General features: G+C 42.8%; 1 protein-coding gene across 3 annotated transcripts; it reads right to left on the bottom strand.

Moving 5' to 3' along the window:
- Positions 1 to 36110: 36110 nt before the first annotated feature.
- Positions 36111 to 71832, bottom strand: LOC133371294 (glucoside xylosyltransferase 1-like). 3 transcript variants are annotated; one of them, XM_061598537.1, is made up of 8 exons: positions 71381 to 71832; positions 61786 to 61878; positions 57201 to 57375; positions 54807 to 54932; positions 52203 to 52454; positions 44466 to 44589; positions 43015 to 43187; positions 36111 to 39263 (listed from the first exon to the last, which is right to left on the bottom strand). In XM_061598537.1, the coding sequence occupies exons 1-8, from the start codon at positions 71611 to 71613 to the stop codon at positions 39102 to 39104; spliced, it is 1338 nt and encodes a 445-aa protein (XP_061454521.1). In that variant the 5' UTR covers positions 71614 to 71832; the 3' UTR covers positions 36111 to 39101. The 3 variants fall into 3 exon arrangements, with proteins under 3 accessions (XP_061454521.1, XP_061454523.1, XP_061454522.1); XM_061598539.1 differs by having other exon boundaries at positions 71609 to 71828; XM_061598538.1 differs by lacking the exon at positions 61786 to 61878 and having other exon boundaries at positions 71381 to 71827.
- Between the last annotated feature and the right edge of the window lie 257 nt (positions 71833 to 72089).

Below are 72089 nucleotides of genomic sequence, written 5' to 3'. Positions count from 1 at the left end.
CTGGCGTTTGCCTAACGATATTGGTGATACAGCTGCCTTAATTGCCTCTTAAAATTCTTTATCGTACCATCTAGGAGTTCCAGTGCTTACAGAATTTTTTGGGGCCGCGGTTTTTGGATGTAGGATTGGATTTAAAAGTTCAATCAAATTGTCATACTCTGTAAGGGCCGTATGAGGATTGTCTGTTTTCATTATTTGTTCTTGTATGTCCAGAGCTGTAACTGAGGCAAGCAGGATGTTGAGTTTTGAAGCTAGCTGGGGTGACCAGATAGTTCTCCTGTGTGTAAAATATGCTGCGTTTGCTTTTGGGTTGTACTCCTTTACTACTCGGCATTTATCTTTCAGGTGCATTGAAAGAAGCAACGGAAGATGATCACTATCTTGTCTTTCTTCTACACTGAATTTCACTATTTGTTGTAACAAGTGATGTGAAGTTATCGCATAATCTATTACACTGCTTCCTCTTACAGAAATATATGTGTATTCAGCATGTTGATCCAGTATGTTAAGCCCGTTCAGGATGACAAGTTCATGAGATCCAACTATACGGGAGAGACAGATACCCGAGTGGTTGATTCTGGAGTCCTTGGAGGATCGGTCAAATCTTGACTGGAGATGTTGATTGTCCTCTCCCCTCCATAAGTTCGATGACTGGAGAGCATCATTATTGGGCCCGATCCTAGCATTGAGATCACCCATAATGATTAGTGAAGCTTTGGGATACCGCGACTCCAGTTCTGTGATGTAAGAATCTAGTACGTCCCATAGATGTTCAGTGGCCTCCCTACCGGTGCAAGGGGGCATATAGACGTTGATCAATAGAAGTGATGTTTTGTGGAATTTCAATAGGGCAGCCATAGCTAGGTCATTACAGGAGTGAAGTTGAATGTAGTGTGCTGACAGAGAGGTGGAGGTTAGGATAGCCATCCCACCTTTTGCTCTTCCTTTCTTGTTATCCAAGGGTATAGCTGGGAGAGTAAAGGAGTTATAACCATCCAGAATCAGCTCTTGGGTGTGCCATGTCTCTTGAAGGAGGATTATGTCGTGACGCTTCAGATAGTTGGATAGTTCTGTGTTATTTTGTTTGGTTTTCCAACCTGCTATATTCCACGAAAGTATACGTAATAGGTGGGTTGACTGTGTTGTATTATTGCTTGGGGAGGAAAGTGGAGAAGGTAAATCCTGTGCCGGCCTGGATAAGGAGGTTGGTTTACAAGCGGGGTGTCAGTGGCACTCACTGATTTTATTAAGGGCACCTGATATGTCCAGGAAGACTGCGCCAGATTACTTTCTGCTAGCCACATTACAGTTGATCGGATGTTCTAAGTTAGCTGAAGAGGGCTTATGTTTTTCCGTGGTATGCTTACGCGGTTTTATGTTCGCTAAGGTCTGCGTTAATTGTTGGAGTTTGTTGATGATCAATGAGCGCTCAGGCGTTGAAAATTGAGAGTATAGTTCCATTAAGTGGATTTCCTCCGGTTCCAGCTCATGTGTGAGAGTGGAGAAGGCTTGATTACAGCTGTTTGAGTTCGTTGGTAAGAATTCCGTTGAAGAGCTAGATGAAGGAGGATTCCCCTGAGTATCATCAGTTGCAGTCGACAATGTCTCGGAGAAACTCATCCAGTTGGGTTGAGGGATATAAGTCCAAAGGGGAGAAGGGGGAGCAGTATTGATGTAATGGCGATGAATAGTTAATCCGTTTTCTTCAAAATTCTTCCTTTTGTAGTATATCTGACTGGCAATGATCGGCGAATGAAAGGTGACAATTAGACAGCAGTGTTCTGCCTTGGTGGATATGTTCACCAAGGATTTTACATAGTTGGTCCGATGTTGCGGATGAAGGGATTGTGCAAAGCGTTTGTCCAAAAATGGTATGCTAGGGAAAGGGGACCAGTATCCTGATTCCCACTTATGGTAAGACACTACTAATTTCCCAGGTTGGAGAACAAGTTTCCAGGGGGGGAGTGGCATTTTATGTGCTATCAGCATAGTGACTGCATTGGAGGTCTGGGATAAAAAACTTTTTTCCTTTTCCCTGTTGTCCAGTTCTTTTCTAAGGAGTTTGTCCCCTGTTTTGGGGGTAGAATCATGCTGCACTGAATTGCTATGCATGGATTTTTTGTTGCTTTGGTTCTTGGGGATGTGTTCCAGAAGTTTGAACAGAGGATTAAAGTTCATTTTTCTGATGGGGGGAGATTTGTGATTTTTAATATTCTTTGTTTTCTTGGATTTCAGTAATTGCTGCTGTCTCCCATGACTAGAGTGTTTTCCTCTAGGAGGTGTTTTCATATCCTTGCTTTTATCGGCGCCTTCTATATTCAAAGTCTGAGAGGCGATGTTGTGAGTTAGAGTTGCAGCCATTTTATTTCCTGAACTGAGTTGTGCAGTTAAAGGAGCTATAAATTCTACCAGAGTGGTGAGTAGCTTATTCGTTTCAGCAATGAATACTTTAACTAAGGACATCTCTTTGAATAAAAGTTCTTGCCAGCTGGAGCAAGGTGGGTTTGCACTACCAGCGTATACAGATGGAGAATAGTGTGACTCATGGTATGTTTCTTGGAGCAGTGAAGAGCTGCTCTGCGACTCGCAGTATGCATCCACTGTGATGATCTCAGAGGGGGTTTCGTCATTCTTTGTGCTAGTTGTGCAATTGAAGCCCGCATCTAATAGCTCCTCTGCCAGACACTTGGTAGCCATATTAGCCACGTATGTTTTTAGAGAAAAAGGTTGCTGTAATGTCCATTCGTGCGGATGAGGGAGGGCACTAGCTGTTTTCAGTGCTTCTGAAGAATGTAAAAGAGGGGGGGGTTGAAGCATGAGTAGGTAGGAAATAGCTCGTGATTTTAGATTGCTGTGTGTCCTTTCCTTTCCCAGCTTCTCCCTCTTGATTGGAGCTCCTGCATAGGTCCATTTGCATATGTTGTTAGGGTATTCTATTTAGCTAGATTCCTTCTCAGCTTACAGGGTAAATGCCTGCAGTTAATTAGTGAGGGACGAGCTTTGGGGTTAGTTTTATTCCATTCAATCCATTCAATCACTCTTTTGAAGTGAGTTTGTCGGCTGGCGAGTTTTACAAGCGGCTGTGACGACGCTTTGATTTATGCTTGGCTTTGAAAGATTAAATTGTACTCCGTAAAGCTTCAGCTTGAACAGCGATGCTTAGAAGTAAAAATGCTTAGAAGTAGCTGTTCTAACTAAGAGATATTTGGTGGTTTTTAAGATAGCATAGAGAGAGCACAAAGATAAGCGTGTCTTACCGGAAGAAGTGGAACTGGAAATCAATGAGGGAGGTCTTTGATTCAAGGAGGCTTGGGGGACATCCCGTTTGAAGGAGGGGGTGATATTCACTTTGCTTTCCTTTGGACCTTTCCTTTAGGGTCATCATCATCAGGGACACCCACAGCAATCATCTTTCCATTAAAGGAAAGCTTCCTCAGGGAGAGTCCTCCAAAAGTGTTCAGGTACCTCGAGGCGTGGAGGAAAGATACCACCGCCATCTTCCTCACTGATTTTGAAGTGAAAGCCAAGCTCTCTGTGTCAGCGTGATACCATAGTTCAATTAGGGGGTGCCAATGTGAGCCCGGAGGCATCCTCTGGTGCATTGTATTGTAGCCAACAAGAAAGATTGCAGATTGTGCTTGTTTGTAGTGCCTGCCATAGTTTCCCTTCCCTGAAGTATCACTTTTCTTTATTTCTCTTCCATACAGATGATCTGATGATTGAAGACCTACAGAGGGCACAAAACAACAAAATAACTGCATGGAAGAACACGAGAAGATCCTGCTGGATCAGGCCAGTGGCCCAACTAGTCCAGCTTCTTGTTCTCACAACAGCCAGTCCATCCCCTTCCTCTGAGGGGAGGGGAGGTTCCTCAAGGAAAGGCACATCCACTTTCAACCTTTTAATGTTATGTAAGAACTGCTACCATCCCTAAGGGAACCCAGGCCCCTGGCATTCCAACTCAGACTTTTCAACACTATCAGCTGGGCTTGGAGTCGGGGAACCAAGGGAGCAGCGGAACCAGGGATAAAGGAACCACCCCCAAATGGACTAGACACTTTAGATGTGACCCATCCAAGGATCCATACCAGCATTGTATCCTAAGGTCAGCTGAAACTATTCAGAGGTCCTCCATGCTGGTGATAAGCCTGGATATTTAGAAGACCTAAACAGCTGCCTGAAAGATCAAGAGGCAGGTGAGCATGTTTTCTAAAAACCTCATGGAGGCTACACCTGGGGGAGGTATACAAGACGAGGGAAGACTGGGACATGAGAAAGAGTTGAAGCTCCCTTGATTGGACATGTCAGTGTTCCTTATAGCCTATAATTCCCTGGCCAGCCATTTAATGCAACAGTTATCTTGCTTTGTAACACTCCAGGTAGTGCTGAACTCCAGCTCCTCTCAGCCCCAGCTAGCATGGCCAATGGTCAAGGCACTGAGGAATGTTCTTGCTCCCCAGCACTGAGACATATCTCTTCCCATCCCAAGTCTCCAGACCTTTGCTTTTTCAGATTCTCTCTGATGCTAGTTGTGTCGTCTTTGGCTCAGCAGAGTCTCCTGCATAGGCCTTGGTCGAGGGAGGGAGGAGTATATAGTATGGGAGCAGAAGATTTCTGGAGCATCTGCAGTGAACAGTTGGAGGAGGAGAGGATTTATATTGTATGATTATGACTGGACACTGCAGTGGGATCCACTGAATGGAGGGTGGTTGAGATTTAAAAAAAAATCAAATTAAACCAGCCGAATCCATTGAAAGCTATAAAAAGTAATAGTAAGAGGAACAATGCCCATTATTGAGCAAGGCTGGAAATGTAATGGTGACATATCCTCCATTGTGACAGGTCCCTCAGCTGGATGACCTACCAGGGAACTCTGGCAAGTTCAACTCTTTGTGGAGAGTCAGGCGAGAGGGTGGGAGGCGGAATGAGAAGGAAGCGGGTCATTGAAAATGTAAGTAGGATCTGCTGCCAAGATGTCCTCAGGGGGCCCCACTCTTTGCTGCAGTCTCCACAAGAGGCTCATGACAGCAAATGAATGTCAACTCCAGAGGGACCAGGTGCCTCAGATTCAGTGGATGGAGTCAGGACAGCCCCAATCTCTCACTATCTCTGTATTCTGTCCTAGGTTCAACAGGATCAGGAACGCTCTCCTGCAATGCTGCAGGAAGTGTAAGATCCATCCCCTGGTCTCCAAACAAGAACAAATAAAAGTCATCTTTGAAAGGCCCGAGGACCAGGGGATGGACGTGAGTGGATCGGGCAGTTCAGGTGAGGAAATGTCCTGGGCTGAGAGGTAGTTGTTGGGAGGCCAGTGAAAACTGGGTGAAAAGGAGGGAGGTCTCTGATTCAAGGAGGCTTGGGGGACATCCCGTTTGAAGGAGGGGGTGATATTCACTTTGCTTTCCTTTGGACCTTTCCTTTAGGGTCATCATCATCAGGGACACCCACAAGAATAATCTACCCCTTAACGGAAAGTTTCCACAGGGTGAGCCCTCCAAGAGTATTCAGACACCTGGAAGCATGGAGAAAAGGTACCACCACCATCTTCCTCACTGATTTTGAACTGAAAGCTGAGCTCTCTGTGTCAGCTTGATGCAGTAGTTCTTTCAATTAATTTTTATTCAAATTTTCAAAATCAAGACAATACAAAAAGAAAAACACAAATTAAAACTAATACAATAAAAAAAACCTATTGACTTCCGATTTGTCGTAGTTCAGCTATAGGTCTATAATATATAACAAACCTGTCTCTTGATAAATTATAAAATCACCTTCCTCCAGCAGTTATCTTAGTTGGTATCAAATCTCATTAACATCATATCATTTTATTCTTCTACAAAAAGTCAAAGAGAAGTTTCCAATCCTTGAGATATATGTCCATCAATTTTTTTTCTAGATAGACATGTCAATTAATCCAACTCTTCAAGTCTATTAAATCCAGTAATTTCAAATCGCTCTTCTTCCTTTATCCGTGTTGATTCCATCTTCCATCTTTACGCACCCAATAATCTTGCTGTCATAGTCATATAATAAGAGTCTGATAGGGATTTCCTTCATCACAAATATTTTCTTGCCATCATTTCCAAACGTATCACTGAAGTATTGTTGCAGAACCGCATCTCTGTTCCTCTTTTTTACAGAATGCACTAGCACATCTCTTGAAGGGTTTTTCATTGTCACAAAACAGGAATTAATTTTGTAAACTTTCTCCATTTCAAGTTCCATCAAATCCTTCCAGTCCATGAATTTTTTCGAACCGATGATATCTTTATCTCCAATCTCTTCACCAATTCCTTCAGTGACAGCGCTGAATTCCAAACAGTAATATTTATCTCCAGGATCCATCACAGCCAGAAAATCCAAATCTTTTTCCAAGACCATATTTAATCCAATCTCCAGGGCTTGAACCTTCCCTTTAATTTTTCTTTCATCCTTTTTTAATTTTCCAAATTTATCTTTGTTCTCCTTTCTCATAGAATCCTGAATTTCTTTCAGCTCCTGTCTCATTTCGCCAAATTCACTTATCATCACTTGTCTGTTATGTCTGAGTTCTTGTTTTGTTAGCTTAATCTCATTCATTATTTTCTGAAACATATCTAAAAAGAAAGTCCCTTCTTGTACATCCATGATCTCAACCACCTTCTTGATTGTCATTCTTAAAACCAAAAAAAACACGATCCCTTCAATTTCCAATGTCCCAAGCAAAGAACAGTTTATTTCTTTATCCAGTTACAAAGGAGTTAATCTTTCAAGCCAGCTGACGTCACCCTCTAGACAAGATGAACTGCCTTATCTCTTGTATGTCCAAAAGTGCCAAAACAACTTTAATTCACAGCATCCAAATAATTAGTAGCAGGAAGAATGAGCAGATTCGTCAAAAAAAAAAAAAAAGTAAACCGGAAAAAATAGTCCCAGACATATATTACTCAAAAGTCTTATAAATAAATAAATAAAAATTCTCTTTAAATTAGAAACCCCTCAGCCGTTTGTAATCTTTATAATGCTGAATTCCATGCCAGCTTTTTGCAATAAAAATAAAGATAAACTATTTCTATTTTCTTCCCCTTAGCTCCGTGAATAAAAGAGAAAGCTATGACTCACCCAGGGTTTCTTAATTGCTGGTTCTTTGACAAATCTCTTTAGCTGTATTGATAACAAAATAATGAGAAAAGACAGGAGAATACTTGCCTGTTAATCAGTTTTTCTTTGAAGAAAAAAACCCGGCTCACTTAATCAGTTGAGCTGGTTGGAAATCCTAGCTCCGTCCGAGCTGCTGGAAGACCTTCTTTCACAGAATTCCAGCCTCCAACAAACACAACAAAGCTCTGTGGAAAATCTCTACGTTTCTTCCTTATCCGGAAGAAATTTTCCCCAGTCAAAAGGCTGTTCTGACTGGTTTTAAAACTGAAAAAGTTTCCACCAAGACGGGAGCCCGTCCCAGAGGCAGCACAGGCGGAGCGATCCTCCTGGGAAGTCCAGCTTGATGCAGTAGTTCGATTAGGGGGTGCCAGTGTGACCCCAGAGGCATCCTCTGGTGTCCAAGGATCCCCTCCCTGCTGAAATTAGGCTTGAAACAAGCATTGTATAGTAGCTAACAAGATAAGAGTGCACTGTGTGCTTGGTTCATGTGATGTAGTGCCTGCAATCGTTTCCCTTCCCTGATGATCACTTTTCTTCTTTTCTGTCCAGATGATCTGATAATTGAGGATCTATAGAGCTCACTCACTCACTCACTCACTCACTCACTCACTCACTCACTCACTCACTCACTCATTCACTCACTCACTCACTCACACACGCACGCACATGGAAGAATATAAGAAGATCCTGCTGGTTCTGGCCAGTGGCCCATCTAATCCAACATCCTGTTCTCACAGTGGCCAGCCAGCTGCCGATGGGAAGTTAACATCCGAGTGGCACAAGGGATGTGCTCTGCCTTAGACTGTTATGTCACATGGCATAATTTTCTACAGGATACCAGCCAGCAGCAGTTGAACCTGGACTTATCCTTGCCTTCGAAGGCTTTGGGACTGGGACTGATAAGGGAGCGCCAGAGTGAACAATGGACGATGTCACAATTGTGACTGTGACTACGGATGCTGGACAGAGCCTGTGATGCCTTTTTTGGGAGATGCTCACATGTGGCATTAAGTGCTGGGCAGGGGTGGGCAGCTGGGTATTTGTGAGGTTATTACATTGTGAGTTTTTCTATATTTTTAAAACTAAATAAAAATTATACAATAAATAAACAAAAATTGTCCAGAAATTGTACGCCTTTTGTCCTGTTGTTTTCATGGGGTAGGGGGTGGGATGAGCAAGGGAAATCAGTTGGACAAGATCAAGATCAAAAGCAGCATGGGACCGCAGCTTTAAGGTGCCTTTGCCCACTGGAGTATCTGCATTGGGTCTACAGATGTTCATCAGGATGTACACGTCCATCTGCACCTTTATGGTGAGAATAAGGTTACTGGGCATCCTGGTCTGCTACCACATCCAGAACCCAGAGAGGGGTTCTGTTGTGGAACAGTTCAGCGACCCCCTTGACTTCTTAGGAGACCCACGAGCATAGACTTCCCCTACCTACAGTCTATCCTTCTCTTCTGAGGGGAGGTGTGTTTCCTCAAGAAAAGTCCCATCGGCTTTCAAGCCCCTGCCTGGAATGCCCTGCCCCTATCTTTTAACATGACGCTCCAAACTTCTTCACAGATTTGATGCGTCACTTCAGAAAGAGGTCTGAAAAATGGGTAAGAGTAAGAAGATTCTCTACCCTTTCTGTCTACCCTGTGGGCTGCTAATAAACTCAGTTTGACAGCCAACCCAATTCCTGTGAGTAATAATGGACAGAGAGAAAACACACATGGTTTGGTCTACCTTCACAGGCTGCAGCTTGGGAACAACATTTGCAGCCACACTTCCAAATATGTGGATTTTCTTTTACCACTATTGGGCCAGAAACAAACCATCATGCAACCAACAAGGTGCATCATCAATGGGTTTAAGGGGGTTGAGCTGAGCGCATGGAACCATTGCTGTTGCTTCTGTGGATGTAAGGGAGTGAGGTTAAAGATAAGTGAAATGCAAACAGAAAATAAAAACAAAAGACAGCGATGCTTTCCTAAATGCAATACCATACTAACCACAACAAGATTCCTATGAGTAAGGCAGAAAACTCAGCATCCCACAACCAGTCAGGATTCCTAACCAAAAACCAAAACTCAAAAAATCCTGGCAGCCAATCAGCCAAGGTCACAGAAATCCCCATGCAGCACAATCTGACCTGGGGAGTACAATCAAGGCAGAATGCTGCAGCACGATTGCTGACATGAGTGAGATCCTATCAGCACATAATACCTCTGCTCTGAAATCTGCATTGGTTGCTGATTTGCTACCAGGCCAAGTTCAAGGTGCGCTTTCCATATTACGGGAGCCACATAGTACTTGTTCTGCTCTTGCAAGAAATCAGTCCTGTAATGTGGCAGCACCTACGCTTTGGAACTCCTTGCCTATTGACATTAGGCAGAAGCCTCTTTTCAGCACCTGCTAAGATCATTTTTGTTTAGGCAAGCCTATCCAGGCATGTGGAAGCTATTGTATGTTTAATAAATCTGTTTTAACTCATTGTTGGTTTCATTATTATGAATGTTTTTAGATACCTGTCTTTAACTGTTTTTGCCAATAATTTTATTTTTAATTCTTTCCGTAAACCACTTTGACATTTTTTACAATAAAACAGTATATAGATGTTGTAAATAAAATATCTAAATAAATTTTGGAGTCACTGTGGCCCTTGGGTCTCTTTCCATTTTTAGGAACAAGGGAATCTGCATTACACCTACTCAGGCCATTTGGTGCCATCTAGCTCATTGCTGATGACATGGACTAGCATGGGCTCTCCAGGATTCCAGGCAATAGTCTTCTCCAGAAATTGAATTCTGGAGCTTTGCATGCAAAGCGTATGCCCTACCAATGAGCTACAACCCTGTTTAAAAAAGTATCTTTTAAAATTATTATTTTCAATTCACTCTTGAATGAACATCATACCTAGGGCAGATCCACATCATTCCTTTAAAGCACATTCAATACCCATTTGAAGCACATGAATCCCACCACAGAATCATGGGAACTGTAGTTTGTTAAGGGTGGTGAGAACTATAACTGTGAGGGGGAAACTACACTTCCCAGGATTTTGGGGGGAAATTATGTGCTTTAAATGTGAGTTGGATATGCTTTAAATGTATTCTGTGGATCTAGTTAATAAACTTTGCCTGCATGTAAATCGTTTTCATTAATCTTTCAAAATGGAAATGAGCTATAAACTGTAGTGGGTGACCATGGGCTACTCACCATCTCTCAGCTTATCTGCCCCTCAGGGTGAAAACAACGGAGAACCATGCCACCCCAAGGAAGAAGGGCACACTTACAATGCAGAGGAAATAATCTACAACCATGGTGTGAAATCAAATACTTATTGGGCACAGTACGAAGAAATATCAAATATGTTTATTATTTACACAACCTGTAAAGATATTTACAGTGCAATCCTGTGTTTGTTTACTCAGAAGCAAGGCCCAATGTATTCAACGGGTCTTACTAGAACAGGGAAGTGTGCAGAGAGCTGCAACCTCAAGTGATAAGGAACTTGTTCTTTCAACAAGCCTTTTAGGTTGAGACCTTATCCCACCCTGTGTCTGTGCTGGAATTGCTTTTTAATATGTTTTTAAACCTTTTCTTGTTTAAAAAAGATGTTTTTTAAACCTTTTTAAAAGTGTTGTTAAACATGTTTTGTTTCAATATATTTTGAAGTCTGTTTTTATGATGTCTTAAAGTGTTTTTAGTGCTTTTGTTTGCCGCCCTGGGCTGCCACTGGGAGGAAGGGCGAGATATAAACCAATTAATAAATAAATAATAAATAAATAAAACTTCATTCACCCAACCCAAAATTCAGGATCATGCCACTTTAACCTGTTTTGCAACTGTTTATACTTGTTTTATGGTTATTGGATTTTAAAGCGATTTATTTCTTATTGTGCACTGCCTTGGTTTCCAATAACCTACTCTACCTTACAGAGTTGTTGGAAAGACCACAAACACACACATAGCAGATGTAAAAATACACCTCATATAACAGTTTATTGTCAAACCAGTTGGTCATTGCAGAACATTTTTTTTTAATCAGTATTAGTTTCCTACATAATAAAAACTGTGATCCCTAAGTAAGCCCTGCCTAATTGCTTTGAAAATAGCATTGGAGGGGGAAAGAAAGATTTACAACACAAACAAATTCTTTGCTATGTTCACTCAAAAGCCCCATTAATTTACAGCACAATCCTAACCATGTCTACTCAAAAGTAAATCCTACTGAATTCAATGGGGTTTACTTCAGGTGCGTGGGATTAGCATTTCTTTATTCTCAGAAAAGCAAGTATTGGATTAAAGCTTTCATATTGGGAAGGTTTCCAAAGCACTACCCTCTTCAACAGCCCTGAAAAAACACCTGAAAGCTATATACTTACCCGAGTTATGGGATTTTCAGATAAACAGGGGAAACCACCACTTTCTGGCATTGCAATGAGGTCTAGGCACTGCCTGGAGGTCAACAATCACAGCCCTGGCAACTTAAATTACTATCGTAAAAGAGACTTGTTTACGAATCGGCAACTCAGAAACTTGGGTGAGTCACACTTTTTTCATATTATACAAAGCTAAGGAAGAAGGGAGCAATTCAAAGAACCTGCTTTATTTTTTATGACAAAAAGCTGGCTTAAAGCTGGAATTATAAAGATTAAACAGATAAGAGGCAACTTATTAGATAAGATGATTTGATTATTTGAAGGAAATATATCTGAGAATATTTTTTTTTTATTTTGGATTACATTTTTTTTTTGAACGAATCTGCTGTTCGTGTATCTTACTAACTGCTGGATGCTGAGAACTGGATTTGTTTTACATTCCTGAATGTGCTGGAGATAAGAACTGTGTTGGTTAAACAGGCCTGGAATATTAACTTTTTTGTTGCTGGGAGAAAAGAAACTGTTTGCCTCTACATTGGCTAATAATAGAAAAGGTTTTTTTTTCCAAGAATGACAACTAGGAAAACAGCCAAAGTTTTGGAGCGAAGAGTTTCAATTGATACACAGGAAGTGATGGACATGTTCCAGAAAATTATGGAGGGATTTAGTGATTTTAAACAAGAGTTGAAACAAGAGATGAAACAGGACAGACAACAACTTAAAGATGAATTTTGCAATATGAAAAAGGATTTTAGAGATTTACAAGATCATATTAAAACAGAAGTGGGTGAGATTAAAAATAACATTGGGCAATTAACACAGGATGTAAAAATGTTAAAGATAAGGTGCAAACCTTAGAGAATAGAATAGATATTACAAATATGGAATTGGAAAAAAAATTGGACTATATTGCTGTTATGGAACTTAGAGATAAAGAACATTGCTTGAGATTCCGTGCAATTCCTGAGGAAACAGGTGAAGATATCAGAGAGAAAATTGTTAATGTTTTGGCAAAATCCTTCGACAGGAACGAAGATCGGATGGAATTTGAAATAGACAAAGTTTATAGAATTAATTCCAGATATGCAACAATAAAAAAAATCCCAAGAGATGTGCTTGTTTATTTTTTAAAAAAGAGGACCAGAGATATGGTTTTGCGACATCATTTTAACAATGTCTTCAAAATTGACGGTAAAGAAATACAGGTGATGAAGGAAATTCCTGTTAGGCTTCTACGTAAGAGAAAAGATTACGCTTTCTTCACAGAAAAACTTAAACAATGTAAAATTCAATTTAGATGGGATGTTCCAGAGGGAGTGATTTTTACATTTAGACAACAGAAGTATCGATTAAATACTGTTCAAAAAGCAAGGGGTTTCTTGAGAAAAGCTTCAAAAGACATGGAAGAAGATAAACTCAAAGATATGGATATAATTCCTGGGAAACAAAGTCAACAGAAACAGGTAGAGGAAGAAAAGGATGATGATGGATCAAAGGGAGCAACAGGCACAGACTTTTCTAAAATACATGCTTAAAAATGGATTACAAATATCTAACTTGGAATATAAATGGAGCTAATTCGTCGCAGAAGAGAAAGAAAGTATTTCATTATTTGAAAAAATTAAAATTGGATATAATTTGTTTACAAGAAACTCATATTAAGAAGAAAGATTCTAAATATTTAATTTGTAAAAATTTGGGTGAAGAATTTATTTCGGCAGGATTAAAAAAAAATGGTGTGGTTCTTTATATTAATTCACAATTGTCTCCTAAATTGATATTATTGGATGATAGTGGCAGATTTGTGGGAGTTGAAATCACCATTCAGGGTACAAAAATTTTGATAGTGGGCATTTATGCTCCTAATGAAGATAAAACAAGGTTTTATACTGGACTTATGGAAAAACTATCTGAGTTTGCATATGATCATTGGTGTGTCATGGGTGATTGGAATGGGGTAATTTCACCAAAAATGGATAGACTTTCTGAGAAAAATATTAAAGAGACACAGGGCAAATTACCGAAGATCTGTTTTGAATTGATGGAAAATTTAGAATTGGTGGATGCTTGGAGATATCTAAATGACAATGCAAAGGAATTTACTTACTTTTCAGAAAGACATAAAACATTTTTGAGGATTGATATGATTTGGATGTCTAAAAATTTAGTGAAAGATATTTCCAAGATGGATGTGTTACCAAAAACCTTTTCGGATCATAATCCAGTGATATTGACTTTAAAAAAAAAAATCTTGGATTTAGATGGAGACTAAATGAATCTTTATTACAGAATGATAAAATAGTGCAGGAATGTAAGAAGAAATTAAAAGAGTTTTTTGAACACAATTTACATAAAGGAACAGATGAAAATATTGTTTGGGATACAAGTAAAGCATTTATGAAGGGATATTTTATTAAATGTAATTCTGAATTAAAAAAGAAGAAACAACAGAAAATGCAATTGATCTTGGAAGAAATAAAACAAAAAGAGGAAGTATTGAAAAAGAATCCAGCTAAAGCTTCTACTGTAAATCAAATTAAAATGTTACAGAAACAAGTGTCAATGTTGACAGTTAGAGAAATTGAAAGGAAATTAAATTTTGCTAAACAAAGGACTTTTGAATTTGCAAATAAACCGGGGAAATTGCTAGCATATAAATTAAGAAAAGAACGACAAAAAAATCTTATTTTAAAGATACAAGAAGGAGATGAGATGTTGACAGACAATTTAAAAATCCAAAGGGTTTTCCATCAATATTATTCAACTTTGTACAAGTGTCAGGAAATTCCTTCAGAAAAAATAGAAGAGTATATATCCAAACAGAATTTGCCCAAAATTACAGATCTTCAGAGACAAGCTATTAATGGTCCTATTACGTCAAGAGAAATATCTGAGGCTATAAGTAAAATTAAATTAGGAAAGGCGCCAGGACCGGATGGACTATCAGCAATGTATTACAAATGCTTGGAGGAGGAACTTTTACTACCTTTACAGTATACAATGAATTCTATTTTACAAGAGGGGAAGATACCGGATAGTTGGAAAAATGCCAATATAACATTAATACCTAAAGAGGAGCAGGATTTAACTAAAACAAAAAATTATCGGCCAATATCTTTACTGAATAATGACTATAAAATTTTTACAATGATTTTGGCTGAAAGAATGAAAATAATATTGCAACAATTTATTCAGGAAGATCAAGCGGGGTTTTTACCTAAAAGACAATTACGTGATAACGTCAGGAATGTTTTGAATGTGTTGGAATATCTAGAACAACGAAATGACATACAAGCTGCTTTGATTTTCTTGGATGCTGAGAAAGCATTTGATAATTTGAATTGGAAATTTATGTTTAAGTTTCTAGAGCAAATGGACTTTGGAGATAATTTTATAAAATGGATCAGATCGATTTATACATCACAGTAGGCACAGATAATTGTCAATGGGGATTTAACGGACTCATGTGAAATACAAAAGGGTACAAGACAGGGATGTCCATTGTCCCCCCTTCTATTTATTCTGGTTTTAGAAATGCTGCTTAGAGACATAAGGCAAGACAAAAGGATTTTGGGAATAAAGATAAAAAGAGAGGAATATAAATTGAGAGCATTTGCTGATGACTTGATAATTGTATTAGAAAATCCCTTGGAAGGAATCAAAGTATTGATGGATAAATTAGAAGAATTTGGACCATTAGCAGGATTTAAGATCAATAATCAAAAAACGAAGATGCTGGTGAAAAATTTATCTTTAAGAGATCAAAAAGAGTTAATGGAGAAGATAGATTTTAAAATAGAAGAAAAGGTGAAATATTTAGGTATAATTATGAAAAACTATGGACAGAGATTAAGAAAGATTTGTTAAAATGGGATAAATTACAGTTGTCATTAATGGGTAGAATATCTGTAATAAAAATGAATGTATTGCCGAGAATGATGTTTCTATTTCAAACAATACCTGTCATATCCTCTGATCTACCTTTCAAACAATGGCAAAAAGATATTTCTAAATTTGTTTGGCAGGGGAAAAAACCAAGAGTTAAATTTAAATTATTACAAGACGCCAAAGAAAGAGGAGGGCTGGGATTACCAAATTTGAGACTTTATTTTGCTGCTTGTTGCTTAGTCTGGATAAAGGAATGGATTCTATTGAGGAATAAAAGATTATTGGATTTGGAGGGTCACAACCTGAAGTGGGGATGGCATGGATATCTATGGTATGATAAAGTAAAAGTTAATGTGGATTTTAATAATCATTTTATAAGACGTCCTTTGTTGAATATATGGAATAAATACAAAACAAGGTTTTTTTCGAAAATACCACTATGTGTTTCAAGTCAAGAAGCATTTTATAGAAGAGAAATGGCTGGAAAAGAGAAATGGTTAACTTACCAAGAACTATTAGAAAATGTGCATGGTGAATATATAATGAAAGAGAGAGAACAACTAATAAAGGAAGGATATAGTTCACAATGGTTTGCCTATTTACAATTGTTAGAAAGATTTAAAATGGACAAGAAAATGTATGGGTTTGAAATAAATAAATCTGATTTTGAAATAGGTTTGTGTACAAATGATGAATGCATAATTGCAAAAATGTATAAATTTTTATTAAAAATGGACATGGAAGAAGAACAAGTAAAAGAGTGTATGGTTAAGTGGGCAAAAAAATTTGGTTATAATATACAAATGGATCAATGGGAAAATATGTGGAAAAAAGGTTTGAAATTTACATTATGCTATAATCTTAAAGAAAATTTTTATTAAATGATGTATCGTTGGTATATGACTCCAGAAAAGTTGTCAAAAATGTATAGTAATGTTTCTAATGTATGTTGGAAATGTAAACAACAAGAAGGATCTTTTTATCATATGTGGTGGTTGTGTAAACAGGCAAAATTATTTTGGGCACAGATAGGTAGGATGATGCAAAAAATCTTAAAGATAAATATTCAGTCAAAACCAGAAATTTTTTTATTGGGTTTTATGGATAAACAAAAGGAAAAGAAATATGGAAGAATAATATTATATATGATCACGGCAGCAAGATTACTATATGCACAAAAGTGGAAAATGGAATCGATACCAACAATGGAAGAATGGCTATTGAAATTAATGGACTTAGTTGAGATGGACAAATTGACATGCCTTCTTAGAGAAAAAACGACAGATACATTTCTTAAGGAATGGAAGCCTCTTTTGGACTTTTTGTTGAAAGAAAAAAATGAAATGATGATAATGGGATTTGACGATTAATTAAGATAGACTTTGGAAAAAAGTGAATTTCGTATGTTCTAGGAGACAGGTTTGATATATATTATATACTTATAGCTGATCTGTAACAAATCGGAAGTCAAGTTTTTCTTTTTCTTTTATTTTTTTTCTGTTGTATTGTTTTTGTTGTATTTGTATTTGTTTTTATAAAAATTTGAATAATAAAAAAATTATTATTTAAAAAAAAAAAAACAATCACAGCCCTGGCTTCACCTATTGGCTGCAATCCTGAAAGGGCGGGGTTAGAGTTACGAGCTGCTACAACAGATCACAGATTTAACTGTCGTGGGGGGGTGGCAGCTGACCCTAGATGGAGTATCCTTTAACTGTTTGGCCTAGATATCTGATTCATGGCTGATATATGCGCTTTGCTTGGAATGTAGGGGGACTGGTGACGAGAGAGGATGTTTGATTGGGAGCTCTGCACCTCAGCTCCTAATTTCTTCCCTTTCTACCGCCTGGTATTTATCATCTTACCTTATCATCGATGTCTTTGCTTATGCTTATGCTTATGCCGGCGTTGGTACGATCTTGGACTGTGGCTGGACTTTACATCTTTGCCTGGACCCAGTTTTGCTGTTTGGGCCTTTGGTTCGGGGCGGAGCTGCGGCTCTTGGGTTGCTCTGACCCGTTGCGGAGTTCCATCTTTGGCGTGCTGCGGCTGGAGTGTGTCGGGGGCCGCTGTTGCCGCGGCGTTGCTGCCCTGGCTGCTGCGGTTCTCGAGGAGTCGCTGCCCTCCGGGTGCTTCTCGAGTGCTTTTGGGCCGTTTGTTTCTGGGCCCGTTGTTTGGTCTCCGGCGTGGCTCTGGCCGTTTCGGATTTACAACTGCTGCTGCCTTGGCTTTTGTTGTTGCTGCCGCTGCTCTCCGGATCTTCTGGACTGCCTGTTGGTCGGTGTTCGGCTTTGTCGTCGGTCGCCGGCTGCGACACGCCTGTGAGTCCTGGATCGATGCTGCTAGGTTCCGCTGCTTCTGCCTGCTGCTCTGTCGCTGGATCGATGCTGCTGGGTTCCGCTGCTTCTGCCTGCTGCTCTGTTGTGGCTTTCTGCCTGCTTGCCGCCACTCCATTCAAGTTCGCTGCTTGGGGCGTGTCTTGTCCTCTGGCTTGCTTACTTGCTGTTTACTGGGTCGCGGGCAGATATTTTACAACTTATTTGATGACATTACTTATGGATGAAGCTTGATGCGGAGGAGAATTTTAACGTCGGCTGCTATTGTTGCTGTTTGGGTGCATTTTAATTGTCTGTTTGTTTTGTCTGTTGTGTGTATGAATGAGATTGTGTGGACGTGTTTGTGTATATTTATGTGTATTTTTATGCGTTGTTGTGTGAATGTGTTTGTTTGTATTTAAATATTTTTAAAATGTGCCTGGGAGAGCATGCTTTGTATTTAACGGGGGGGCTTCCGGGGGCCCCAATTAGCGTAGTGACGGGTAATGGGAGGTATGGCGTTAGGAGGAGAACATGCCAGGTAAGGGGAACTCGCCCCAGACAAGTTGTGTCTGTGCCTTGTTCCAGTTCTCCTCAAGACCACAGAACTGCTGGTTGTTCTATCAGCCAGCCCTTAGATCTCCAGGTGCTGCTTTTGAATGCCAGGTCGGTATATAATAAAACCTCCCTTGTCCATGATTTAATTGTGGATGAGGGTGCCGACCTGGCGTGTATAACCGAGACCTGGGTGGGTGAGCAGGGAGGAGTTGCCCTCTCTCAGCTTTGCCCACCTGGGTATACGGTGCAGCACTATGGCAGATCTGAGGGCCGGGGAGGCGGGGTCGCTGTGGTCTATAGGAGTATTTTCTCTCTCACCAGGCATCCTGTCCAGATGACGACTGGTCTAGAGTGCCTCCACCTTGTACTGGGCCAAGGAGACAGACTGGGAATCTTGTTGGTGTACCGCCCACCTTGCTGCCCAACAGCTTCCCTAGCTGAGCTGACAGAGATAGTCTCGGAGGTGTTGTTGAGGTCCCCCAAACTTGTGGTGTTGAGGGATATCAACGTTCATGCCGAGACTGTCTTATCTGGAGCGGCTCAGGACTTCATGGCCTCCATGACAACCATGGGGCTGTCTCAATTTGTTACTGGCCCAACGCATGTGTCGGGTCACACTCTTGATTTGATCTTCGCCACTGGTCATGGAGATGGTGATCTGGAGGTGGGGTATTTTTCATCTACTCCATTGTCATGGACAGATCACCGCCTGCTGAGTTTTAGACTTACGACGACTCTTTCCCTCTGCAAGGGTGGGGGACCTATTAAGTTGGTCCGCTCCCGGAGGCTTATGGATCCTATGGGTTTTCAGAGGGTTCTGGGAGTTTTTCCAGCTGATAGTACTGGCGCTCCTGTCGAGGCCTTGGTCAAACTGTGGAATACAGAGATGGCCCAGGCTATCGACACAATCGCTCCCGCGCGCCCTCTTCGATGCAGAGCTCATACAGCTCCATGGTATACCCCAGAGCTGAGAGTGATGAAGCAAGAGAGAAGGAGGCTGGAGTGCAGATGGAGACGAACTCCAGATGGATGCAATTATGCTTTGGTAAGTGCCTCTACTAAGTCGTACATAAAAGCGGTAAGGGCGGCAAAGAAGTCCTACTTCGCTGCCTCTATCAAGACATCTCTCTGCCGCCCAGCAGAGCTTTTTACGGTTGTACGAGGACTCTTACATTCTGGTCCTCAAGATACCATTGAAACATCTGAAGCTCGCTGTAACGACATTGCAGGGCACTTCCAAAATAAAATCGCATGCATCCGTAGGGACCTAGACTCTGATGTTACGACAGATGAATCCATTGAAGTGTCCAGAACACGGTCTTGTCTTTCATTATTGGATGAGTTTCAGTTGGTGCAGCTTGAGGAAGTGGACAAGGTGCTTGGAATAGTGCGGGCGACCACGTCTGCTCTAGATCCTTGTCCATCTTGGCTGGTCAAGGCTAGCAGGACTGGTACCACCGGCTGGGCCAAGGAAGTGATAAATGCCTCCTTGAGTGAGGGAGTAGTCCCTGGTAGCCTCAAGGAGGCAGTAGTGAGACCTCTTTTGAAGAAATCTTCCTTAGACCCAGATAACTTGAACAATTATAGACCGGTGGCAAATATCCCCTTTTTGGGCAAGGTTCTGGAGCGGGTGGTTGCCAATCAGCTCCAGGTGCTCTTGGATGAGACCGATTATTTGGATCCGTTTCAATCCGGTTTTAGGCCTGGTTTTGGCACTGAAACAGCCTTGGTCGCCCTGTACGATGACCTCTGTCGGGAGAGGGACAGAGGGAGTGTGACTCTGTTGATTCTCCTTGATCTCTCAACGGCGTTTGATACCATCGACCATGGTATCCTTCTGGGGAGACTCGCGGAGTTGGGAGTTGGAGGCACTGCTTGGCAGTGGTTCCGCTCTTACTTGGCGGATCGTCGCCAGAAGGTAGTACTTGGGGAACATTGGTCGACACCTTGGACTCTCCATTGTGGAGTCCCTCAGGGGTCGATTTTGTCCCCCATGCTTTTTAACATCTACATGCAGCCTCTGGGTGCCGTCATCAGGAGTTTTGGAGTGCGTTGCCACCAGTACGCTGATGACACGCAGCTCTATTTCTCCTTTTCATCTTCTACAGGTGAGTCTGTGGATGTGCTGAATCATTGCCTGACCGTGATAATGGACTGGATGAGAGCTAATAAACTGAGACTCAATCCAGACAAGACTGAGACACTGTTGGTGAGTGCCTCCCCTGCCCAGATGGTGGATGTTCACCCTGTTCTAGATGGGGTCACACTCCCCTTGAAGGAACAGGTTCGTAGTCTGGGAGTTCTTTTCGATCCTTCCTTGTCTCTTGAGGCGCAAGTGGCCTCGGTGGCAAGGAATGCGTTCTACCACCTTCGGTTGGTAGCCCAGCTACGCCCCTATCTGGACAGGGATGACCTCGGCTCAGTTGTTCATGCTCTGGTAACTTCTAGGCTGGATTACTGTAATGCGCTCTACGTAGGGCTGCCCTTGAAGACAGTTCGGAAGCTTCAGCTAGTGCAAAACGCAGCAGCCAGACTGCTGATGAGGACCAGCCGGTCAGCACATATAACACCTGTTCTGGCCCGTTTGCACTGGCTACCTATTTGTTTCCGAGCCAGGTTCAAGGTGCTGGTTTTGACCTATAAAGCCTTACATGGCGTGGGACCGCAATATCTTGTGGAACGCCTCTCCCGCTATGAACCTACCCGGTCACTTTGCTCAGCATCTAAGGCCCTCCTCCGGGTACCAACCCATCAAGAAGCCCGGAGGACAGTTACTCGATCTAGGGCCTTTCTGTAGTGGCCCCCGAACTGTGGAACAGCCTCCCCGAAGAAGTACGCCTGGCGCCTATGCTTCTATCTTTTCGGCGCCAGGTTAAGACCTGGCTATGCTCCCAGGCATTTTAAGCGTTTATGTTATAATTCAAATTTTTTATTTTTTATTTTTTTCTTCGTTGCTGCTTGTGTTTATTGTTTGTTGTCTGATTTTATTGTTGATATTTTGTATTTTAACCTTTTTGTACACCGCCCAGAGAGCCACTCGCTATGGGCGGTCTATAAATGAAACAAACAAATAAATAAATAAATAAATTACTAAAAGGCAAAAGGTTTGGAATTACATTAAACAGAACAATTATTGATCCAAGAGACACACCAGAAAAAACCCACAATTTATCTCAAAACCATTTATGTATAATGGAAAGGGTGCTTGCACACCGCTCCTGGGACAACACACTCTTGAGTGTTCAGTCATCAAAGGATGGTTTAAAGCCTGAAGTAATGGGGGAGGGGAGTATTCTTCAGGTAGATATTTATTTATGAAAGGAAAAAATTGGGAAACAATTATTATACACTATTGGGAACATACGTTGTCCCAATAAAAACTGAAATTCCTTCCTTGAATAAATGTTAAAAACACTGGAAGAAATGAGGGAAGTCAAGGTATTACTATTGTAGATGGGGATTTGAACTTTATAGCAGATCCTACCCTACGCAGAACAGGAACGCCCCCAAAACATATGAAGAACAGAGGAACAGACTTATGTGAAATATTCATGGGGAATGTCAAACCCCGCTTTAAAAAGATTGTGGGAAAAGAACTGGTTTTATTTTAATTTCTAAAAACTGGACTCACCATATTAAAGATTAACATATTGGACAAATCACAGTCTCAGATCATGCTCTGTTAGAAACTACCACAGAACTCCCAGATCGAGAACAAAAAATATCCTATTTTTAATCCTTTACTGTTGCAGAATAAGTTAGTGACAGAAAAAACATCAGAATTCATTCATTCATTCATTCATTTTCAAATGAAAGAACTCGGGGAGAGAGATATCAAAATAAGGCTTAATTAACATATTTTTATTTTTTATTTTGGAAAATTATATGAAAATTGGGAATGCAACAATCGAATTAGGACCAAGGATGGCATTTAAATCGACCATTCACCATTGATGAAATTAATAAGGCCGTAAATGATCTGAAAGTTGTGAAATCACCTGGGAAGGATGGATTTCGGGGGGGGATTATATCCATGTGCAGTGTTTCTGTGTACACTTTTTAATGATATAAGGAGTGGTGGCTGCATTGTTAATTCCTGGAAAGACAGTAACATTCTTGCAATACCTAAACCAAATAAGGACAAGGAGCTTACAGAATCATATAAACCAACTCCATAGATAAGCATTGACACTAAACTGTCTACAGGAATATTGGCCACACTGGCCTAGCTTGTATATGGGAAGACCAGGTGGGATTTTTGGAAAGACAGTTTATTGCAGTTCTGTTATTGACAGACCTACATAAATTGAATATGGGCAGAACAATTACAGATATGATCCAAGGTTTACATGTGGGAGGTACAGCTACTACCTGAATCGAAGGTACAAATTTGGACCCCTTTGGTCTCTACAGGGCTACCAAACAGGGTTGTTGCCAGTTGCCACTTCTTTTTACCCTGGCCATGGAACCTTTGGCCAGGGTGATAAGAACTGGCACTGATATCAAAGAGATAACTGCAAACGGAAACACTCATACTCTTAATTGTTTGCAGATGACTTGGCCATCATGACCACCAACCCGGAGCATTTGATACCTAAATTAATGGAATGTGTAAACGCTTGTGGTGCTTTTCTGGCCATAGCCTGGGTATTGCGCCCAACAGATCCTCTGCTCTGTGATGAGATCCTCTGGATGGAAGAGAAAAGAAGAAAAGAGATACTTCAGGGGAAGGAAACTACTGGAGGCACTACATCACACTGCAGCCAAGAACAAACTGCACCCTGTCCTGTTGGCTGCTATAGAATGCTTGTTTGAAGCATAAGTTCAATGGGCGGAGGGAAGGGGGGGAGACCCTGTGGACACCAGAGGATGCCTCTGAGGGCACGTGTGTGTCCATGGGTGGCACTCTGGCACTTCCTAAGCTAAGTACTGCGTCACACTGATGCTCAGAGCTCTCACTTCCAAAGCATTGAGGGAAATGGTGGTGGTGCCTTCTCTGCAGCCTTCCGTACGGTGGAAGACTGCAGGTGATGCTGCCTTTGTAAGGTTTTCTTTGTAGCCCACATCCATTGATGATGAATCTGTGGGAAAAGTCAGAAGGAAAGCAAAATGAATATCTCCCCCTTCCTCAAACGGGAGCCTCCCAAGTCTCCTGCTGCCTCCTTCCCCACGTCTCTCTGGCCTCCCAAGAATTCCCCTTCGCATAAGCCATTATTCCTCACCTGAACTGCTAGAGCTGCCCATTTCCATCCTCTGGTCGTCGGGCTTCTCATAGATGACATTGATTTTGGGCTCCTTTTTGAAGACCAGGGGATGGACTCTGCAGTGCCTGCAGCATCTGCGCATCACGTACAGTATCCTTTTCAACCTAGGACAGAACAGGGAGAAAGTGAGAAATTGGGCTTGTTCTTCTGCTTGAATCCTCCTTGCCCAATTCTCTCTGGCCTCCAAATAATTCCCCCTCAGCACAGCACATTTCCTCCCCTGAACTCCCTGAGGCACTCGCTTCCATATCCCTTGGTCCTCGGGCCTCTCAATGATGATGCTGATTTCTTGCTCCTTTATGGAGACCACGGGATGGATTTTGCAGCGCCTGAAGCACCCTTGGAAGATATTTGGCATCCTTTCCACCTAGGACAGAATAGGAAGAAAGTGAGCAACTGAGGCTGTAACGTCTTCATGCACTCTGCAATCTGAGGCACCTGACAGTTAGCCCCTGTGAGGACCTCTTGGCAAAAGGCCCTCCAAATCTGAGAGGTGGCCTTCTTGATATGAATACACTTCAAGAATTAAACTAGCTGTTTTGAGAATAATGCAGCCATGACTGGGGAGGGGTGGTTCCAAATGGTACTAAATCTTCACGGATGGTGATAGAACCAGAGTTTTAAAAAACTACTAAGAAATCCTACCTAAAGGTCTTTGGCATTGCTAGGGATCCCTAACTAATCAAACGAGTCCCTTCCTAATCAGACGACTCCTGTCTATTTCTCCTGCTCTCCCTCTGTTGTCTCAAACCTTCTCCCTCTCACCATCTCTGCCTCTCAGTATCTCTCTCTGTCTCCTCTCTCCACCTCTCTCTCTGGTGCTTTACTCCCCACAAAGAGCTGGACAATGCCAATTGTTCCTCTCAATACAGTGTTGGTTTTTATAGCTGTCAATGGATTAACCCGCTTTAAAAAAATTTTTTTAAAAAATGCTGAGCCCCATTCAGTGGATTCCTTTGCACTGTCCAATCATAAGAACCCAACACAGATCCTCTCCTCCTCCAACCGTTCACTGCAGACGCTCCACAAATCTTCCACCGACAGACTGCGGCCTCTTCCCTCCCTCAACCAAGGTCTGCAAAGTCGACTCTGCTGAGCCAAAGGAGACACAAATAGGCTCAGGGAGATGCTCAAGAGGGATGGGTCCGGACACCTGGGATGGGAGGAGACGTGGACCATGAATGTTTCTCAGTGCCTTTGAAATTAAATGGGAACTAAAGCATTGCTTTGTTTTCTTATTTTTTCTCTGCAGTTCTTGCAGTCGGATAAAGAATCTACTTTGTTATAAAGAACAAAACAGGCTTCACACCCGGGGTGTGTGTGCAAAGAGTGCAAAGGCCTTTGCTTCGGAAATGAGTAACAAAGGGGGCTGCCTTTTGCGTCTAATGCTGGGCACCAGGAAATTGCCCTGTACTGAGTCAGACCGTTGGTCCGTCTAGCTGACTGTTGCCTTCACCAAGGGGGGGCTACCCCTTTTTGCCCCAAGGGCTGTGTTGACCTTTGGCTAACCCTCCAGGGACAGCATGCCAGCGGGGGCTGTGGCCACCTCATGCTCTACATCGGGGTGGCAAACCTCAGGCTTGGGGGCCTCTCTGTCTGGCCCTCTGGACTCCCCCAAGTCACACCCCCACCCTTTAGGCCACACACCTCACTGGCCTTGCTCCCCACTACGGCAATTTTGCCAGGCTGGACTTCGTCCTTGACCTCTGACCAAGCTTTTTGCTTGTCTGGATGGAGGACAGGAAGATTTGTGTGACTGTGGGTAGAAACTAGCCTACTGTGCACAGGTGAAATTAACATCCACTGCCCCTCCCACTTTTGCCTCTGGCTCTGCCCACCATGGGCGTGTGGCCCTCGGAATGTTGCTTAGAAGGATTGTGGCCCTCAGGCTCAAAAGGCTCCCCTGTCTTGCTCTACATGAAAAATCTTGCAGGTGTACACACCATAGACACAGGACACAGATACAAAAGCTGCACACGCACAGGACATATGCATACAACACACAACATGGACACCCATACAGGTATAGAGTCCTGCTGTGTCCTCACACGTGACTTGATGAGTGGGCGGGGAGTGATTTGCATCCTCGTTGCACCTCTCAGCTGGGCAAGGAGGATCAAAGGTCTCCGCCCAGTCCAGTAACTGGTCGACTTCAAAACATTTTTTTCTTTTGGCTACTGCCAAAATTGGGGGGCGAACAGAGATGGCGCCTGTCTAATATTTAAGGGGAGGGAATTCCACAGGGTAGGTGTCACCACACTAAAGGTCCGTTTCCTATGTTGTGCAGAACGGACTTCCTGATAAGATGGTATCTGCAGGAGGCCCTCACTGGGTATATAAGGGATAAGATGGTCTTTCAGATATCCTGGTCCCAAGCTGTATAGGGCTTTGTATACCAAAACTAGAACCTTGAACTTGGCCTGGTAGCAAATGGGCAGCCAGTGCAATTCTTTCAGCAGTGGATAATATGTTGGCGATACCCTGCCCCAGTGAGCAGTCTCGCCGCCATATTTTGCACCAGCTGCAGCTTCCATTCCAACTTCAAGGGCAGCAGCCCCACATAGAGCGCAATACAGTAATCCAGCCTAGAGGTTACCAGTGCGTGGACAACAGTGGTCAGGCTATCCCAGTCCAGAAATGGCCACAGCTGTCTTACCAGCCAAAGCTGGTAAAAGGCTCTCCTAGCCACTGAGGTCACCTGGGCCTCTAGTGACAAAGATGGATCTAGGAGAACCCCCAGACAACGGACCCTGCACAGAAATACAGGAAGATAAGCTTAGCAGCTCCACTGAGAGTAAAGGTAAAGGTGTCCCCACACTTATGGTGCGAGTCGTTTCTGACTCTTAGCGTGACGTGTTGCGACGTTTACAAGGCAGACCATATATATGGGGTGGGTTTGCCAGTTCCTTCCCTGGCCTTTCTTTACCCCCCAGCGTATGCCGGGTACTCATTTTACCGACCACGGATGGATGGAATGCTGAGTGGACCTTGACCCCTTTTACCGGAGATTCGACTTCCTCCTTCCATTGGAATCGAACTCCGGCCGTGAGCAGAGCTTTGGCTGCGTTACTGCCGCTTACCACTCTGCGCCACAGAGGAAATGGATTAAAATTAATGGGGCAAGTAACAAAAGGAATATAGTGCTTGGAGTCTACTACCGACCACCCAATCAAGGAGAAGATGAGAATGTAACTTTTGAAAAGCAATTTGCCAATGTTTCGGGTAGGCATGATATAGTCGTAATGGGGGATTTCAATTATCCCAATATCTGTTGGGAGACAAATTCTGCCAAACACGGCCCCTCCAAGAGATTTCTGACTTGTGTTGCAGATAACTTCCTCCTACAGAAAGTGGAGGAAGCAACCAGAGGATCAGCTATCCTGGACTTGGTTCTAACCAATAGAGATGATTTGGTGGATGAAGTGGCAGTTACGGGAACTCTGGGGGAAAGTGACCACACCATACTTGAATTCTTGATTTTAACAGAAGCGAAAGCTGAGAGTAGCCATATGTGCACCCTGGACTTCAGGAAAGCTGATTTTAATAAACTCAGAACAATTGTAAGTACAGTTCCATGGCAAGCCACCCTAATGAGAAAAGGAGTCAAAGATAGGTGGGAGTTTCTAAAAAAGGAAATTCTAAAAGCGCAATGACAAGCAATTCCAACAAGGAAAAAAGGGGGGAAACAGCAGAAGAAGCCAATGTGGCTTCACAAAAAGCTTAGAGATGACCTGAAAACAAAAAAGGACGCATACAGGAAGTAGAAAGAAGGCCAGGCCACAAAGGAAGAGTACAGGCAGGTATCACGGAATTGCCGGGATGGTGTCAGGAAGGCTAAAGCTGAGAATGAGCTGAGGCTAGCGAGGGATGATAAAAGCAACAAAAAAGCTTTCTTCAGGTATGTCCATAGTAAAAGACAGAGAAAAGAAATGGTGCACAACTACTCAATGAGGATGGCAAAATGATAACAGATGATAAAGAAAAGGCAGAAGTGCTCAATTCCTACTTTGGCTCAGTCTTCTCCCAAAAAAGGGCCTATGACCCTCCCTGGAAACATGAAGTAGAAGGGTCAGGATTGGACCTTGAGATTGATAGACAAATGGTCAAGGAATACCTAATCACTTTGAATGAGTTCAAATTGGCAGGCCCGATAAACTGCATCCTAGGGTTTTGAAGGAACTGGCTGGCGAACTCTCAGAACTGCTCTCTATTATGTTTGTGAAATCATGGAGGACCGGTGAAGTGCCGGATAACTGGAGGAGAGCTAATGTTGTCTCTATCTTCAAAAAGGGCAAGAAGGAGGAACTGGGGAACTACAGACCAGTCAGCCTAGCATCAATCCCTGGAAAAATTCTGGAGCAGATGAATGAATGAATGAATGAATGAATGAATGAATGAATGAATGAATGAATGAATGAAACTTTATTTTTACCCTGCCCTTTTTCCAAACTGGAACTCAGAGCGGCTTACAAATAAAACTACATGTAGTTAAAAACATAGAAAAACATACAATTAAAATACAATTAAACAATGCACAACCTTAAAACCTTAAAAGGCACTTAAAAATCTAAAAACAATTTAAAATAATACAAATAATAATATAAAACAATAAAACAAGCCTTGTAAAGCCCAATCCTAAACACCTTCTATCCCAAAAGCCTGTCGGAATAAAAAAGTCTTTACTTGCCGACGGAAGGATGGCAAGGAGGGGGCCATTCGTGCCTCCCTAGGAAGGGAGTTCCAGAACCTAGGAGCTGCCACAGGATAAAGCAGTCAATCTGTAAGCACCTTGAAAGCAATGCAGTGATTACTAGGAGCCAACATGGATTTATGAAGAACAAATCCTGCCAAACTAATCTCATCTCATTTTTTGATCGGGTAACCTCCCTTGTAGACTGTGGGAATGCTGTGGACATAATATATCTCGACTTCAGCAAAGCTTTTGACAAAGTGCCCCATGATATTCTGATTAGCAAGCTAGCTAAATGTAGGCTGGATGGAACAACTATGGATCCACAGTTGGCTCCAGAATCGTACTCAAAGAGTGCTTATCAATGGTTCCTTCTCAAACTGGGCGGAAGTAATGAGTGGGGTACCACAGGGCTCTGTCCTGGGCCCAGTACTCTTTAACATTTTTATTAACGACTTGCATGAGGAGGTACAGAACATGCTTATCAAATTTGCAGATGATACAAAATTGGGGGGCATAGCTAATACCGTGGAAGACAGAAAGAAAATTCTTAGGGATCTTGATAGGCTGGAGCATTGGGCTGAAAACAACAGATTGAAATTCAACAGGGATAAATGCAAAGTTCTACACTTAGGAAAAAGAAACCAAATGCACAGTTATAAGATGGGGGATACTTGGCTCAGCAGTACGACATGTGAGAAGGATCTTGGAATTGTCATTGATCACAAGCTGAATATGAGCCAACAGTGTGATGTAGCTGCAAAAAAGGCAAATGCTATATTAGGCTGCATTAACAGAAGTATAGTTTCCAAATCACATGAAGTACTAGTTCCCCTCTATTCAGCACTGGTTAGGCCTCATCTTGAGTACTGTGTCCAGTTCTGGTCTCCGCACTTCAAGAAGGATGCCGACAAACTGGAACGGGTTCAGAGGAGGGCAACAAAGATGATCAGGGGACAGGAAACAAAGCCCTATGAGGAGAGACTGAAAGAACTGGGCATGTTTAGACTGGAGAAGAGAAGACTGAGGGGAGATATGATAGCACTCTTCAAGTACATGAAAGGTTGTCTCTTCTCGGTCGTCCCAGAGTGCAGCACATGGAATAATGGGCTCAAGTTGCAGGAAGCCAGATTTCGACTGGACAGCAGGAAAAACGTCCCAACTGTTAGAGCCATATGATAATGGAACCAATTACCTAGAGAGGTAGTGGGCTCTCTGACACTGGAGGCATTAAAGAGGCAGCTGGATAGCCATCTGTCGGGAATGCTTTGATTTGGATTCCTGCATTGAGCAGGGGTTTGACTTGATGGCCTTGTAGGCCCCTTCCAACTCTACTATTCTATGATCTGTTCTTTGAGACGGAGTATGACACCATCCAAAGCAGGCGACTGACCAATTATCTGAACTTGGGAACCACCAACCCACAGCACCTCCGTCTTGCTAGGATTCAGACTCAGTTTATTGGTCCTCAACCAGCCCACCACCGAGTCCAGGCAGCGGTCCAGGGCTTGCACAACCTCTCCCGATTCAAATGTTACGGAGAAATAGAGCTGGGTATCATCAGCGTACTGCTGACACCTTGCCCCAAATCTCCTGATAACTGCTCCCAAGGGCTTCATATAAATGTCAAACAACATGGAGGACAAGATGGTACCCTGCGGCACCTCACAGTGCAACTACCAGGAGGCCGATAGACAATCACCCAATGCTATTCTCTGAAAATGACCTTGGAGACAGTATCGGAACCAATGTACAACAGTGTCTCTGATACCCATCTCACCAAGTCGGCCCAGAAGGATACCATGGTCAATGGTATCAAAAGCTGCTCAGAGATCAAGTAAGAGTAACAGGGTTGCACTCCCCCTGTCCTCCCGATAAAGGTCATCCATCAGGGAGACCAAGGCCAATTCAGTCCCATAACCAGGCCTGAACCCAGACTGGAATGGGTCAAGATAATCTATTTCATCCAAGAGTACTTGCAATTGCTGCGCCACAACCCTCTCAATCACTTTCCCTAAAAAGGGGGTATTTGCAACCGGTCGGTAGTTGTCACAAAGTAATGGATCCAGGGTGGGCTTTTTCAGGAGTGGTCAGATCACCGCCTCTTTCAGAGCAGCTGGAACCACCCCCTCCCTCAATGATGCATTGACCACACTCTGGATCCACTTGGTCAGACCCCCTTGGCAAGCTTTAATAAGTCAAGAAGGGCAAGGGTCAAGAGGACACATTGCTGGCCACATCATCGCAAGCACCTTGCCTACGTCATCAGACCACATCAACTGAAACCGTTCCTAAGAAGTTGCAGCAGACGTTGCACTGGACACCTCATTGGGGACTACAGTAGATGTGGAGGGGGCATCAAGACTGCTACGGAGACAAGCAACTTTACCCTCAAAGTGCCTTGCAAACAATTCACAGTGGGCCTCTGAAGGGTCTAAAACTCCATTTCCTGGAGTGGATGTCGACAGACCCCGGACAATATGGAAAAGCTCCACTGGATGGCTACTTGAGGATGCGATGGAGGCAGAGAAGTTGGCCTTCTTTGTCGCCCTCAGCGCCACACAGTAGGCACGAATATGATGTTTTACTCGTGCCCAATCAGCCTCACAGCATGTCTTTTGCCACTTGCACTCTAGCCATTGTCCAGCCTGTTTCATTGCCCTTAGCTCACTGGTGTACGAAGGTGCAAACCAGGCTCCACAATGCCAGAGAGGGCGCTCAGAGGCAACCATGTGAAGAGCCTGAATTGCCTCGCTGTTCCACAGTGTGGCAAGGGGTCCAATAGAGTCACCTGCTCTATCTACTGGGAACTGCCCCAGGACATTCAGGAATCCTGTGGATTCCATTAGGCTCCGGGGGTGGACCATCTTAATCTGTCCACCACCCCTGCAGGGAAGGATAGGAGCCATAAGTCTAAACTTCACCAGGAAGTGATCTGACCATGACAATGGGGTGACATCCACCACCACCCTATCTCCAGACCACCCCTTCCTCCATCTGGAGCAAAAACCAAGTCGGGGATGTGCCCTGCCCTATGTGCTGCGCCAGTGACAACTTGAGACAGCCCCATGGTTGTCTTGGAGGCCATGAAGTCCCAAGCCGGAACACTAGAGGCAGCCTCAGCATGGACATTGAAATCACCCAGCACTATCGTTTTGGGCTCCTCCAACACCACAGCTGAGATGGCCTCTACCAGCTCGGTCAGAGAAGCTGCTGGGCAGCAGGGTGGACGGTACACCAGCAGCAACCCTAGTTTACCTTCTCCTTGGTCTGACACCAGGTGCAGGCCCTCACAGCCAGCTCCAAAGTGGTTTCCTGGTGACAGAGATGGAAGTTCTGTAGACCACAGCAGCTCCTCCCCCCCCATCCCTGTAGCCTGTGCTGGTGTTGCACTGAATGTCCAGGTGGGCAAAGGTGGGTCAGATCAACTCCTCCCAGCTCACCCACCCAGGTCTTGGTAATGCACACCAAATTGGCACCTTCATCCACAATCAAATCATGGATGACAGTGGTCATTGTGTACCAATCTGGCATTAAACAACACACACAGGCCAATGGGCACAGCAGGTGCACAATGAGGAACCCATCCAGGAGAGGAGTGGGAGGGAGGAACAAGGCATAGATAGCGTTGCCCTCGTCTTCTACGGTAATTCACCCCCTCCATGGCTATACTTTACCCATGATCACTGATACATAGGATAGAAATCATTGTATATACCGGTGGAAGGACCATCCAGTTTGACTGGGAGGGAAAATCAACAGCAACATCAGATCCCGAATATACTTGCCAGTGTGCCGGACACCCATGCACATAATCTCTGGTGATTCACCTTTGCTCGCCTCAGCAGCGAAGGCTTGGTTAAACTGCTTAGTCAGAGCTTAGAGCAGGGTACTGCTTCAAGTGTTGATCTAAGAGTGGGGGAGTCTTGGGTTCAAATCAGTGGTCCAGTGATTCCAATTTGGATTTGTGTTCTTGGTTCACTGATATAAACAATATAGGAGATGGCTTGAGTGCAGATGGAGACGAACTCCTGGTGGATGCAATTACACACTGGTAAGTACCTATGGTGAGCTGTATTTAGGGGCAGTGAGGCCAGCAAAAAAACAATATTTTGCTGCCACTATCAAATAATCAATCTGCCGCCCAGCAGAGCTCTTCAGAATTGTCCAGGAGCTATTACACGCTGGCCCCAAGGACATGGTAGAACCATCTGTGGCCTGCTGTAATGAATTTGCTAGGCACTTCCAGGATAAAATCTTTAGCATCCACCAGGACTTAGACTCCAGTGTTATAGCAGGTGAATCAAACGGGGTATCCAGAGCACAGCCTTGTCCCGATTTCTTGGATGAGTTTCAGTTCGTACAGCTTGAGGACGTTGACAAGGTGCTTGGACGGGTACGTGCAACCACTTCGGTATTGAAACCTTGCCCTTCTTGGCTAATAAAAGCTAGTAGGGATGGAACAGATGGCTGGGCCAGGGAAGTGATTAATGCCTCTCTGCGAGAGGGGGTGGTCCCTGGCTGCCTGAAAGAGGCAGTAGTGAGACCACTCCTGAAGAGACCCTCCCTGGACCCAGAAAATCTCTGTAACTATAGGCCTATATAGGCCTATAGGAGCAAATGTTCCATTCCTGGCCAAGGTTCTTGAACAAGTGGTGGCAGGCCAGCTCCAGACACTCTTGGATGAGACCGATTATCTGGATCAATTTCAGTCGGGTTTCAGGCCTGGTTTTGGCACGGAAACAGCCTTGGTCGCCCTGTATGATGACCTCTGTCAGGAGAGACACAGGGGGAGTGTGACTCTGTTGATTCTTCTTGATCTCTCAGTGGCTTTCGATACCATTGACCATGATATCCTTCTGGGGAGACTGGCTGAGTTGGGAGTGGGAGGGACTGCATGGCGGTGGTTCTACTCCTACTTGGCAGGTCGGCTCCAGAAGGTGATGCTTGTGGAGCATTGCTTGGCACCCTGGACTCTCCAGTATGGGGTTCCGCAGGGGTCAGTTCTGTCCCCCATGCTGTTCAACATCTACATGAAACCGTTGGGTGTGGTCATCCGGAGCTTGGGAGTGCATTGCCATCAGTATACTGATGACACACAGCTCTATTTCTCCTTTTCATCTTCTTCAGGTGAGGCTGTCAATGTGCTGAACCGGTGCCTGGCTGTGACAATAGACTGGATGAGGGCTAATAACCTGAGGCTCAATCCAGACAACACTGAGATGCTGCTAGTGGGTGGTTCTTCTGATCGGATGGTGGATGTCCAACCTGTCCTGGATGGGGTTGCACTCCCCCTGAAGGAGCAGGTTCGTAGCTTGGGGGTTCTCCTAGAACCATCTCTGTCACTTGAGGCTCAGGCAGCCTCGGTGGCACGGAGTTCCTTCTACCAACTTTGGTTGGTGGCCCAGCTATGCCCCTATCTGGACAGGGGTAACCTGGCTTCAGTTGTCCATGCTGTGGTAACCTCCAAGTTAGATTACTGCAATGCACTCTATGTGGGGCTGCCTTTGCAGACGGTTCAGAAGTTGCAGTTTGTGCAAAATGCAGCGGCTAGATTAGTAACAGGGACCAGGCGGTTCAAACATATAAAACCGATTCTGGCCTGCTTGCATTGGCTGCCTGTATGTTTCCAAGCTCAATTCAAGGTGCTGGTTTTAACCTATAAAGCCTTACACGGTTTAGGACCACAATACCTGATGGAATGCCTCTCCCAACATGAACCCACCCATACACTATGTTCAACATCCAAGGCTCTCCTGCGGGTGCCTACTCCGAGGGAAGCTGGGAGTCTGGCAACAAGGGAGAGGGCCTTCTCAGTGGTGGCCCCCAAATTATGGAACAATCTTTCTGACAAGGTGCACCTGGCGCCAACACTGTTATCTTTTCGGCACCAGGTCAAGACTTTCCTCTTTCCTCCCAGGCATTTTAGCATGTGTTTTTAAATTGTTTTTAAAAAATTTAAATTATTTTAAAATTGTTTAAAAATTTTTTGTGTTTTAAACTGTGTATATTTGTTTTTAATGTTTTTAATTGCTGTAAATCGCCCAGAGAGCTTCGGCTATGGGACGGTATATAAATGTAATAAAATAAATAAATAAATAAATATTAAATTTTGTGTGTCCATTGATGTCTACTGGGTATCCAAAAGCCAAGACTGGGTGTACATTTGACAAAAGACAAAAGACAAAAATGACTTGCTTTGTGACCAAAGGGTGTCTCCTTTTGCACTGGCTGAATTGATTTCTGACATAGCTAGAAATTGTCATGGTTTTTAGTTTATTTAAAAAAGCAATTTTTCAAAATACATTGCATACTTTGGATTGCAAAGTACTTGTATATTTTCACAAGAACATGAACCTGTTAACCCTCTCCCTTAAAAGGTCTCAGGTAAGCAATGTAGATCAATTGTTGTTGTTAATCCTTTATGGGTGTGGATGTTTTGTATTTATCCTTTGGTTATTGCTTTTTTTAAAAAAAAAAATCTGGCGCGTATATATATGTTTGCAAATGTGATTTGTTGCATGCTTTACAATGCTCATTGGCCACCAGCAATAAAAGTGTGACCTGACCTGAATGTGCATAACGTATACAGTACCAGTCACAGCATTTCGTTTGTATGCAAAACATGGTCTGATGTGGTAATTATTAAATTAACATAATATAAAATACTTCAGGTTAACCAACCAACCAGATTTATTGAAAAAATGGGTTTTATTTTTCATGTTGTTGATAAGCATCAGGAAAATGTACTTTAAATTAAAACATATGGTTGTAATTATATAAGTGTAGTATATGTATGAAAATGTACCAAATTATCAATTTAAAAAAAATAATAAATTTTAGATTGCTTGAGCACAGAATAGTGCAATGCACATGCAGCACTCAGAAAGTAATCTCAAGGAAGCGGCAACAACTTCTTTTCAAGGTTTAATGTTTCAACTTAATTTTAGATTAGCTATAGCTACAATGAGAGCCGGTGTGGTGTAGTGGTCCGAGTGTTGGACAACGACCTGGGAGACCAGAGTTCACATTCCCACACAGCCATGAGGCTGACTGGGTGACCTTGGGCCACTCCCTGCCTCTCAGCCTCAGAGGGAGGCAATGGTAAACCCCCTTTGAATACCGCTTACCATGAAAACCCTATTCATAGGGTCGACATAAGTCAGAATCGCCTTGAAGGCAGCCCATTTCCATAATACAGCTTACTCTGGTCTTAGAGCCGCATGAAGTAAAGGAGGGATTCAGTAATCCAGAAACTGAAGACCAGGAAGGGGAGAAGCTTCAGCCAATCAGGTCCAGGGCCTGATTAGGTCTAAGAGGTGGTGCTGAGGAAAGGGCAGGATATTCTTTTGCAGCAGCGAGCTAGCAGGGATGAGGTGGGCAGGTCCATTTTAGAGTTCAATTGGGCAGACAGACTGGTCAGAGAGGTTTCTGCAAGTATGAGAAATTCCTGTCAGGATGTTGGAAGGGCAAAGGGTTAAAGCCCTTTTTCTCCACAGTTCATCCCACACACCATTTTTTAGAAAATTATGTACGGAAGAGCAAACTGCATGACAAACATCACATTGGGTTTGCTCGCAAGAGGGAATCTCTAATGGAATGAAACTGTCCATAAACTCTAAGATGGCAGCATACATACCTACATCATCTAGAATATACAATCAGAGCAGAAAAAGTGATAAGCCGACTAGGGGGAACTGTATTTCTTTTAATAAAAAGCTCTGGAGTACACTGGCATATGTAAGCATTTCCACATGTTCTGTTTTGAATCCTGGCCTCCAGTTCTACATGTTCTGACATTCATATAAAACTGGAAAAAATGTAATTTAAGTGCCAGAGACACTGACCACTGGTTACGTCTTAAAAGAACAGGCAAGAGACAGAATAATAGAAAACAGTTTATGTAAAAATAATTATAACAATGCTTTGCACGGGAACCAGCTGGCTTCTGCAAGTTTGTTCATTTTCTAAGAGAACATATACACTATTGTTTAAATAAAATTACAGCATGACTTCATAAGAACTTAATATCTACCTATACCCATGTTTCAATATTAAAATGAGTGTTTCTTTTTAGCAAGACATCAAAACACCTTTATGCTCAAGCTCCAATAAAACATGCTGATAGTTAGATGTACAAAAGTTATACACAAAGCATCTCAGGTAATTATTTATTGCTATTATTTATTACATTAACAGCCCACCCTTCCTCCCAAAGGCGCCCAGGGTGGCAATGCCTTTCAATGAGCCAAATACTAGTTTTCAAAATATGGAAATCATTTTACTCTTAGCGTGACATTCACTGGGACAAATACGCTAACAATATTCCAAAAGATGGAGAGACAGGATGCCCAATGGGTGGCTTCTAGGAGATCGACCAACTCGTTTTTCAAAATGGGGGATGGCCCTTTCTTCTCCCCGCCCTGAAAACAACTGTGAGCTGAAGGGTGGCCAATGATTAAAGTTGGGCCACACTAGCTTTGGCTGAGTAGACATAAAAACTAAAAACGCAGCCAGGTATCACCCCTCTAAACGGCAACTCAGAGAGGAGAGCTAACAGGATTGAAGCCGGAATAGAGGCACTGGGAAAGAAGAGAACGTATTAGTGTAGTCAGGGACAAGTGGGTGGGGAGAACCCCAAGGTTTGCACAGGTACAATCAACTTTTTAAAAAATCCTAAAGGGATAACTCCACCCCCCAAAACACAAAACAGGCCCGAAGACAATCTGCTATGCCCAACAAGCCATGGAATGTTGAGTGTCAGTTGGGAAGGAAAACTGAAATGGGAGGGAGAGTGAAATACCACGGCTGGAGGAAATGGCTGGCTGGCAGCCTGAACTGTTAGAAGGAATATACACCGCAACATTTTGTGGCAGATCTTACTTGTTACACAATAGTTCCATATCTTAACATGTACAGGATATGCACTTTTCTAAATGTTCTCTGTATTATATACTAGTAGCTACAGGAAGGAGAAGAAAAGATGTCCTCCATTTTTAGAGTTTCACATTTTCAGCAGCGGTGTATGCTGTTGAAGTTCTGAGATGTCAACCCATGCCAAGAAAGTAGAATAGGAAGAGGGAACTTGCAGCCCTCCAGATGTTGTTGAACTTCAATTCCAACCACCTCCAGTTATCAGGGATGTTGAGAGCAATATTTGGAAGGCCACAGGTTTTTTATCCCTGCAATAGAGCTTTTAAAGAAGCTAAATCCAGTTGGACAACTTCTACGTTCAGATACTACCAATTTCATTCCCACTATATGTAATACAATATTATAATAATTAAGTATGGTAATAAAATAGCATTTTATGCAGTACATTATTTTGCAGCAATTATTACTATTATTATGACAAATATTTTAATTCTAAACAAATATTATCACCAGAGCACTGCATAATGGAATTATCATCATGGTTCCAGTGAAATCAGAGGTTTGTAACAGCAGATACTGGCCAAACATTTTAAAGCTTTGTTGCAAAATATGCAATAAATATTTGGCAATAAAACAACTGTCAAATCAAGATGAGCAACTATCCTCCATATCTCATTACTTTATGATTAAGCCTAGTGTATGCAGAGGCAAGCGAGTAAGTTTGCATTTTAACTCTCAGGATTCACTTATCCTAATATAATAGTTTCATAATAAACTATAGTATATTTCACACCATGTTTTTTTAATTCCAGAAGGGCCAGTAAAGTTATATAAAAATCTTATTCAAATTTAAGAAAAACTATATTCATAATATCTATATAATATTTCTCCCTAGTAAATCCAGCCATGCCATTCTGGCAATATGGGTCAACCATGTTAAAATGTTGGCCAGGACCCAAAGAACCTCACTATTTCTGCACCAACAAGGGGGCTTTGGGTGTGGACTTCTCAAACTATGGCCCCCATGCCACACAGCAAATTGCTTCTGACACCGTTAAGACTTCCACAATCAGTTTGTGACATGGCAATGGGTTCCCTTGTTCAAGGGATAGAGGTGGAGGAAGACTGATTGGGCAAGCCCTTGCCAAAGTCTTTCATGCACCTGTGTAGCTCTTTGGATCCCAGCTGTTCTGTGTATAGTAGGAGAGGGGACCTGTGGCCCTCCAGATGTTCCTGGACTCCAACTCCCATAAGCTCCAGTCAGCATGGCCAATGGTCAGGGACATTTGGAGTTGTAGTTTGGCAACATCTGAAGAGCCACGAATTCCCCAATCCTAGATTATGGCAATATATCCTTAAGAACAGATGACGCCAGATTTGTTTCCACTGCTAGGTATTCATATTTCGAGTGGAAGTCTTGTGTATTATGTGCAGTTTACAGGTAAAGAAGTAAATCATGATTGTCAAAATATTTTAAAATATAAGAGATGAAAACAAAGGCACATATAGATTGTCATCAGTCACATCAGATTCCTGTGAAAACAGAAAAATTATGCGGTTTGTAAACAACTTGTTCTCACACTTTTAAAGTGAGGTTAGTGCTGACTCTGTTGCTGCTACATTCACAGTTTATCAGAATTTTAGGTTAGATATGAGAGAGTATACAGTCATTTATACAATATAAAGACCTTCATTTTTATCTTGTTCATTTGAGGTTATAAGCAACTGAACAAAACAGAAAAAACCTGAATACAAAACTCAGTAACACTTCACTGTTACAATTCACTGTTGTGTACTTTCAAAATGTCTCCACAGCATGCCTTTTCCCCCCTGTAGAGAGTTCTTCAAGATAAACAGCATCTTCTTCATTTTGTCCACATTCAGCATAAAAGTAACTACTGATGAGAGCAATATTCCATTTTGTTCATGAATATCCTTCAGGCATCATATATTCTCTCACATCTGTGTTGTTTAACTCAAACGTTTGGGGAGCCCCTCAAGGTCACCTTCCCTTAGATCTTCTTTCATAAATGTCCCTAATGCTTTTTGTTAGCCGTTTTGTGAATACTTTGTATATTCTTCCACAGTAAGTATGCTGCGTCTTTTGTAGTTCCAGTTCAAGGGGCATTAACAAGGCATGTACCAGGTCATCACCAAATGAATACTGGGGAAGAGGAAATTAGAAGTACTGTGTTAATAAGTCACACTTAGTCATATCATTCTGACAGTACTGCCTTGTCCAAATCAGTTTCCACTGTTGCCCTAAATATTCAGTTTTATGAAAGTCTCTAAATAGAGTAATACTTAGACAAGTATTGGTACAAATATGACAATATTATTAATACAATGTAATAGATAAAGGCCTCTGCCATGTTTGCAACAAATTTTCATCACTCAAAACATTCAATTATTGTCAACTTATATGAAGTTGAATGAGAGCTGAGTATGAGCCAACAGTGTGATGTGGCTGCAAAAAAGGCAAATGCTATATTAGGCTGCATTAACAGAAATATAGTTTCCAAATCTTGTGAAGTATTAGTTCCCCTCTATTCAGCACTGGTTAGGCCTCATCTTGAATCTGCATCCAGTTCTGATCTCCGCACTTCAAGAAGGATGCCGACAAACTGGAACAGGTTCAGAGGAGGGCAACAAAGGTGATCAGGGGACAGGAAACAAAGCCCTATGAGGAGAGACTGAAAGAACTGGGCATGTTTAGACTGGAGAAGAGAAGACTGAGGGGAGATAGGATAGCGCTCTTCAAGTACATGAAAGGTTGTCTCTTCTCAGTCATCCCAGAGTGCAGGACACGGAATAATGGGCTCAACTTGCAGGAAGCCAGATTTCGACTGGACATCAGGAAAAACTTCCTAACTGTTAGAGCCATACGACAATGGAATCAATTACCTTGAGAGGTAGTGGGCTCTCCGACACTGGAGGCATTCAAGAGGCAGCTGGACAGCCATCTGTCGGGAATGCTCTGATTTGGATTCCTGCATTGAGCAGGGGGTTGGACTTGATGGCCTTATAGGCCCCTTCCAACTCTACTATTCTATGATTCTACGAATGCAAAATTGTTTTACCTAGAAGGGCAAATAAATCTAAAAATGAGTGTCAGACACCTGAATGAATGGGCTAAGTGACATGCTCACATACTTGCCATGTTGTAGCTTTGGCCTGAAATATGTATAATTATCTCAGTATGGAATTCTTTAAAATAATATATAGCTCTTATTGAGTTGAAACAGTAGGGGAAAAGTAATCTATAGTACCAATAAAGATGGGGTAGCTTCATTAAACTGAATTATGTACAAGCATACACAGTATTTAAAGGAAACTGGAAGTAAAAACAGTCATTAATTCAGAGTTATAGGTTATTTTACTACGTTAAAAACCAAGTAATATGCAATTAACATTTCAAAATAAAATAATGTTGCTAATCTTGCTGGCATCAGGTAAGTATAGATCTACATGTTTTCTCTGCCTTATGCATAAACAATAACTAATCGTAAATAAAGCTGAGAGATTTTCTTAATATTTTTCTGGCAATATTCAAAGGAACAATAAAAGTGTATGCCTAACAGGATGCATTTTCTTTTAGTGAAGGGTATTCTAAAGCCCCCAATAGTACTTTTCTTCATGTTTATACCGATATAAACATGCAACAAAGCACCATTAATTGATCTTTGAAGGTTACATGCAACATAGGATGAATACTGAAATGAGCAATATTGCTGCATTTTACAGCTCTTCACTGAGCATGCTGAAATACTGTACTGATTGTTTATTAGAAAATGTATTTGGAGAACAAGTAAGCTGAACAGTTATGCCAGGCATGAAAGATCTGTGTGAGCATTTCTATATTATAGACTGCACAAATTAAACTAAGTTATACAGATATGAGACAGGAATAAACATTTGAGAGAGAATAAAATTGAGCATTCCAGTACTGAAGCACCACTTGCTAATGTCAACAATGTAAATGGAATAAAAGAGTTGTCACATAGCCCCGTTGTGATTGGGAGTGGTGGGAACTACCAGCATTCCCTCTGGCATCCTGCCACACTGATGTTCTAGAGCAGAGGTGATGAATGTCTAGCCTGCAGACCCATCTTGGCTGTTCAAGGGGTACAATTTGGCCTGCAAGGCCATTTCCCCCACATCACGCCCTCCTGCCCATTAGCTGACATCACTTGTGATGTCACTTATGGTATCAGCTGATGGGCAGGAGGACAGGGTTCAGTTCTGAGTTGGCTGCTCCCAGCAGGGAATAGGCACCTGCAGCCAAAGCAGCAGGATTCAGCTGACAAGCAGCGGTTAAATCCTGTTCACTTTGGCTGTGCGCACCTGAAACAAGCACATGCAGTCAAATAGACAAGTACTGGCTATGCTCAGGAAAAGCTCCCTCATTGGATCTGCAAAAAAGAGGTGGCTTCTTTGTTTTTTTCAGATCTATCTGTAGAGGAACTTTGCTCACTCACATTGCCTATAAAATACAGGCTTCTTCCCCGTCCCTCCCAGATGGGCATTTGGGAGAAAGAAGCTGGTATTTTACAAGCATCGCACCCTGCACCTGAGGGATCCCTCTTGCAGCAGATCTCCAAAAAGCCAAGGGAAGAAACCTGTGGGGGCTGAGCAAAAATCCACCCCTTCCCTCCTCCAAGGACTGCCCTGTGGCTCAGGGCAGGCTTAGCGAGAGAGGAGGAAGGAGGTGGATGTTTGCTCATCCACTGCCATTTTCTTCCCCTGGCTTTTTGCAGAGCCGCTCCTAGAGGATTTCTCTTGCACATAAGAACAACATAAGAACATAAGAAGAGCCTGCTGGATCAGGCCAGTGGCCCATCTAGTCCAGCATCCTGTTCTCACAGTGGCCAACCAGGTGCCTGTGCACGTAAAAGCCAAGCCAAGAGGAGCAGCCTGCAGCCTGCCAGGGTTGCAGCCTGGCAGCCTCCCCCCCCCCGGGGAGAGGGACGCCGCTATCCTTAGCTTGGCTAGCTCTGCCCACCTGTCAAATTTGGCCCACGAGGATGATCCTGTTAAGGATCTGGCCCATGGAGCCAAAAAGGTTCCCTACCCGTTCTAGAGCTGAATGTTGTGCAGCAACTATAAGGGGATCTCTTCCCTCCTTCAGATAATGGAAGCCAAATGGAAAATCAAAACCTTAATCTGTACACTCCAAACTTCAGGAAGTCCACAGTCTCACTTCCTTTCAAAACTTACTTAATACTATATACCTTACGCTGTACTTAGACATCAAGATCTTTCATAGAAGGTGTTTCCTGAAACTTGAGCATAAACTTCTTGGAATGTCTACTTCACAGGTTAATTGATAAATGTTGGTCAAATACAGCTTGAAGTCTTGTTTGTATAAATGTTAACTGAGACGTTAAAGGGGAGATACAGTAATACCTCACTTAACAAAGTAGATGTGTTCCTGGACACTGCTTCTTTAACAGACACTTCGGTACCGGAGGGAGGATTAACAGGGACAGAACAGGGACAGGTTCCTACGCCCGCTCATTGATGGTGGGGGCAACTTCAACAGGAGCTTTAAAGGGTGCCTACCCAGCACCCACACCCACACCCTCCTCCTCTGAATGGTATTGGATCCTTCCCTCCCCAGCCCTGGCAGAAAGCAAGAGATCTTTGTAATGCAAAGCAAACTCACAGGCTGATTAGTTTCACCTTAAAGCAAAGACACAGGCTTGAAGGTTTATCCATAGCAAAGCAAAGCTAGTCAGTTTCACCTTTAAAAAAAGCCTTAGTTAAAAGGAGCCTCATTCCTGAAAAATTTATTAACAGGTATTACTGTACATAAAAAGGACAGAATTAGATTTCAAGTGATTATTTTTAATCCTAGAAGTTAACATCAATAAAGATGTTAATTCACAGACGAGATTAGAGATTCATATACTTACATTTTTTATTGCATCATAGAGAGCTCGAAAAGCTGGTTGTTTCTCATCATGGTAAACACCTCTGTTTCCATGAAGGATGAATATTCCTTCTTTTTCAGCCTGGTGGCAATTGCTTCCATAAATACAGTGGTCAGGCCGATAGTTCCATTGGCAAGGAAAAACAAAAAGGCTTTCTGTGCAAAAACAACCACCACAACCACACCACAGTGATTAGAGGCAAACTGGTTCAATTTCAAGTTTCTTTTTGGCATTTGGTGGTTTATACAAGAGAAGACAATCATCCAGTGAGGTGTGCCTGCCTGCACAATGTGCGGCCTGCTTGTGCAAAAGGACTTTTGGTTTCTTTTCTCTTCTCCCACCCCCCCTCAACCCTGCAGAACATATTATGGGGGTGCATGGGGAGAGGGAAGAGAGCACTACATTGGATCTCAACCAACATTTTAATTAAACAGATGGGATAAAACCCTAATTGACATGTATACAGTTACCATAAGCCTTTTTGTGCTAGCAGGTGTTTGCATGAAATTAATTCCATTTCTACTAGACAAATATAGAATTGTAATTTCATGAAATATATTCTATCTTCTTTATATTACCACTTTTCTGCCAAGGTAACAAAGGCAGTTTACAGTTTTAATATATTAGTACAAACAAATTGTATAAAATATTCTCAGGCCTATTTCAGAAGCTGATGGCACTAGCGCCCTGCCCTGGGCTTCTCCTCTTCTGCCTTCCTTCGGAGCGCACAGGTTTTCAGTCACCCCAGGGGAGGTAGGCCTGCTCCACCAGTTCTCTTAGGCTGTTGACAGGCCTTTCCAGTGATTATGTGTTCCCTGGCCTGGGCATTCTGGCGTCTGCTTTCCCTTAGGGTATATATGGGTCTTAAATAGCCCCAGGGAAGGTGTGATTTTAATGCAACATCATTAGGTAGTGGGCATGTCAGCAAAAATGGCCCAGAGTTTCAATTACATCCATGTCACTGGAATGCCAATATGAAATTTGTCTCTAACACATTTCAAGCAGTACAATATTAACTAAAATCTAGCCCTTGTGAAAAGCTCTTTGGGGTTCAACAGGCACTGTATTTACCAAATAATTTTCCAGCCCTAGCTTTCACTCAGCAACATGCAAAGCAGCGAATTACACACAGGTGAAAGTATGTGAAGAAGAAATGGCTGATGTTGTATCTGAACCCCAGTTAAAATGAGGCCTCAACTATAGGAGGAACCACCAAATCAGCTTCTAAGTCTGCCTTGGGTTGAATTTGATGGCAACCCTGTTGCTACCATTTTACAGCAGCTGTACTATACAAAGTTAAACTGAAATCTCATTAACATTTACATGCTCTTAAAGAAAGAGCACGTAAATTAATTTCAAACAAAAACATTATGTGGCCCAAATAGGAGTAGCATACTGAGATGTGTGATTCAAATTCCAAAAGAGCAGCTCACCTGGATTATGAAAAAACATAATGTTCAGAAGATCCTGATCGCCCCATGTTATATTCAACTTATACTTTTTCAGCAATGGCATGAGAGTTTCTTCCCATCGCAACCTTGCCGTCGTCATATCATTCTTCAACACAAAAGCAACATTAAAGCTAAGACAGAATCTAGTAGCCTCTTTTCCAAACTGCAGTGCATTACCCTGCAAATCCTTAACTTCATATTTATTTCATGCAGTTTAAATGTAAAGTACCTAGATTGCGACAGATGTCTTCTCTGGAATACTTTTAAAATAAAAAAATACAGTGTTGCATCCTTGCAATGTTTACATTTCATAATCATTTTAATCGTCCTCTCATACAGGTGGAGAAGCAGTGTCTTAAGTTGGAACAATTGCAAGAACATAACAGAGGCTGCGTAGGGGCAAGGATACAGCAGTTTAGCTCCTCTCCAAAAACTTAACTTATGAAAAATTTCCAGACTAAAATTGTTAAACAAAATGGGTAAGTACAAATCTTCAATTATCTCAAATTAATTGCATTTTAAAAACATGAACCTTTAGGACACTGTATGCGGTGGGGGGAGGATCCCAGACATTAAATTGACTCATTGATAAAAGTCTGCCAGTTGCCCAAGTCAGAATATACACCCATGTCACAAGAAAGTTAGCCAGTAACTTCTGGTTATCTGCCCCGAGCACACAGAGAACAGCTTTCTGTACAGCCTATAGGACTGATTATTGCAGTGCCCTTATGAGGAGCTGCCATCAAATATTATCCAGAAAACTGCATTTTGTAACCCTTGTAAGATCACACATGCCTCAGTATTCAAGACCAGTGCACGCATCTGCACTGGCTTTCTGTGATTTTTTGAGCACAATTCATGCTTCTGATTATCACCTCTAAATTGGGCGTGGTCTGGGACCAGCATATCTTTGATAATATTTTTGTGCATATGGTTCTTCCTCCATTCATAGGGAGGGAATCCCACCTGTGACCCTCCAGATGTTGTTGGTCTACAACTCTCATCATGGCCGGCCACTGGCTATGCAGCCAAGACTTATGCAAGCTGGACTCCCACATGTGGAGTGCCACACTTTCCCTATTCCTGGGCTGGAGCCTTCTACACTGTAACACCCATCCTTTGGAACACTTGTTATATATGTTTGTAAGGATCCACAGATATGTGCACTCATCTATGAATCCTAAAAACATACTCACCAAGAGGAGTGCAATCTCTGTGGGAGTCAGGCCTGAAAGTGTATAGAAGCAGTTCTAAGACTCACAAATGTACTGTGACACAAATCTATGTCAAATAATAAGATTTTACTGTGAACAATTATAAAAAAGTTTTGGATTTGAACAAGAATGCAGTACAACAAGTTCATATATAAAATTTAAGATACAAAACACAGGTGTGTTCAAATCTATATCCTAACATATTCCCAATCCTAACTTAAAGAGAAAGAGTTCTGGCATTGTTGTTGTTCTCTGCCTTCAAGTTGACTATGACTTATGGTGACCCTATGAATCAGCGATCTCCAACAGCATCTGTCATGAACCACCCTGTTCAGATCTTGTAAGTTCAGGTCTAAACTTACGGACGGAATCAATCCATCTCTTGTTTGGCCTTCCCCTTTTTCTACTCCCTTCTGTTTTCCCCAGCATTATTGCCTTTTCTAGTGAATCATGTCTTCTCATGATGTGTTCAAAGTATGATAACCTCAGTTTCATCATTTTAGCTTCTAATGGTAGTTCTGGTTTAATTTGTTCTAGCACCCAATTATTTGTCTTTTTCACAGTCCATGGTATGTGCAAAGCTCTTGTCGGGGAAATTCTTATATACAAGCAATAAGCAAAATATATTATTTTATAAAGCTATAAAGGTTTATAAAGATTTATAACATTTTAATAGTTTAGTTTAACATTTAATAATTTTAGTAGCCAACCAGAACCCTTTTCTTCTTGTAGCTGTCTTCCCTGACTACTTGTACTCAAAACAATTGATAACACTGTGCTGAACATCTTGGTATCTCTAAGATGTAGAAAGAATTGCAGTAGCTAAAATGCTTACCTAAATTGCTCACTAGCTGGAGTACTCAGCTCATGGCAAAAATGTACTTTTATGTGAAGTACTGAACATTGCCAAGGTCACTAGGACATGATGCCTGTGCAATGCCTTTTGCAATACTGTAATGCCTATGTCATACTGATATGTAACCTCCTGATTGGTAGATGCTAAAGTCTTTGTCCTGAAATGTATAAAAATCCCAGGCAACCAGTGCCATGTTGCAGTTCTCTACTCAGTCAGAGGGAGACTGACCAAGCATATGCTTGTCATCCAATAAAGGCCTACGTTTTTGCTGAAAGCCTGTGGTCTTCGATTTTACTCAAGGACCCCCAGTCCAATGAACTACAAAATTCCCCATCACTCTCCTCCAACACCACATTTCAAATGAGTTGATTTTTCTCTTATCCGCTTTTTTCACTGTCCAACTTTCACATCCATACATAGAGATGGGGAATACCATGGTCTGAATGATCCTGACTTTAGTGTTCAGTGATACATCTTTGCATTTGAGGACCTTTTCTAGTTCTCTCATAGCTGCCCTCCCCAGTCCTAGCCTTCTTCAAGGAAAAAGGGGGATGTGGATGTGGATCTGCACTGCAAGAGTGGTTAGTGTGTAAACCAAAACCCTTCTGAGCAGGCCACTTATGCCAGATTCTGCAAAGTATTTTAAGAGTATTTTTCAAGCACATCACTGCAGATAAAAATGAGAAAATGAACTGGCTATAAATACTCCATGCTTGAAACTTAGGCAAGGAAAAGGTAAAACCCAAGACATTTTCAAGTGTGATCACTTAAGTTATAGCAGAACTAAAGGACCTATACTTAGCAAACAATTTCAGAAAAAGTCTGTCACCTAAGAACAGCATGTTCAGTAATAGCCAATTACCATCACTGAATTGCATCCTATGGGGACACCTACTGTCAGCAAAAATCCCTGTACACCGCCAGTTTTATTACTCATCCAGTGCAGAGGCATATGCTTCTGAATGTTCTTTTAATAATTTTAAGTTCTGTAATAGGGCAGCTGATTACTGTCAGAAAGAAACATATTTTTTGTAACTGAAATGCTGGTTTATATACAGTTATATGAATTGATTAAGCAAGTGGCAGCTACACACAGAGACTTGCTAAAGCAGTCAGTGTTTTTACAGAAATGGGAAGCTTCCCGTAAAATAGAATAGTTGCGCCACCTTCTGGTTAGATTGGCATCTACACTGCTGGGTTCCTATTATTTCTTTGAAAATGGACTGGCTTCAAGTGGATCCTGACTTATGGCGACCCTATGAATAGGGTTTTCATGGTAAGCGGCATTCAGAGGGGGTTTACCCTTGCCTCCCTCTGAGGCTAGTCCTCCCCAGCTGGCTAGGGCCTGCTCAGCTTGCCACAGCTGCACAAGCCAGCCCCTTCCTTGTCTGCAACTGCCAGCTGGGGGGCAACTGGGCTCCTTGGGACTCTGCAGCTTGCCCACGGCTGCACAGGTGGCAGGGCACGTAACCCCTGAGCCACTCCCTCTGGGGGTGATCTTTAGCTGGCCCTTGTCACCCAGGAGACACAAGCGGGGATTTGAACTCCCAGCCTCTGGACTCCCAGCCAGGCTCTTCTCCCCACTGTGCTATACCAGCTGTATTATTTCTTTAACAGGCTATTATTATGCAGTACCCCCTCTAGGATGCACACCTTAATGTGGTGAGGAAGTTTGAGAGTGTCGAAGAAGCTGAGAGCAATGCTGTCAGGAGTCTAGACAGAGGCTATACTCCTAGCAGGGGCATCCAAGGCAGAATGGTCAAAGCTGAGGCACCAGACTAAGATGCATCCAAACTCAGAGGAAGGCAATGGTAAACCACCTCTGAATATCTCTCACCACGAAAGCCCTATGAACAGAGTATCCAAAATGAAACACGAGATAGTGCTGGAAGATGAGACCCCCAGGTCAGAAGGCACTCACTGAGCTCCTGAGGAAGAACAAAGGACAAGTATGAGTAGCGCTGTGACTAATGATGCAGCTGGGTCAAAGCCGAAAGGAATCCCAGAGGCTGATGCACACAGATGCAAAAGGAGAGTCCAGAGTTGTACAACACAATAGGAACATGTAATGTGAGAAGCGTGAACCAGGGAAAGTTAGAAATTGTCAAGCAAGAAATGGAATGTATCAACATTACAGTACTTGGCATGAGTGAATTAAAATGGACAGGAATGGGACATTTTCAATCAGACAACTACAAAATATTTTATGCAGGAAATGAGAAATTAAGAAGAAACGGGGTTGCTTTAATAATGAGAAGTGATGTAGCAAAAGCAATTAGGAGCTACAACGCAAGGTCTGAGTGAGTGATATCAATATTTAACAGGAAACCTATTAACATAACCATCATCCAAGTCTATGCTCCAACAGCAAATGCAGAAGAAGAGGAATTGGAGAGATTTTACGCAGAAGTACATGAAGAAATTGATCACACAACAAAACAAGATGTGCTGATAATCATGGGGGGCTGGAATGCAAAAGTAGGGAACAGAGAAGAACTAGGAATTGTGGGGAAATGGGGCTTAGGAGATAGAAATGAAGCAGGAGAAAGACTTATTGAATTCTGTGAAGCCAATAATTTGTTTCTTGCAAACACATTTTTTGAGCAACCAAAAAGACGACTGTGCATGTCGACATCACCAAATGGTTAATGTAGAAATCAAATTGATTATGTAATTGGTAGCAGAAGATGGAGAAGTTCCATATTTTCTGCGAAGACAAGACCAGGAGCAGACTGCAGTACAGATCATGAACTGGTAATATCGAAAATCAGAGTAAAGCTGGAGAACAACAACAAAGCAATCATAATGCCAAAACATAATTTAAATAACATCCCAGAAGAATATAAAGATCAAATAAGGAAGAGATTTGAGGCTTTAAACTTAGTTGACAGAGAACCAGAAGAACTATGGATTGAAGTCAGAGACATTATCAGGGAAGAATGCAAAAAGACAATACCTCTAGTTAAAAAGAGAGAAAGACTTCAATGGATGAACTCTTTAAATGGTTAAAGAGAGAAGGAAAGCAAAAGCAAAAGGAAATAGAAACACGGTTAGAACCCTAAATGCAACACTACAGCGACTAGTACGTAGGGACAAAGAGAATTATTACAATAATTATTGTATAGAAATAGAAGAGGACAACAAAAAGGGAAGAACAAGAGCCCTATTCCAAAAGATTAGAGAAATGAAAGGGAAACTTAAACCAAGAATAATCAACAGGGGAACACACTGACTTGAGATGAAATAAAAGGAAGATGGAAGCAATACAATGAAGAACTCTATAAAGGAGATGCAAGGATGACAGATTCATTTATGGAGGAACCGTATGATGAAGAACCAGAAATTTTAGAATGTGAGATGAAAGCTGCTCTTAAAATACTTGGAAGAAACAAATCACCAGGAACAGATGGCATACTGTCCAAATTTTGACAAAAATTTATCAGCAAATATAGAAAACTAAACAATGGCACACAGACTGGAAGCATTCAATATACATCCCAATTCCAAAGAAAGGGGATCTCAGGGAATGCAGTAATTATCGAACTATCGCCTTAATATCCCATGCAAGTAAAGTAAGATTCTACAACAAAAGCTCTTACCATATATGGAGTGAGAAATGCCAGATGTCCAAGCTGGATTTAGAAAGGGAAGAGGTACCAGAGATTATATCGGACACATACATTGGATTATGGAACAGACCCAGGAATTTCAGAAGAAAATCATAGATTACAGCAAAGCCTTTGATTGTGTAACTCATGAGAAACTATGGAATGCTTTAAAAGAAATGGGGGTGCCACAGCATCTGATTGTCCTGATACGCAACTTATACTCTGCACAAGAGGCTACTGTAAGGACAGAATATGGAGAAACTGATTGGTCCCCAATTGGAAAGGGTGTGAGACAGGGGTGTATGTGACATAAAATATGTGCAACTTATACAGATAATCTTCCTCTTACAGATTAGAGATACAAAGGCCTGGAAAGATTTGAGGGAGGAAAACTCCCCCCCCCCAAAAAAATCCAGTTTATTTCTGGGCCTTCGCATCATGACTACAGATGCAATGTAAGTATGTTTACATCTGGAAACGATTTCTGCTTGTTTCTGTTGTTAGATACGATTTTCTGAAAAAACAACCTTATGAGAAGATGCACCTGGCAGTGGTAGCCTGTGGTGAAAGATTGGAAGAGACGGTTACCATGTTGAGATCAGCCATAATTTTCAGCATGAATTTTCTACAATTTCATATTTTTGCAGAGGATCCATTACACGACAACTTCAGAAAAATAGTAACAATTCAGAGAATAGGAAATATGCAAACAGCACATCATTAAACGTAAACGTACTGCCTTCAAGTCGATTCCGACTTATGGCGTAGGGTTTTCATGAGGCTGAGAGGCAGTGACTGGCCCAAGGTCACCCAGTGAGCTTCATGGCTATGTGGGGATTTAACCCTGGTACAGAAAGCAGGATTGGACCAAGATGAAGGTGGTGTGAAAATTGGAGGGAGAAATATCAATAATAATTTAAGATATGCAGATGATACCATACTACTAGCAGAAACCAGTAATGATTTGAAACAAACGCTGATGAAAGTTAAAGAGGAAAGCACAAATGCAGGACTACAACTAAACATCTAAAAGACTAAAGTAATGACAACTAAAGATTTATGCAACATTAAAGTTGACAATGAGGACATTGAACTTGTCAAGGATTATCAATATCTTGGCACAGTCATTAACCAAAATGGAAACAACAGTCAAGAAATCGGAAGGAGGCTAGGACTGGGGAGGGCAGCTATGAGAAAACTAGAAAAGGTCCTCAAATGCAAACATGTATCACTGAACACTAAAGTCTGGATCATTCAGACCATGGTATTCCCAATCTCTATGTATGGATGTGAAAGCTGGACAGTGAAAAAAGTGGGTAAGAGAAAAATCAACTCATTTGCAATGTGGTGTTGGAGGAGAGCTTTGTGTGTACCATGGACCGCGAAAAAGACAAATAATTGGGTCTTAGAACAAATTAAACCAGAACTATCACTAGAAGCTAAAATGATGAAACTGAGGTTACCATACTTTAGACGCATAATAAGAAGACATGATTCATTACAAAATAACGCTGGGGAAAACAGAAGGGAGTAGAAAAAGAGGAAGACCAAACAAGAGATGGATTGATTCTATAAAGGAAGCCACAGTCCTGAACTTACAAGATCTGAACAGGGTGGTCCATGACAGGTGCTCTTGGAGGTCACTGATTCATAGGGTCACCGTAAATCGTAATCGACTTGAAGGCACATAACAAAATTAAGCAGTAAGAGATAAACACCACTGTTTATTTGAGTGAGATATGAAGAAACATCCTAAGGAGAAAGCAGCATCAACTATCATATCTTGAAAACCAGGAATAAGCAAAAAAGCTTTCATCAGGAAAAATTAAACAGCACTTCACAATATATGTGCAAGTGAGGTCTCAGTGAAAGAGAGGACGTTAAGTGGTGAGGGGATGCATATATTTTAAAGCCTGGAGAGGGAGGAGAACCATGTGCGTTACCTTGAGCGCCTTGGAGGAAAGGTGGGATATAAAAGTAAAAAATAAATAAATAAATAAATAAATAAATAAATAAAGAACGAACGAACGAACGAACGAACCTTGAAATATTTTCTTCTTATGCGGGTCATATTCATTAACATCACTCCAGAATTTATTCCAGTTTTTCCATAATACGGGTGCCTTGCAAAACGATTATACCACCCAATGCGAGGTTCCTCATGTTCAGGCGCCATTGCAGCAATTTGAGTAGAATTGAATTTTTTCAGGAAAGACCAAATATCATCAACAGGTGTTAAGAACAAGATGTCTGTGTCGACATAGAGCAAAGAGTCCACCTCTTTGAGGATCATCTATGAAGGAAAAGAGGTTTTAGAAACAAATTTTAGGGCAAACCCCAATCTCACCACTCAACCCATGAGCCACTAAAGAAGTTCAGTATCTGTCCAGCACTGTCCCCCGCCCCCAGCTTCTGTAAACATACAGCCTTTAACTGACTGTGTAACATAGAAAATATCAGTATAATTTAAGCAGTTTGAGATGCTGATTTACCACGGGGTAAAATGTAGTGCTATTCATGAGCACTAAAAACAAGAATTTTTTGTGATGTTAAATTGTTTTAATTACATTTTCTTATTTTAGGGTGTTTTAATTACATTTTCTAATTTTAATGGTTTTATGCTTTCTTGCTTTTAATTCTGGATCCTGCTAAGAACTCCTGGTATAAACAGAGAAGTACCCCTTTCTAAAGCCTTTTTCAGGCTTTCTAAAAGTGTGTTTAGGGGTGTATATTGGCCTCACTCTCCACCCCCCCCTTTCTGCATTGAGTGGGAAAGTCTGAAAGGAATTGTAAGCATGTACAGCTGAACATGGGCGCCAGTACTCCAAGTGATCACAAATCCTGCAGGGCTTCCAACTGCAGGGAAGATATAACCATTGTTACCAGATCTCCTCTTGCACCAGTGCACAACATGCCCACAAACCCACAGTGTAAAGATGTATTCACAGAAACGCTCATTTTGAGGAATTAGCAAAACTACCCTTGGCTCTTCACTGGAGACTATTGCACATTACATATCTTACTGTGATGGACACAATTGCCTCACTCACTCTGGGGAACTGAGCAACGACAGTATGAATGTCATTCATGGTAAATGGGTCCATTGCAATAAGGTCTGTGGTGTGCAATTAGCAATAATTAAAATCTCTATTCACAAAATTGAATAGCAGAATAAGCAATAATTAAAATAATAGTTTCCTGCTAGTTTTCTCTGCCCTGATAAGGTTCAGGTGTAGCTATACCCAGGATCCCTAGGGACCCTGCCATACAGTTAAAAAAGTAGAGGGGGGACCTTTCCTCTTGGGAGACACCGGCAGGGGCCTCTCTGCAGAGGTGGCCAGGAAATCATAAACATGGCATAGAGGCTGGGGAACTGGAGGAAGGAAGGGAAGGAGAGCCTGGGCTCCCGCGGCAATCTGCAAGGTTGGGGCATCTGGAAAAAGAGCTGCCTTCTAGAGGTGCCCTTGAAAGCTGAGCAACTTGAGATTCAACAGACATCCAGTTATAGGGAAAGCTATTAGCAAACAGCTAAATATGAAAAGGGGCTTTCACTGAGGTCCCAGATGGACTTGAGCATCATTACAGGTCACAGTGATGAGTTTTCAAGGGTTGTCATGACTTGTATCTGTTAAGGTTTCCGCTACTGGATTATAACTAAATCGTAAGATTGGGGCACTCTGATCAAGTTTTTAATAGGCAACCCTGTCCTTGCTGATAGGAACATGTTTAGATTCCTCAAGTAGTGCAAAAGAGGGTACATTTATATGAAGGCAGGATATTCGTGGAAGCAATCTATTGGCTCATAAGGGATGATTAATGGTTGAATAATAGGTGCCATTTGCTTTAGATCTGGTACTGGGTTCAGGGAATTTATGCAACCGAATCCTGTTTGTGGCTGGCCATGTACTTGTATCAGCATTGCCTTCAACACCTGGGCTCTCTTCCTCTCTGTTTACTACAGTGACACTCCTTGCTCAGAGCAAAGCCAAGCTGCACACACGCTGTCTTGGGACACGCACAGAGTTCCAATTCAGCTGAGCTTCTCAGTAACACCACATTTAACCAAATGAGCTTACAACCCCACCCCCACTTCAGAACCTCTCAGTCAATGTGCGAGTGTCCGGGGGGGGGAGCTGGCACACCCAGCCCCTCCATGGATACAAGTTCAGAACACCTGATTAAGGTTTGAATAAATCTGTAAATATTTGTTTTCAATTTTATATGGAAGGTAGACAATGTTTAGTTTCTTGTCGACTGTCATCAGGACAAATACAAAGTGGGAAACAATTTTATCTTGTTGTCATTGTTCATGTCTGCTGAGCTCCTTGCAACTTCAGCCTATGAACAAACACGTGTGCACATATATGCATGTGTGAGCGCACACATACATTCCCTGCTTCTGGAATACAAATCGGCTTCTCTTCCTGTAAAGGCTCCTAAACACACTCACCCTTTCCCTTCCAAATGGTACAGAAGGATGGGGCCACATCTTGCTTACGACCCAAACTGACCACAGGATGTTCATTCAACATGGTTACCCTTCAGACAAGCAGAGACATCTCTCCCCACCACCACCACCCTGCTGTGAGACCCAAGCACATCTACATATGAATTAAAAAAAATTGCCATGACCATCGTCACTTACTGGCAAGAAAAGCCTTTGAGAAGCACAGGGTTTGAACAGTTTCTTCCACTCTGCTGCATTCTCAGTTGGAAACGAGATGGGGTATAAAGTGTAATTAAATTTTTCTTGATACACCAAACTATCAAGCTGAAAAAAATATTACAAATTTTATTAATGCCATGTAATAAGAATTTTAAAAAATCACAGAAAACTCTCCAACTTGATAGGTGCTAAAATTTCAGTGTAGTCTCAGTTCATATGGCTGTACTTTCTACTTAGGCTACAAAACAGTAATTTTTTAAAAAAAATGTAAAAGAAGTATTTGTTAAAGCAGAGTTGGGGAACCAGTGGCCTTCCAGATGTTATCAGATTCCCTGGAATCACTGGTATCTCTTCCTTTACATAGGTAGACAGAGAGGTCCTCCCTTGGAAGGCCTCTCTTAGCCACTGTGGATAGGACTGCCACCTTTGTCCACCTTCTATCTGTGCTCAGCTGACAGAAGAGGCAAAGGGAGGGATCTCAATCCACTGCCGAAGCACTCCCAGATCTCGATCCAAAATCCTTCTGTTCTCCCACCATGTCCACAAGATTGGGGGGGGCGGGGCAGCGGCGAGTATGCCGGGCCTGGAAATGGCTTCTTGTCCATCTAGCTGTCTCCTCCCACTTCCTCTCCTGGCCTGGACGAGAGCTCAGGATTTGGCAGTGCTGCTACCCGTGATTCTCCTGTCCTCACTGGATTGTTCTGCCTGTGCAGCAGAGCCACGCAGCAACAGCAATGATACCAAATTCGAACCTCACCAGGATTTCTGCACAACGAAGGGCCAATGCAGGCAAATACAGGGCCTGAAGTGGCCACCTCCAGTTTGCTCATGCATCTGCTTACTAGCTGGCTCCTGGGAAGCAACTTTACACATATGCCTCAGCACAACACCTTCGACAGCACCCCCAATATCGCCTGAACCATGGGTGAACAAGCACTGAAACGACAGTTTAGCAGGCCACAGGAGTGGCCCACCCAGTTGGGCTGAGTTGCAGCAGCAGCCTCACAGCAGCAGCACTGCTTATTGGGGGGGGGGACAGGGTGAGGCAGCAGCGAGGAGGGCTGTGTGGCTGCTCCAGCAGGAGCACCAGATCGGTTCAATAGATGCATCTGCACAGTCCCAGCCTTGCCTTGTCCTTCCCGGTGAGCAGCAGCAATGCCACGGCTGGGAGGCTACTGCAGCTGTGCAGGATGAGCTGCTCCTGGCAGGCCACATGTATGCTGCAAGTCAACAATGTTTAATATATTCTGTAAGAATTTTGAAGGAGAGTCCTGTAATAAAAGAAAGACCACCAACGCTACAGGATTCACAAATTTTGCCTTGCTTTGGCAGTCCACCAAAATTTGGTTGTTACCAGAGCCATGCCCCTCCCCCAACAGGCAGGGGTTTTTTTTTCCTGGCCTCACACTTTGTTCAGGGTTAATTTTTATTTATTTTTTTAATTTAATTTAATTTATATACCGCCCTAAGCCCGAGGGCTCTCTGGGCGGTGTTTCCTTCACTAAGTCCAAGGCTGGAGCTATGTAGGGATTCCACATAATGCCAAAACAACCCTCCACCCCATCACTCCTGTCTTCAGTTCTAATGTGGAGGCATTGGTGTGTCTTTGTACTGCCAGGTGCTGAGCACCCATCCGACTCAGAGCCAAAACAACTGACCTCTGTTTCCCCACTCCAATTTGGAGCAGGACTAAGGAGATACTTGCACTGGCTTCTACACTGGTTAGGTGTCCAGAGCCCCTGGTGAGCACCATCCAAGGTGACGTGCCTCTCCCTGTAGCTCGGAGGTAGACAAGGTGGGATGTGAGTTTGGTCAGACAAGGGTGGGGTAGGATCTTGCTCATTTGGCCCTGCATGGCTAAGCAGCACAGTGGCTAAAAATCATGCCAGCTTTCCTCTCAGTCTTGGAGCTGGGAAGGGCCAAGATTCTTCCAGAAGATCTCTTCCTACCTCTGCAGCTCTAAGATTGGGAGAAAGGCCTCCTCATGCTCACCAGTGAATGGCAGCACACATGCAATGGAAATGTGGAAACCTGCCAATGTGCTTGGCTGACATGCATTTTGCTTGCTGAAGACATTCTGCATCCCAACTATTTAATTTAATTTAAAATATTTCTATCCTGCCCTTCTACCCTACAATAGGGCACTCATGGCGGCCTAGGTGTTTTTTTAAAAACAAACCAACCAACCAACCAACCAACCAGTTTTCACTGATTTCTAGACTGAGGCAGCAGTTTGGTTCTATCACAAAAACAAAAACAAGTTTTGGGGTACTAGAACTATTAGATAATCAAAGAAAGAAAGTTACCTGTAACAAAACATAGCAGTAGTTCACGATATGCTGTTTGCGTATTTCCTATTCTCTGAATACTTACTATTTTTCTGAAATTGTCGTGTAATGGATCCTCTGCAAAAATATGAAATTGTAGAAATTTGATGCTGAAAATTATGGCTGATCTCAACATAGTAACTGTCTCTTCCAATCTTTCACCACAGGCTACCACTGCCAGGTGCATCTTCTCATAAGGTTGTTTTTTCAGAAAATCATATCTAACAACAAAAACAAGCAGAAATCGTTTCCAGATGTAAACATACTTACATTGCATCTGTAGTCATGATGTGAAGGCCCAGAAATAAACTTTTTGTTATAATGTGCCAGAGAGAAGGGGAAACTTCAATGGGGAGCGGAACAGCATCAGATCATGTTATTTCCAGATTACACAAAAGAGGTTCCTCATCCTAACAGACCAGCTGATCAACCACAAAAAAGCCCCACATATGAGCAGGATCAAATCCAGTTTGCTCTCCTCTTCTGCTTAAAAGGGCAGCTAAGGTGAGCAGTGCCTCGATTTTGTTCATTTCCTTGCCACTCCCATCCCAACTCTACTTGCCCTGCATGCCAGACTCCCCCCTTTTTAAGACTCCCAGAAGGGAAGGAAACCTGGTAAGCAAACCAGATCATCACGACTGGACTGATAGGATGCTCAAGACGGAAACAGAAAATATCGTACAGGGGCCTGCCACTTGATCTGCTCCTTCAGCTTTCTCTGCTATCCCTGCTACCCCATTAGGACAACAGGAACATAGACAGCTACCTTATACCGAGTCAGACCGTTGGTCCATCTAGCTGAGTATTGTCTGCAATGACTGGCAGCGGCTCCCCAGGGCTTCAGGCAGGAAACTCTTCCTGCCCTACCTGGAGATGCCGGTGGGGACTGAACCTGGGGCCTTCTCCCACTGAGCTATGACTCTTCCCCTAAGCTTCGTCAAAGGAAGTAATTTTGTCTTGCAGTATTACCGGTACTTTGAGGGAAATAGTATCCATGGGACACCATAAATATTAAGGTTGAGCTACGAGGAGCTAGTCCCACGCATGCATGCTGGCACTCTCAGGGCAGCAAACAAGAGCATTTAAAACAGAGTAAGACAGAAATCAATGAAACAATTCAAAATGTAACTCGACAGAGAGCATTTCATGCCGGGCCAAAGGCTTGTTCACAATGATGCTGTTCTACTGACTCTGTCTGGGTTGTCCCCCATGTTCATTTGAAAACAAACAGTTATCACAACTAAGTCATACTCATAGCAAACTCGCTGAAGACTTAACGGGTCTGCTCTGAGTATGACTAACACTGGACATCACCCTAAGTTGCACAGCTCTCTGTTCACAAGGAAACAGACCATGCAGCAGCTCCCGGTGGAATTTTCAACCATTTCGGGAAGTAACAAGTCCTGCTCACAAAAGACCACTATCAGCTATTTATGTGTATATTCAAAAATTCTACCCGCCCACACAATAGCAGGCCAGAGAAGAGGCCTCTTCTCCTTTGTGGGCTGTTGTGTTCTACAGTGTTGGTGCAACCACTGAGAAGTCCCTAACACGTCAACATCAGCCATGCTTTCACCTTAGGTGAAGTTAGTACTTTTCTTTGTGTGTGCCAGTACTCATATTTTGATACACATATTGTGGGTCCCAACATAAAATGGCTGCCATGGGCAGCAAAATAAGAGGTGACAGTGCTCCTTACAGGTGCTTATTATCACAAGAAAGCACTAGGTGTGCCTATTCTCAAACATTTTGTACGTACTATAGACAATCACCAATAGTATGGGATCCAGAAAGCACGTTTAGCATGCCTAGTGTCATTCTGTAAAACTTTTACAAATTTGAACAGCAGACCCTCTTGTCATATCACGAAGTGCTTCTGAATGGCCCCTTGTTGGCTGTGTGGCGTAGAGGTCTGCTGTTTGAGAAGCACAAGCATCCTTGGATACGCAGAACTAGTAGTGCCGTTCTTGCCATATTATTTAAAGTTGTTGAATACACCATCAACACAGTATCAAAAGTCTGAGCTTTCTGTTCTACCATAAGAGAAGACACTTTATAAACACTTCAATTAATATTCAATTTATAAACTCTTCAATTAATGCATCAATCATTCCTTTGTTATAAGAGACCGAAGTCTGAAATCCTTTTCCAGAGTTATTCACATATTTTTCACTGTATTGAAGAAAGAGTGATTATTTTTAAAATGTTTAAAAATCAGATTAAAAAAATACTTAAAAGAGAGAGCGTAACTGTGCCGGTTCACATCCTGGCTTGCTAAATGTGGCAAAGTGCTACATGTATGAGCCTCAGCGACCCTGAGAGAAGTGTTGAGCATGTCTCTCTCTGTCTCTCTCTCTGTGGACACTACTGCAACAGAAACTTTAGTAGGTATCACATGGAAAGAATAGGGATAGGTTCCTACACCAACTCATAGATGGTGGGGGCAGCTTCAACAGGGACTTTAAGGGGGGCCTAGCCAGCACCCACCCATTCGCACTCCTTCCCCCTCCCCTTCTCCTCCTTTGAATCGTAATGGACCCTTCCCTCCCTAGCCCTGGGAGAAAGCCAAAGATCTCTTCTAATGCAAACACACAGGCTGGTCAGTTTCACCTTAAAGCAAAGACACAGGCTTGAAGGTTTATCCATAGCAAAGCAAAGCTAGTCAGTTCCATCTTTAAAAAAGCCTTAGTTAAAAGGAGCTTCATTCCTGAAAAATTTGTTAACTGAGGTATTACTGTATATGTCTCTTTTCTAAAAAAAAATGAAATCTGAGGCTACTCATATATCTTTAAAATGAATCACATGGCTTTGTAGCACCTTCCCTCCCCCCCCGGTATTTTTAGGACCCCAGTCTTGCTGCCTTCTTTCTTGTGACTTACTATGTATACGATGCCCACACCTCTATTTGCCTTTTTTTTTATGCCAGGCTCAACTGAGTTGTTTTTATACTTTATTTGTTTCTTTTGCGGTTTTTCCTGTTGATGTACTGTTTCTGTTGTATATGCATTTCTAACATTAATAAAAGATTTAAAAAGTTAAAAAAATGAATTTCATGGCCACGAGATATCAGAAGCTTTTTGCTTCCATATTTCACTAACCGCAGTTTAGCATTATGTCTGAATCTGGACAATCGGGGGTTAGGTCTTAACTATGGTTTACTGAAACAACAGAAGGCACTTGGTTGTGAACAAGCCCAAAGCTCATGTACATAATGCTAAACAGTATTTATATATTTATTTATATCCCGCCCTTCCTCCCAGGAGCCCAGGGCAGCAAATAAAAACACTTAAAAACATCTTAAAAAGAAAAGACTTTAAAACAAAACATTTATATATGTATTTATTAAATGTATATCCTGCCCTTCCTCCCAGGAGCCCAGGGTGGCAAAAATATCTAAAAAACATCTTTAAAAAGCAACTTAAAAAACATCTTAAAAAGCAATTCCAGCACAGACACAGACTGGGATAAGGTCTTACTTAAGAGGAAGTAGTTTAGTGTTGTGTCCAAGCCAGGCCTGTTAATCAGGTATTGTATTTATTAGTGGAAACAGGTGATGACATCCTGTTTCTCACCACAAGCATTCAATAGCCCACAGAGCCCATAAGAGTGATCATGTAGATTTTTACTTGAGGTTTGCAATGCTCTCAGAATTATGAGCATTTATTATCCTACTAATCAAACAGCAAGGGCATTTCATGGAGAAACACTATTGTACACTGTAACTGCCAGTCTTCTAGAAAGTTCTGGACCAATCCTAATGTGTGTTCGCTTGGAAGTAAGTCCTTTTGTTCAACAGGCCTTACTCCTAAATAAGCATGCATAAAATTAGAGCTTTTAGGTCAAACTACATGGTGCATGCAATTCTGCTATTCCCACACCCCCTACCACACACACACAAAGACAGAATTAATGCAGCTTAGATTACAAGTCCAGACTGTATTTGTCCTCATCATCAATTCCTCCAGCCCGCTGGCAAGCCAGCAGCGAGAGCCTGAGATAAGGGTGGGATCTTGCCTCACTTGGAAACAAACAGCAGGAGATCAGACGTTTGTCTGGCCAAAGTCACTCCTCTACTTCTAGTAGCCGGAGGGGAGGGGGGAGAGACGGGGAGGGGGGAGAGACGGGGAGGGGGGGTTCCTGTATCTTTTTCTCACAATCATTCCCCTCTCTACACCTAGGGAAAATAATCCTAGAAGTACATGCAACCTTCTGTTTGGCTCTTCAGCCCAAAATGATCCTGCTCAGTTTCCTTGTAGATGTAAAGAGAAAACCAGCAGATCTCTGTCTCTACCATTCTGCTGTGTGTGGGGACCGCAAGACCAAAAGTCCTTATTCTTACGTTGTATAAAGGTTCCATTCAGTTGCAAACCAGCATGTTCCAATTGCTGTAGCTACCAGTTAGTATGCGTGCCTGATCAGGAAATACAGTACTGTATATGAATTTCAAAATGGGAAATCTTTATTCTTTAATGAGTTCAATCAGAATTGAAATCTAGTAAGACTGATATAAACCAAGTGTTGGAAAAACCCCAAACATTTAATAATTGCTTCAGGTTTTTTTATATTCTCAAATACTTATTAGTATGACTAACATTAGCTAATCGAGCAATTAAGTCTCTGTCAAAGCCTACCTACGAGCAGATTCCCAAAAGCAGTTCATTCCACAAACAGCAGAGGGCAGCATCCAATAGGAGTTCCAGTAAGATACAGACACATTCTTACACCTACCAGGATAAGACAGAAACAATCCCGCATAAATGTTATTTGTTTATTTAGAGGTTGTAATGGAGTACAGTATTCTTGCTCGCTCATAAAAAAAAGTTAACCAGCTACTAACTGCTGATAATCGGTCGAATGTTGAGCTTAATGCATTGTGTAGCATTAGTTTAGGGCAGAGATGTGAAGGCCTGGAAAAATTAGGGGAAACGTGTGCCCTCCCAGTTTTTGTGAAATAAACCAGGAAAGTTTTTGGGGGGAAACAGGGGGGGGAAACCCTGTGGTTCCCCCCCCATTTTTCCTGGTTTTTCCCCCAGTCCTTCAAGGATCCTCAGCATGAACCCAACAGCAGTTCTACTGATAAGTAATGTAAACCATCGTTCAATGTAAAAACTAAATCCCATTCAGTTCCATGAGATTTACTCACATTTAAGTGCGCACAGGATTTCAACCTAAATAACTGGCAGACGGGATTAACTGTATTTCTTAAACACATCTGATGATTTCCTAGTACTAAAATACATATTAAAAACAGTTTTATGTTATTTGCACAGGGCAGACACTGTTTACAAGTACGCTGTCAGAGATACACTCCATATACATCTTAATTATTGGGAAACCTTTGAAAAAGCCCATTCTCCCACTATTGATTATGTTTTTAAACACTATTCGCTGCACTACAACTTGCATTGTTAAAACTTGCTTTACCCTTTGGCCCCATTTACACTTACTTCTCTTGAGGAATCTACTTCCCCATCAATATTCCGCTGAACAAAGTAAGCCAGAGTGTTCACTTTTGTTGTTATGTGCCTTCAAGTTGATTACAACTTATGGTGACCCTGTGAATCAGCAACCTCCAATAGCATCTGTTATAAACCACCCTCTTCAGAACTTTTAAGTTCAGGTCCGTGGCTTTCTTTATGGAATCAATCTATCTCTTCTTTGGTCTTTCTCTTTTTCTACTCCCTGCTGTTTTTCCCAGCATTATTGTCTTGACTAGTGAATCCTGTCTTCTCATTATGGGTCCAAAGAATGATCACCTCAGTTTCATCTTTTTAGCTTCTAGTGATAGCTCTGCTTTGATTTGTTCTAACACCCAATTATTTGTCTTTTTCGCAGCCCATGATACTCGCAAAGCTCTCCTCCAACACCACATTTCAAATAAATTGATTCTTGTCTTATCTTATTTTTTCACTGTCCACCTTTCACATCCATACATAGAGATTGGGAATACCATGGTCTGAATGATCCTGACGTCAGTGATACATTGTCGGGAGGATGAGCTGGGCTCCTGGGGGGTTGTCAGAAGAGGATTCAAATGGCTGGCAGAGGGAGGAGGGAGGAACTTACCCTCTGTGGAGCCCCTTGCTCTGTCAACTTTCTCCCAATGTCGCAGGACCTGTATCTCTGTATTGCTTCATGAGAAAGCGCAGTCTTTGTTGGACATTACTCTAATAAAACACGAATTAACTACACCCTGTGGTCTGGTTCCTGAGTCGCATCCTGGGCCTGACATACATGTTTGCATTTGAGGACCTTTTCTAGTTCTCTCATAGCTGCCCTCCCCAGTCCTAGCCTTCTGATTTCTTGACTATTGTCTCCATTTTGGTTAATGACTAGACTGTGCCAAGGTATTGATAACCCTTGACAAGTTCAATGTCCTCATTGTCAGCTTGAAAGTTGCATAAATCTTCTGTTGTCATTACTTTGGTCTTTTTGACGTTCAGCTGTAGTCCTGCTTTTGTGCTTTCCTCTTTAGCTTTCATCAGCCTTTGTGTCTGCCTAGTTTCTGCTAGTAGTATGGTATCATCTGCATATCTTATTGATATTTTCCCCTCCAATTTTCACACCTCCTTCATCTTGGTCCAATCCAACACTTTTACTATTATTGTTATTATTATTATGGCTAACCTTTGCTCTTCTCTAGCAAGGCCCTGCATGTCTTAAGAATCCAGGTACCTTCTATTGGTTAGGGATAGCAGGCGTGTTTCTGAACTAGAAGTAAAGAAGGCCTGGAAAACAAGGGGAGGACTTGTTTACTCCTCTTTTTTTAAAAGTTTGTCAAGAGCTTCACATTTCTAACTAGAAATTTTGGCTATGATTTTCTAATGAACATCTACTTGCTCTGTTGCACATTTCTGTAAATCATCGTAACTGGGCATGTTTAGCCTTGAGAAGAGAAGACTGAGGGGAGATTTGACAGCACTCTTCAAGTCTTTGAAAGGTTACAACACAGCAGAGGGCCAGGATCTCTTCTCGATCGTCCCAGAGTGCAGGACATGGAATAATGGGCTCAAGTTGCAGGAAGCCAGATTTCGGCTGAACATGAGGAAAAGCTTCCTAACTATTAGAGTGGCAAGACAATGGAACCAGTGACCTACGGAGGTGGTGGGCTCTCCAACACTGGAGGCCTTCAAGAGGCAGCTGGACAGGCACCTGCTGGGGATGCTTTAATTTGGATTCCTGCATTGGGCAGGGGGTTGGCCTTATAGGCCCCTTCCAACTCTAGTATTCTATGATATCTATTCACAAGGCTCAAAGGTGAGTATGGTGCCTTATTTAGCCAAGGTGGCACCATCTACACACAAGAGGGAAGTTTTGGCAGGCTTAAGTGAACCCCAAGCTTGCAGAAGTACAATTCTTTATGGGGGAAAAACCCTAAGCGGTCATAGAATGCTGACTGATGGTCGGTGGGAAAAAACAACAACAGAAAACTGTGAGATGGGGAGTGAAACAGAGTTTAAAATGGAGTTAATAATGGAGAAGGGTACCACTGACCATTTGGAATACTGAAGAGGAAATGAAGTTGTAACTTATATGCAGGATTTACTAAAAATACCATTATGTATATTCTAATACTTAATTTGAAAGAGAAAATTATGCAACAAGAAAAGTGCAGATGCCACGCAAAAGTTGAACGGCAACGAATCATCTACTTTAACCTCAATGAAACTCTCCCTCAGGAATGCAATCCATCAGGAATGATAGGCTCTCTGCTGCAGCAGATTACCATATTAGCTTGCTGAAGTCCATTTTAGTTGTTTTCCATTAAGTGAAGATGCTGTCACAACTGGACAGATACACAATGTTGGCTCACAACTGAAACAGAATACCAGTGTGAACTCAGGCACTGAAAGCGCAAAAGATACAACTAAGATCCTTATTGTGAATATATCATTGGCCAACTTTTAAAATTCAGCCCCATAAACTGGAAGTTGTTGCAACATAGATGACTTGATACGATAGCTTTACTAATATAAAACTGTGCTTTCACAAGCTAGCTAATTTCCAAGCTGTGAGCTCCGCAAGAAATACTGCTGAGAGGTCAAAAAAGTATCTAATCCTTGCTCCACCTGCAATTCAGCTATACTAATGCAGAGAGACTAGCCAGCATTTGAACATATAATCAGATTAAGATGCGTCTCTTGTAAAACAATTAACGTATATTAAATTGAAACTTCATAGCTGCAGCAACAATGAGCCAAGGCCCTGCCTGTCCCATTGCACCAGAGCCGAGACCTCATTTCCATTCCTAGGAACTGCCATGCCCATAGAGCAGCTCACAAAATAACAATTGTTTAAAAACAAGAATTCCTATTTAGAACTAATCCTTCACCTCTTTTTAATTATAGAGCTCAAACAAGTTAATACGAGGCTGGTTTAAAATAGACAACAGTGGAGGAGGCTTTGCAATGGTAGTGGTGTGTTTCAGATTTTTTGTACAGCACGCTGAGTAGTCAGAGTCACCTCAAGCAAATTTTATTTTAATGCTTCTGTATTACTCCTTTCTGCTAAAGGAACTGGAACAGCAATTACAGTACTGTATATTGCAGCACAGCTTTGATCTAGCAGTAGGAAGCGACTAAAAAAGGTTATACAGGCATGAACAGAGATCTTAGTAAATAAATTAAATCTCAATCCTTACTTTATTTATAAATATTTAAATGATAAATTATCTTAACATACCAACTCAGATGTGTGATTTGCTTTCTGAAGTGCAACAACAGGAAAACACAACCTGACCAGCAGTACAAGAAAGAAGCAATTCTTCATATAAAATAAAGGTGGTTTACATTATTAGCTCTTACCACCTCCCAGATTTTCAGCCCTGAAGTAGCATCTGAAGTCTTTACGAAGGTATAGTGCAATATACTGCGCAGATACGGCCTTTTTATAACAAGGACTCAATAAGGGCCCCTTTTTTGTGGGTGCATTCTGCAACGTATCGTTGACACAACAGTAGTGGCAGATTTACACCAGACTGTCCACACATCATTCCACTTCATTAGCTGTTCTATGGTGCTTTCCTGGAGCATTTGTGGTATGAAAATGTACAGAGCTTCAGCAAGAAGCTATGGGGCATGCACTAACTGGAAACAACGCATTATCACCTCCCCAAAATGTTTGCATGTGTGAACAGCATCGAAAGCAGGATCGCTTACGACCTCCCCCACTCCTGCTACCATCATGAGCATGTGACTAACCTTTAGTAGAAACTATTCCTGTTTATCCAGCCATTTGATGGCTGAAAAATGCGGTTCCTGGAAACCTTGAAATTATTTGCTATTAGAGTATGTGATTGTTTTCAGAGGTTTTAATTGTTTTGAAATATGTTTTTATTTTAATTGTATTGTATTATTTATATTTATTACCTGTCCTTCACCTAGAGGTCCCAGGGCAGGTTATAACAATTTGAAAATAACAATTTTTAGGTTATAACAATTAAAACCACAACATCACAAAAAATAGGGTGGGTCCTAAAAATATACATCTCAGGTGTGTCTTCAGCATTCACCAAAAACTGAACAGTGAAGTTGCTAGATGCACCTTGGTGGGTAGGGAATTCCACAACTCAGGGGCCTCCACAGAGAATGCCCTTTCCTGGGCCACCATGCCCTGAACTTCTGACAGGATTTGTAGGGAAGGAGGCGGGCTTTCAGATATTTGGGACCTAATTCATTTAAGGCTTTAAACATTGACATAAGCACTTTAAATTGGGCCCGGAAACTAACTGGCAACCAATGCAGCTGTTTTAAAACAGGGTTTATATGAGATCTAAAAGCAACTCCATCCTGTAATCTGGCTGCTGCATTTTGGACCAGTTGGAGTCGTCTTCAAGGGTATGTAAAATGCACTGCAATAACCCAGTCTGGAAGTTACCATAGCATGGAGTACTGTGGCCAAGTCACCTTTGTCCAAAAAGGGGCAAGCTGGCAAACCAGCCAGAGCTGCAAAAAGTCACTTGAGCCTCCAGTGATAATGTTGGAGCCAGGAGTACCCCTAAGTTGCGGACCCGATCCTTCCAGAGGAGAGCAACCCCATCCAGAACAGGCCATCTTCCGACCTCCCGGACATGAGAACTCTGGACACGTAACACCTCTGTCTTTTCAGGATTCAGACTCAATTTATTGGCCTCCATCTAATCCATCACCACCTCCAAGAGCCGGTTCAACATCTCAGCTGCTTCTCCTGATTCAGATGGAATAGAGAGGTAGAGCTGGGTGCCATCTGCATACTGATGGCACCTCACCCCAAATCTCCTGATGACAGCTCCCAGTGGCTTCATGTAGAAGTTAAATATCATGGGGAACAAGACGGAACCCTGTAGAACTCCACAGGACAGCTCCCATGGTGCTGAACAATAGCCTCCTATGACTACTTCTGGGGATCGGCTCTGGAGGTAGCAGCGGAACCACTGAAGCACAGTCCCCCAACCCCCACCTCCCTGAGACACTCCAGAAAGATACCATGGTCAACACTACCAAAAGCCACCGAGAGATCAAGGAGGATGAGCACCATCACACTCCTTTATCATCGATAGATGTCATCAACCAGGTGGGCCAAGGTGGTTTCAGTGCCATGGCCAGGCCTGAGACCAGACTGGAAAGGATCCAAGTAACCAGTTTCCTCCAAGCATGCTCGAAGCTGAACCAACACCACCTTCTCGAGCACCTTGCCCCAAACAGGGAATTTGTCACTGGGCTATAGTTGTTTAACACTTCTGGGTCCAGAGAGACCCTCTTAAGGAGGGGACACACCACTTCCTCCTTTAAGGCAGATGGTACCTCCCCCTCCTCCAATGAAGTATTAATCACTCCCTGGACCCACCCAATCAATCCCCTGTGCCAACTGTGCCAAGTCCTGCTATCAGCAAGGATTGGCTCCACTCGGGAGCTCCCAGTGGAACCAATCCCAAGGGGCTTGCATTTGATATAAATTTAAAGGGCCCAAATAAAAGCCCCACTTGGTGAGGAATTATCAGGAGCGCATGTGGTGTCCTCAACTGTTTCTTTGCAGCAGCAGGAGCTTTACCTGCTCCATGTCATATGACAGCAGGTGTGGGACAAGTGATCATTGCTTGATGAAAAACCACCTTGTTAGCCACGTTAGGACCCTTGGTGGAGGTTTAGGGCAAAGGAACTGTTGAAACCTTAAATGAGCACCCAAACAATTCAGATGAAGACTTCTCGCTTAAAAACTATGAAGTATCTTTTTAGTTGGTCAACAGTAATGTGTGATTGGTTAAAGAATTGCTCAATAAAAAAAAAATCACTGGAGAGTAAATCAGTTTCTCAGCAGTTAATAGAGAAATTTCTCACCTCTTAGTTTGCAGTTCTATAATTACATTTAGGATGAAGTTGTACATTAATTAAGTGATGTAACACCTTCCAGAAAACCACCTGTGGGTGGTCAGGTTCTGCATTACAGTAGTAACATGTGCAAGGACTCTATGATGGCAGTGCCTCAGTCACGATATTAAAATGTGGTTTGCAATCTGGGGGTTTCTCACAAGAGGCTGAAGTAGCCTCTATGGCACAAAGTGTCTTTTCAGTTGAGGCTGGTGCACGAGCACCAGTAGCACCTGGAGAGATCTACCCTGGCCACATTATCCATGCGCTGTAACATTCCAAATTGATGGGTGTATTGTCAAGATAATGCCAAAGACTCTTCCCTGGATGCCCCCTGCAAATCATGGAGAGAACATCCTGAGTAAATGCTACCACATTTGTAGAATTCCTTCCTTGGAGAAGTTTACTTGGCCTTGATATCCTTTTGATGCCAAGCAAAGACATTTTTCCCCCTAGGCTTCTAAGGTTTTGCTATAAATAGCTGTTCTAATCACTGGTCTTACTGCTTTTGTGTGTATTTTTATGGATTTCATTGTTTTCTTGCAAAGCCGCTGTGTGAACTCTTTGGTGGAAAGCTGGGGCATAAATGTGTTAAAATAAATAATATAATGAAACAAGGCCAGTTTTGGTCGCTCCTTTACCACGCAATAGTTGACCAGGCAGCCTAATCCTATGCTTCTGCTAAACAGAACTGTCCCTGAGCTTCCGCTGGCATCTCTGCATTGCTGCTTGCATGCTACAGTCCCATCTGTTAAGTTGCCACCCTGTTCTACCCTCCCCATGTGTTCCCTTTGCACCAGTATTGTGCCAGGGTTTGGTTTGTTCCCATCCCTCTTGTGCTTCTTCAAGATGGTTTGTTTTGATGCCTGGTTCTGCACTGAGAGATTGGTTACTTATCATGAAATAGGAAGAGTTCATTAGGAGCAGGACTATGTGAATATGGTGTCAGGGACTCTATTTGGAAGGAGGGGATTTTCTACATGGGCATTCAGAATATGTTTTGGGTGGCTAGATATTCATACACATACAGGCATAAACAGAGAGATACAGAAATAGAGAGAGGCAGAATAAGTGGGGGGGTTGCATTAGCCTCGTGTTCTGAATTGGCACCCATGTTTTGAAGTACCATCTTATGCAAGTATAAGAGTAGACCCTGATTCTGACCATGTAGAAATGATATTGATCAGCACTGCTTGCCCAGTGTTTCCCCAATTCAAGTTAAGATCTACATGGAAGTTACACATCTGTACAACTGCAAAGGTGCCATCCAAACCCTCTTTACACCAGGCTAAGGGACAACTGGACTGTCCCTTCTTCTAGTCTTGCTGGCCTCCACCTGCAGAGTGACACCAGCATCACTCTGACAATGTGGAACTCCCTATTCCACCTGCCAAAGGTCAGGCAGGAGTGCCATTGGTGAGGCCCCCTCCAGCAAAAAGTCCTGAAAAGATGCATCCTGGGAGCAGAAAAGAATAGGGATGTTCTGGGATCCAGTCCCATAAATTATAATACCATCATGTACATTTATCAGCCACATTATACAAAAAAAGTCTCAAAGTGACTTGACAAGACAAAATTCGCCAACAAAAATGTAAAACAGTGAACAATACCAAATACATAAAATGCTCATCTAGCAACATATTTTTAATAAGGGCAAGTCCTAAACACCACCATAGGAGGCGACTTAATTACTAAAAGCAAACAAAAAGGTCTTAACTTGGCACCTAAAGACTGACAAGGATGGTGCCAGGCAAATCTCCCTGGGGAGAGCATTCCAAAGATGGGGGTGCCACCACTGGAAAGGCACCAAAGGCCCTTGGGTGGGGCACATCAAGAAGTGTCCAGGCTGGTTCATATGAGGAGAGGTATTACGGTCCTGAGCTGTTTAGGGCTTTAAAGGTCAAAACCAATACTCTGAGTCGCGCCTGGAAACTAATCAGTAGCCAGAACAGTCAGGCCACAATCTGTGTAATGTGTAAAGGCCTTCTGGTCCTGGTCAATAACCTGCCCACTGAATTCTGCAGTAGCTATTGTTTCCAAACTGTCTTCAAAGGCAGCCCCACATATAACACATTGCAGCAATCTAACCTAGAGGCTACCAGAGCAGAGACAACTGAAGCTAGGACATCCCTGTCCAGATGGGGTGCAGTTGATGGGGTGCCTAACAGTGGGATCCCCCCACCAACCCCCCCAGCCATGGAGATAGGAGGGCTGTGCACTCGACTGTCACCTACTGCCATGGAACTCTGGTGGCCTAACGCAACAGGCAGGCACAAACCTCCAGGCCTTCCTGGCTAGCTTCAGGACCTGGCACATTTCTGCTCAGCCTGAAAAATGGAAGGGAAAGGATGAGAAGAGAGACGGGGAGGGGGCACACCTCTAAGGTCTGACTCCCAAGCCCAATTCCCCCACCCCGGTCCCTTGAAGCTCCATTTGTGTTTGCAAAACCCACGTAAGAGCGCTTTAAGAGGCAAAGCAGCGGCCCTCCTCTCAGCTTAAAGCTAAAAGACAGGAGAAAAGGGGTTGTTGCCCCAACTCCCACCCCGTCCTATGAAGCCTCAGGAGGCTTTGCAGCCACAGCATGTTGCCGGGGAGAAAGGAAATCTAGAGAGGAAGAAAGGGAAGGGAGCGCCCGGAGCCTCCACACAGGGAACTCCACACTGCAGCAACATTTTGTTGCAGGCCCCGCTTGTTATCATCTCCTACCCCATGGATTGTGAGCCTGGAGTATCTGGGGAGCGGGCGGTACTTTCCTCCCACCCGCAGGACGGGGCGGGGAGGTTTTCTTGCACGCGCGGCCGAAGGAGTCCTTCCAAGGGCCGTCCTAGGACGCACAGGACGGGCGAACACCAGCCCTGCAGGGTCCCACCCCAGCCCGTACCTTCCCGGCAGCAGCCCCACCGGCGCCTCCACGCCGCTGCTGCGGCCTGAGCTTCCCGCCGCGGCCCTCCAGCCGCCGCCGCTCAGTTGCCTCCTGAGGGGAAAAGCGGCGTCCCCATGGCGGCCTCGGGGCGCCTCCTGCTCGAGCGAAAGAGCCAGCTGGCTGAAGGCGTAGAGCAGCGAGCCCAAGCCGCAGCCCAGGCACAGCAGCGCCACCCGCGCCACTCGCCTCATCCTCCTGCGGCCCCGGCTGCGTGCGGCGGCGGCCTCCTCCAGCGGCAGCCGGGGCCTCGCCCGCTGCGGAGGAGGAGGGAGAGGCCGCAGCACCACCAGCGCGGCACGGCGCGCCCTCCACCGGCCGCTCCAGAAGAACAGGACCCGAGGAGGGAGGAGGACGACGAGGCGCTTCGGCCTCGATGAGGAGGAGGAGCCACCGGGCGCGCCGGGAAGGCAGCGAGGAGTGGGGATAGCGCCGCCGCGTGGGCCAGGAGAGAGCCGTGGTGGAGGCCCGGGAGCGGCAGGAGGCGAGAGGCCCACCGGCTGCAAGCGAGCCAACCCCGCCTCGTGGAGCAAGAGAGGCACGGGCAATCCTATACATACTTACCTGGGAGTAAGTCCCACTGAATTCACTGGGACATTTCTGAGTAGACACACACAGGATTCCATTGTCAATTTATAAAGCATCGCTTCTGAAGTTAGTACACCATACA

This window comes from Rhineura floridana, chromosome 16 (assembly GCF_030035675.1).
Source record: "Rhineura floridana isolate rRhiFlo1 chromosome 16, rRhiFlo1.hap2, whole genome shotgun sequence".
NCBI lineage: Eukaryota > Metazoa > Chordata > Lepidosauria > Squamata > Rhineuridae > Rhineura > Rhineura floridana.
Note: the sequence above shows the minus strand (reverse complement) of the source record. Positions and strands in the feature narration are given on the sequence as shown.

Excerpts from the sequence above, each read along its gene's own strand:
- LOC133371294 (XM_061598537.1), bottom strand. The coding sequence starts at position 71,613 with ATGAGGCGAGTGGCGCGGGTGGCGCTGCTGTGCCTGGGCTGCGGCTTG. Across the intron at positions 61,879-71,380 it reads GTGGGGCTGCTGCCGGGAAG|GTGTAAGAATGTGTCTGTAT; the intron begins GTACGGGCTGGG and ends TTATCCTGGTAG. Across the intron at positions 57,376-61,785 it reads TTTTGGGAATCTGCTCGTAG|ATATGATTTTCTGAAAAAAC; the intron begins GTAGGCTTTGAC and ends TTTTGTTGTTAG.